At 36.5% G+C, this 70,015-nt stretch overlaps 7 protein-coding genes across 10 annotated transcripts; 5 read left to right on the plus strand and 2 right to left on the minus strand.

The window, feature by feature from the left end:
* The first annotated feature begins 293 nt into the window (after window positions 1-293).
* LOC125215788 (NAC domain-containing protein 43-like) lies at window positions 294-2,004 on the plus strand. The gene is made up of 3 exons (XM_048117336.1): window positions 294-660; window positions 765-1,039; window positions 1,167-2,004. Exons 1-3 carry the CDS (start codon window positions 477-479, stop codon window positions 1,713-1,715), a joined length of 1,008 nt encoding a protein of 335 aa, XP_047973293.1. The 5' UTR covers window positions 294-476; the 3' UTR covers window positions 1,716-2,004.
* Window positions 2,005-7,553: 5,549 nt separating this feature from the next.
* LOC125212417 (uncharacterized protein At5g39865-like) lies at window positions 7,554-10,314 on the minus strand. 3 transcript variants are annotated; one of them, XM_048112586.1, is made up of 2 exons: window positions 9,211-10,314; window positions 7,554-7,665 (listed from the first exon to the last, which is right to left on the minus strand). In XM_048112586.1, exon 1 carries the CDS (start codon window positions 10,168-10,170, stop codon window positions 9,241-9,243), a length of 930 nt encoding a protein of 309 aa, XP_047968543.1. In that variant the 5' UTR covers window positions 10,171-10,314; the 3' UTR covers window positions 7,554-7,665; window positions 9,211-9,240. The 3 variants fall into 3 exon arrangements, with proteins under 3 accessions (XP_047968543.1, XP_047968545.1, XP_047968544.1); XM_048112588.1 differs by lacking the exon at window positions 7,554-7,665 and adding an exon at window positions 7,696-8,230; XM_048112587.1 differs by lacking the exon at window positions 7,554-7,665 and adding an exon at window positions 7,696-8,263.
* Window positions 10,315-21,120: 10,806 nt separating this feature from the next.
* Window positions 21,121-23,054, plus strand: LOC125210653 (protein IQ-DOMAIN 17-like). Its single transcript, XM_048110205.1, is given in 5 exon segments — window positions 21,121-21,433; window positions 21,523-21,759; window positions 21,761-22,060; window positions 22,063-22,209; window positions 22,294-23,054. Coding segments are annotated over 5 exon segments (1,569 nt in total). The 5' UTR covers window positions 21,121-21,298; the 3' UTR covers window positions 23,044-23,054.
* Window positions 23,055-23,061: 7 nt separating this feature from the next.
* On the plus strand, window positions 23,062-23,990 carry LOC125210652. Its single transcript, XM_048110204.1, has 2 exons — window positions 23,062-23,560; window positions 23,841-23,990. The coding sequence occupies exons 1-2, from the start codon at window positions 23,294-23,296 to the stop codon at window positions 23,913-23,915; spliced, it is 342 nt and encodes a 113-aa protein (XP_047966161.1). The 5' UTR covers window positions 23,062-23,293; the 3' UTR covers window positions 23,916-23,990.
* A 47-nt stretch (window positions 23,991-24,037) lies between these two features.
* On the plus strand, window positions 24,038-24,811 carry LOC125210651. The gene is made up of 2 exons (XM_048110203.1): window positions 24,038-24,112; window positions 24,195-24,811. The coding sequence occupies exons 1-2, from the start codon at window positions 24,089-24,091 to the stop codon at window positions 24,732-24,734; spliced, it is 564 nt and encodes a 187-aa protein (XP_047966160.1). The 5' UTR covers window positions 24,038-24,088; the 3' UTR covers window positions 24,735-24,811.
* Window positions 24,812-53,855: 29,044 nt separating this feature from the next.
* On the plus strand, window positions 53,856-56,660 carry LOC125212109 (receptor-like protein kinase FERONIA). Its single transcript, XM_048112166.1, has one exon. The coding sequence runs from the start codon at window positions 53,879-53,881 to the stop codon at window positions 56,471-56,473; it is 2,595 nt and encodes an 864-aa protein (XP_047968123.1). The 5' UTR covers window positions 53,856-53,878; the 3' UTR covers window positions 56,474-56,660.
* A 6,578-nt stretch (window positions 56,661-63,238) lies between these two features.
* Window positions 63,239-64,900, minus strand: LOC125212280 (growth-regulating factor 8-like). 2 transcript variants are annotated; one of them, XM_048112397.1, is made up of 5 exons: window positions 64,741-64,900; window positions 64,543-64,671; window positions 64,263-64,418; window positions 63,933-64,179; window positions 63,239-63,816 (listed from the first exon to the last, which is right to left on the minus strand). In XM_048112397.1, exons 1-5 carry the CDS (start codon window positions 64,835-64,837, stop codon window positions 63,372-63,374), a joined length of 1,074 nt encoding a protein of 357 aa, XP_047968354.1. In that variant the 5' UTR covers window positions 64,838-64,900; the 3' UTR covers window positions 63,239-63,371. The 2 variants fall into 2 exon arrangements, with proteins under 2 accessions (XP_047968354.1, XP_047968355.1); XM_048112398.1 differs by having other exon boundaries at window positions 64,543-64,662; window positions 64,741-64,899.
* Between the last annotated feature and the right edge of the window lie 5,115 nt (window positions 64,901-70,015).

Consider the following 70,015-nt stretch of genomic DNA (forward strand, 5'->3'; position numbering starts at 1 on the left):
GTAATCATATGGTATGGGTATATAAGCATTTTATGATAAGGAAATTTGGTCCCACATCATTTCTGTCCTCTGGCCTCATGTCGTTAGGATTGGCTGCACGAGTACATTGCGCAATTGAGTACGTGTGTGAGTGCGTATGTGTGTGAGAGAGAGAGAGAAATCGATTATTGGGAGATAGTGGTGGTTTAGAGGGAGCTTTTCTTTAAGATTTGAAGGTCGAGTGTCACGTTTATGGATGGACTCCCCTGCCCCTCTTCTCTTCTCTTCTCTTTCTATTGTTTTAGGTGGTTGGTAATTAAGGGCCCACACCAACCCATGATACCAAAAGTTTCCATGCATTTTAAGGCTACCACTTTGATATAAATCATCATCTCTTCCAAACCTTTTCAGACACACCACCCCTTTCCCCTTTATATCTCCATCTTTTCACACACACCGGTCTATTTCTCAGCTTATTGCCTTGCTCTCTAAAGTTAATGTCTCACGACATGAACCTGTCGGTGAATGGAAACTCCCAGGTCCCCCCGGGCTTCCGCTTCCACCCCACCGAGGAGGAGCTCCTCCACTACTACCTCCGCAAGAAAGTCGCCGCCGAGAAAATCGACCTTGACGTCATCTGCGACGTCGACCTCAACAAACTCGAACCATGGGACATCCAAGGTAACATAAACATATATTGTTTGTTTATTTGCTAGGGTAGATAACTCATCTGTCTTAATTAGAGTTATTTGTCCTAAAATGTGTGTTCTTATCATGTTCTGCAGAGAAGTGCAAGATAGGATCGACACCACAGAACGATTGGTACTTCTTCAGCCACAAGGACAAGAAGTACCCGACAGGGACACGGACCAACCGCGCCACAGCCGCTGGATTCTGGAAGGCGACCGGGCGTGACAAGGTCATCCACAGCAACTTCCGCCGGATTGGAATGCGGAAGACGCTTGTTTTCTACCGCGGGAGAGCCCCCCACGGCCAGAAATCCGACTGGATCATGCACGAGTATCGCCTCGACGACAACACACCCCTCGACTCCACCAATGTATTCACATTAACTCTTTCTTATCTCATTCACCAAACATTCCGCCATTAACGGCCATGATATCGAACATGTATTATTCATCATTACTACCACCAACTATCATAATTAACATGAATCAATGGATCAGGCCTTCAATCTAGCCGGCGACACGGGGCCGGAGGAAGGCTGGGTGGTGTGCCGCGTGTTCAAGAAGAAAAACTACCACAAGGCGGTAGAGAGCCCTCTCGCATCATCACCCTCAATCCTCCCACGAAACGACGGCGTTTTGGATCAACTAATCATGTACATGGGAAGATCCAGCTCCTGCAAGCAGGAAACCGATCACTCTACAATGCACTTTCCCGGTCAGCCCTCCGCAGCCTTCCTGCACCTCCCGGAGCTCCTCGAGAGCCCAAACATCAACGACGATTGCAGCTTCAAGCCTCCTCCAAATGAGATGGCCAGCGATTGGGCGACCCTGGACCGGTTGGTGGCGTCGCAGCTCAACGGCGGACAGCCTCCCAAACAGTTCCCTAGCGACGACTTCTCCTTCTCCTTGGATCACGATGAACAGGTTCAGCAATTGATGAACATGAATAATTCAGATAGGGGTAATGAGACGGATCTGTGGACGTTCGCTAGGTCGTCGTCGTTGTCGTCTTCCTCGTCGGACCCACTGTGCCACCTGTCAGTATGATAATACTGAAAAATTAGGGTTTGGGTGGTAATGATACTGAATTGAAAAACGTATACGTGTTTGTTTGCTTTGTTTATGTGTAAGTTATACACTTATAGGGGGAATGGATCAGTATGAGATACTTACATTACATATATATAAGTGTAGTACTACTATATATGTATATTTGTATTGTAGTACTCTAATAGTAATAATTGTGATGAGCCATCATTGTCTAGCAAGATACGAGAATACATGAAAGGAAATAAGAAAAAGAGATCAGTTGATTGATCTGGGAAAACTGCTTTAACTTCTAGGTGATATTTTACCTACTACTACTATATTCCTATTTATTTTCTTGCCACATTTTGATTTCATGGGTTCTACATTACACATGGCCACCAAGACTTTCTTTCGGTTTCAGAAAGTTTTATCATTTCTAGTTTTATTTTTGTCTACTCGTTTAATCATTGATCTCTCTAGCTAACCAATAATGGATGTATCATTATTTTCTTTTCCCTTTCGAATTTGTCTCTCGATGATCGGTTTGTTTGTTCATTTTCAGAGAATATGTGCAGGTGAATTTGAATTAGTTTACTAAGAATTTAGGGAACTATATCTATTTGATCATTGGATAATAAAACATACTCTCTCCATTGACGTAGAGTAATTAATAACAATTCTCATATTTATAATGCACTAAGTGTACCTCAATTTTTAAGACATTACCTCCCATTCTACTTTATAGAGAGATATTTGGCAATAATACGTTTTACTAACATATCCACCAACAAATTTTAAACACATGTGATAGTCAAAGTATACGCTTAATAATGATGGGGATGGTGTATAATTAGGAAAAAGTTTGTTGGGACTTGAGAGATATATTAAACATTTACGATTATATATGAATACTACTATTCAAAATGTACAAAACACTGCGTACATATATGTGGGAATAAAAGAAAAGTGGGATACAATTGGAGTTCAAAATTCTCTAAATAAACAAATCCCAAGTAGACGTTCAAAGTTGCATTTCGAAGTGGAAAGAAGCAACTCTCTTTTAATACAAATAAAATTTGATCACTATGTATAGTGAGGCCATATTGTTTGTATATATGCGGTGTGGATGTGTGACATGTGTCAACACATTCTTCCGCTTATTGTTGCCATGCAAAACTAGTACTACTAGAATAAATTGTGACATATATAGTGATGAGTTAAATTCGATTATAAAATTATTTCAGTTTAGACTTGCCCGTTAAAGGCATAAACATCTTTCTCATACCATACACAATCAATCCTACACTTTTGATTTAATTAGATTCCAAATTAGACGTGGAGTCGCAATCTTAGACGGTATAATTGACTAGCTTATTCCAATGCCTTTAAATTTGATGTTCTTCTGCATAATTATTCAAATGTCTTTAATATCATAGCTTTCTCGGTTGAATACATCTTTATATCATATCGTGTCTTATCCTTATATTTAAGGGGTTTATTTTATTCCTAATAAGATTTAATTATTTACTGTAGTATTCAATTAATCTCATAAAGATTGATCATTAGGGTTGATCAATTTAATAGAATGGTATATTAACTTTTTTATTTCACAAATAATAAATACTCGGTTTGTCTCATAAAAATAACTCGGTTTGTCTCATAAAAATAACGACATTTTCTATTTTGGGATGTCCCATAAAATTATCCCCTTTCTATTTTTAGTAACTTCCTTCTCTCTAATATGTTGGGGCTCATTATCCACTAACAATACTATAATAATTTTTTCTATTGATTTCTTATTTTATCAATTGTGCATTAATTCTCGTGTCATCCTAAATGTTCATATTTTTATGAAACAGAGGGAGTATATCTTAATTACTAGTATGTAAATTATATATTAGGATGAATTTTATTTTATGGTAAGTAGTAGTATTAAAATAATCAATTTGATGGTGAGACACCTAGGGATGTCAGTGCAGTCGGCAACCCGTGGACTAGTCCGAATAGCCCGCCCAATTTATAAGGTTAGGGTTGAAAAATTATAGATCGATAAAATCACAATCCGATTAGCCCGCTCCCGATTAACCCGCAACCCGTTAGGGCTAGATCCCAAAACCCGATAAAATTTCTATTGTTCTATTTATTTGACTCGTAATTCGTCACTTCATTGATTATTTTTATAATATAGATAACTACAAAAATAACTTACAATTTTATATTAAATATGTAAATTATATATTAATAAAATTAATATAAGCAATAGATAAATAAATTAGAAACTTCAAATCCACCAAAAAATATATAAATTTCTAAAACATTCTTTAAATTTTCTCGAAATATGTTTATACTTCATTTTGCACAAATCTCAAATACTATTAATATTTGTTCATAATTATGTTCGAGTTTAAGCATATATCTCAAATTATCAAATTTATCACAATTAAATGTTTTACATTTTATAAATATAACGAATTTTCATCATTATTTATTGGATTGATCGCATGATAATTTTATCGGTAGCAACCCAATTAACCCGTGGACTAGCCCGAAACCCAAGCTTTTAGGATTAGGGTTGAACTTTTAAAACCCGAAAAAAATTACAGCCCGATTAACCGCACTCGATTGACCCAAAATCCAATTGAATTGGCCCGAAACCCACTTAGACTAATCTGATTGACATCTCTAATGACACCAATACTAGTACTAGTAAAACACTAAATCTCATCCGGACCATTATCCATCATCATCATCATTATCATCATCCTAGTTGTGTAGTACCACTTTTTTTAAGACCTCTTTTAAGTCCAATATATTCTGTTGTATTTTAGTTTAATTTTGTAGTTAATTTATTAAGGTTGATTATATCCAACTAGGGTATATATTTATCCTTTAATTTCAATTCTTTGTTAACGAATAACTTTTATATTATTATTATTATTATTATTATTATTATTATTATTATTTCGGCAACTGCTTGATAAATGACGCCATCTTTCATTTAATTGGAGATTTCTTCAATTGTGCAGGCCATGATCAATTAATAAGAAATGTAAAGTTCGCGTCTTTAAAATAATAATGAAAGTTCAGAATATAATTAAAAAAAGTTTCAAACTATGTCGACACTTCAATTATCTCTTTAACGTCGTACATCATTCCTTGTTTAAATATTTTTTTCGGACACCAAAACAACGTGACTTAATCCATTAACTGTTCACATTAACTTAAGTTTAAATATTTAAATTATTTTTTATTGATCTACATGTTAATGCTTGATTTTCAGGTTACAAGTGATTATGAGTACTCTCTCTGTTCCTACTGAAGTGAAACATTTTTTAGCACAGAATATAAGAAAACAGTGTTATATTAGTTGTGGAACGAATAAAACAAGATAGATGATGAAAAATAGAGAGAAAAAAAAGTAAGAGAGATAATGCCTATTAGAAATGGTTCATTTACCTCTTAAAAAGTCTTATAAGAGGGAGGGTTATCCATATTTACATAGATGAGCTAGGATCATTACTAAGTCGATGTGAGACAAGATTTAAGAGTTTTAACATGCACCCTCACGTGTGGGCCGAAATGACACATTGGACTTCCATCACGTGGGTAGGCAAGAAAAGAGATAAAGAGATAAAATCCATTATCGACTTGGGCGTGCTCTGATACCATATTAGAATTGAGTCACTCACCTCTAAAAAAGGTCTTATAAGGTGGAGTATTATCCACACTTACATAGATGAGCTAGGATCATTACCAAGTCGACATGAGACAAGATTTAAGAATTTTAATAAAAAAGAAATGACTCGCTTAGCTTAGACATTCAAAAAAGAATATGATTCACTTAATAAGAGATAGAGGGAGTATAATTTTCGCGATATGTAAATAAATATACATTAATATACCAAGAATACTTTCTGGCAGCAAAATTTAGTCTCAAAAAAATTTCTTATAGGCTGTTATTTGATACTTGTGGAATAAAATTTTAAATCCAATTTGTTAATGTGCAAATTTATATATGAACTTACAATTATATAGTTCAAATATTATTGATATATATCCTTATATTTATGACATCAACATACGATTATATAATCTAGTTCTGGGTTGAACAGTACGTTGTAGTAGACATAGTGCTAGTGTGCTACTATTCATGACCTCAACTCTTATTTGTGACGATTTCATCTTACGAAGAGTCCAAATCTTGAAAACAAAACTATATAATTTTGTCCCATCCAATCGTCGTTTTCAAAACACCATAAATAACACCTTACCACATTTATTATGCTCTATTAATATTAGAATAAATGTTGAAAAATAAAGCCAAGATGGGAGAGGAGAATAAATATGCGGTTTAACCAAAGGGCCTACCTTGAAAAAAATAAATCGACCAGCAACGTTGTGTTATCATAGCTCAAGATGAAGTTGTGGGCCAATAATCAACACTTTAATTTTATTTATTTCCAAGTGATGCGAATCATAAGTAGGTAGACTAATACAGTATATATCTATTCAGCACAAATTCCTCATGCTACATAACTTTGATATAGAATATTCAATTGTTGTGTATGATGTCTCACTTTCTTTCACCCTATTGATAGCAATCTTTTAACGCCAAACCATTGAATAAAAACAAACTTCGTTATCGCCTTACTATATAGATGCACCTAAATGTTGAAATCGGAATTTTCATCACATACCTTGAGTGGAAGAAAATATTATACTAAATATAGCATAGTTCTAAAATTTTAAATATATTACTTATTATGGATATGTATCACGTTTGTGCATACTTCTATGATAGATATTTTAAAATATACTAATTCAATACGACACACTTGTTTTGTCTCCTTTCATATATGTACAAAGTACATTAAATTTGAAATATGTCAGATTTCACTTTGGATTCCTCTGTATGTTGTTGGATTTGGGATCAGTCAGTTTTTAGTGAATCAACACAGATTACAAGTTTAAGATTTTACAGTCTTAATTTTGGGGATTTTTTTTATTTTATTTTGTAAGACGCTATATTTCATCAGCTAGGTTGCGGATGCACCATAATCAACTGCCTTAAAAAATTCCTTTTTTGAGATAACACATGAATGTAACGAGACAATACTATAAATTTGGCAATTTTTTAGTAAGATTCTGGAATGTTTCACAATTTTGAAAACAACCTGAAAAAAACTAAACAATTTTTTCTATTTATAAAAAAATGATATTGAACAATATATTACAAGTAAGCGACCATAAACTTTCACCATGGGATAATTGAGAATAAATTCAAATTTTATAAATTTTTTTACCGAGTTTCACTATTAGCACGGATCAAATTTTAACTAAACTTCACAATAAACAAGCTACTAGTACTAGACAAAATCAAAATAAATTGAAAAGATTGGGGACATTTAAAGTTTAAACCGAAATTCTCTAACAAAGGAGGTGTTTCCAGAAAAAGGAAAAAAAACGTTGTCTCTCTGATTAGCTATAGAAATTTGTTATTATAAAATGAAATAATCAACATATTATTAATAACCATATATGGCTGATTACACATTGTTATGGCTAAACAACATATTATTAATTCAAATATATTCTATACGCATAGACATAGTTATCATTTAACTAGTGATTTTTTCATATCTCAAAAGTATGATGTGATTTGTGATAACATTTTCTTTTCCATGTTTTGGATGCTCTCTCTTCTAAAGCTACCAAAAATTGTTGACACTAAGAACAGGTGAAAGAACTGGTATAATAGTACTGAATTACTGAATATTATCCCCCAATCAATAATGCAGTTTAGATTAGCGTAATATAAGAAGCCAATTTATTGTGACCAAATAATATTATTGATTTATCCATAGTAAGACAAACATAAGTTGCTCTGATTCTAGGGATAAATATCATTCAAGGTCATCTCATATTTAGCTTCATTCCATCAGTTGAGGCCCTCTAATACATACAAATTCTGTACCATAATATCAATGTTAGGAAACAAATTTGCATAGCAAATAAGGAAATGAGAGCTTAATCCAGCTTGTTAGTCAAATTCGGAAGCTAAATTTCCCCAGAAAACACTATGATATCACCCAAATAATAATCAAATTCAATAGCTGAACAAAGGAGTAAAAGAATCAAGCGCCAAAGAAGCCAAGTTGCAAGTCAAGAACAAATTGACACAGAAGAATCTAGGACTAAGGGTGTAAGAAGTAAGAACAATAAGAAGAGTTTGGAATATATTCATTCCATTAATGATGTCTCAAAACCATCACGAGTCTGCCCCTTCAGGGACATTGAAGCAGTGAAGGTTTTCTCTATAAGCAGACGGGTTCAGAAATCAAATCCCACATCTCCTCTACCCCCAAGTTAAATAAAAATGATCTCAAGCCCATGTTACATGACAACCGAACTAAATTGCGACAACAACATGTTTATGGTAGAGATATAGGCTGGCTAACATCCTTATTTCTTATGAAATGATCTTCTAAAATGGGACCTCCGATTTCTTCCAGTTATAAGGCATGAAATGTACTCTTGTAAAAAAAAATAGTACTTCAGATCACAAGCTGTTACACTTGAACATTTTAGTGTTAGAGCAATCACGCGTAACTATGGAATTTTTCACAATCAAGTATCAAAAGGCTCCTACAGATCTCTGTAGTTAATATCCAACCATGGATCTTAATAAAGAAGGATCCTCAGATAATTGTACTAAGGCAATAATACAAATGGCTGACGCTATCACCCTAAAGTTAATTTTAAAGCCTCATATAGGAAAAAAGAATAAATTCGGATGATAATTTTCAAGTCATGAGGCTCCAAATAAGGAACATCACATAATCGATGCAGGTAGATGTCCTAATCAGAAAAGTGCATAAGAAACTTAAAGACTGCATGATATTTCCTGTTTCATATCACTACAAGAAATTATCATTAATTCCTCTAACAGCTGTGTATGGGACATCAGCAACTCCTATTTCAAGATTAGTAAACATTGCAACCATCAAACAAGGGTAATGAAAAGGCCAGCCAGCATTACTTTTAACCTAGACATTCATGTATTTAAAATGACCAAGCAATATTTATAAGAAACTTCTGACAAAATTCTCTACCAGCTACCTACACTCAACCCAAATATATCCATGTTTACTCTATTCTTGCATGTCATGGAACCCATACATCACTGACTACTAGAAGAGTCATTGTACATTATAATTTACATGACAACAGATTAAAACTGAACAATATGTTGTACTTCCATTTGTGCAAATACTTAAATACTAAAAAATCAAGATTTTCTTTACAAATGTTTATATAATGAAGGCACCTGACCTTTAAAAGGAATAATGAGTTTCTTTTATAATCTACCAGTACTATTGATGTGGGTTTATAATTACTTTCACTCATGCGCGCGCAATCAAACAAACAAACACGAGCAAGCAAGAAAGACAATTCATCATAACATCAAGCATGAAGCTAAATATCATTAGCCAAAGTATTGATTAAAAATTACCTAAATATGATAAGTAGCAGGTCAAAGAGCTCAAGTACAGATAGGGCAATGCACCAAACCATTCTCATTACAATCACTACATTTAGCAACCACAGTCTCCCCTCCATCCTCCGCCGCTGCCACCGCCATCTTACAACTCCCGTTGCAAGAAAAACACGGCAAGAACCTCCCGCCCCCGCAGCCCTCGCAGACATACCCTTCTCTAGCTCTCTCCATCCCCTTCAGCAACTCCTCCAAGAGGCCATCCTCCACCACCCTCATCACCTCCTCCGCTCCGCCTATGTACCGCCCCTTCACAAACACTCGCGGTGGGATCATCTCCTCACGCTCTCTCCCACTCATCAACTCCCTCAACTCCTCCCTAAACCCTCTATCCATCGAAATATCCCTTTCGCATACCAAAACCCTATGCCCCTCCAGCGCCGACCGCACGGCATTGCAGTCATCGAACGTCTTCCTCACTCCCCTCAACGTCGTCGTATAGATCACCACCTTGTTCTCCCCATTCGGCGGCCTAATCGCTTCATACCGATCGATCAATTCCAAATCCACAGACGGTTTCCCCAAATCGCTAACCTCCTTGGACGAATTAGAAACCCTAACATTGGGGCAAGCATTCTCCTCGTTCCCCGAGGGATTAGCGGTCAATTTAATCGCCGGGGAGTGGGAGACGCGATCGGCGTCGAGGCCAGACATGAGGTCCCATGAATTGATGCTCTCGTATCGGAGGGAACGGGGCTCGCAGAGCGGGCTGGGAAACAGAGAGCCGAGCGTTATCCTTGGCGGCGGGGATGGCGTGGGAGCGACGGTGGTGGTGGTCTGCGGCGGCGGAGGGTCGAGTGTTAACAAGCCGTAGGTGGTGGAGGTGAGGGACACAATGTGGTTGCTGAAAGCGGCGGCGCCGCCAATTTGGGAGAACTCTTCTTCCTGGCTGAGCAGCGAGGAGGAAACACAACCCATTGTGTGTGTGAAACAGAGAGAAGTTTCAATTTTTGAAATCTGGAAGTGCGTAGGTTTTGCTTTTAGCGCTTAAAATATTGGGATTGATTTGAAAACGAAGGTAGTTGTAGTTGGGGATTTAAAGCATCCGTAATTAAACTACTCCTCCATCTTAGCATCTGGACGTTAGCGTGATTCTTACAAAAATCACTTAATTTAGTAAAATATTTTTCCTAAATATTGCCCATTGCCCATTAATATTTGTTCATTTCGAGAATGGACTTTGCCCAAAATTGAAGGTTAGTCAACTTTATTTATGAACAGGCTAGTATTGATTATGTGAAGCACCATTTAATGTTTCATTATTAACGTTACAAATCAAACTCGCTACGTTTGACTTTGGAGGATAAAATATAGCAGATCTGAATAATCGAATCTAAATAAAATTGCAAAAATTGAATTTATTAGTTGGTTCAGTCGCCAGTCGGTTTTTTTTCTTATATTGATATGTACCGATCACAATCAAAATTCAAATTATATGTACAATAATTTTATATAAATTTTAAAAATGAAATCATGATTATGGCAAAAAATAAAAAAAATACTCCCTCCGTCCCACGTTACTTGAGTCACTTTTTTTTACTCTTAACTATATTATTCTCTTTCTTACTTTACTTTATCTCCACTTTAACTATTTATTATTATTTTTATAAAACAAGTGCAAAAAAGAAGTGACTCAAGTAACATGGGACGGAGGGAGTAATGATTTCTTGGCCTTTTGAGTTCACAAGTGGGGTAATATTTGTTTTTAGGGTGAATTTGACAAAGAGTTATGCAATGGGCCGAGTTGGCAGAGTAGCCAAGCAAAGCCATGAAACCCACGAATTAATTAGTAGTACTCCACTAATTTGTGGTACTGACATTGGGCTTAGGAGCATCCTTATTGCATGATGCTCGTCATGTCATGTCATTATTTCCTTTTTCTTATCTATTCTAACTAGATCATTAGAGCATCCACAATAAGAGCGGTGGGCTGGCCGCCCCAGAGTCGCCGACGGCGCGGCGATCTATAGTGGAAGAAGCGGGCGCCTCGGCTTAGCCGGGTATGAGGCTGCGGAAAGGCCATCGGCGAGCGGGGGAGCTACGCGGCGATTTGCGCCGCGGCGGTGCCTTCTTCGAAATTTTCTTTCTTTTTTTTTTAAATTTTTCGTTTTCTAGAATGAGGAAGAGAGAAGGAGAAGAATGAGGAAGAAGATGAAAAATAGAGTTTTGAATGGGTTAATTTTGGGCTTTTTTAAATGAGGGAGAATATAAGTTAATTTGGGCCTTTTTTAAATGGGTTTTGATTACTTTGGGCAAATGAGTCTAATCAAAATGATTTGGTTTTTGGCCATTATAGTTTTATTTTTTTTATTAAATTATATTTTTTTTCTAATTATTTTTTGGCTAATAATTTTAATATTCATTGAAAAAATAAGCAAAAAATAAAATACAGTGAAATGTGGCAAAAAAAAGGGGTTATTTGCCTATAAATACATGAACTTTCACAATTTTTTGATATTTCTCTCGAACTTTATTTTTTGAATATAAATGCATGAATTTTAGAATTTTCTAGTTTTTCCCCAAATTGAAAAATCAAAGCTGATGTGGCAAATTAAAGCTTACACAGTTGTAATTTTGATTAAATAATTTAAATAACTAAAATATTTAAAAATAAAATTCCATGTCATCATCTTCTTCACCTATTTCTCTCATTTCTCTTTCTCTAAATTGTAGAACCAATGTCATCCCTGGTCCCACGACATCTCTCGCTCGAGCATTGCAGTCATCAAATGTGCCATTGCTCTTAAACTCGCACTTGTAGTCACACATCAAATTACAATCGTCCATTGTTTTGTGTTGGGATTTCATCATACATCTCTAAAAATGAAAAATTTCAAGCAAACGAAAAATTTCAAGCAAACCTCCATCTTCTAAAGTGAAAGGATAGAAACAAAAATAAATACTACTAATAAATAGAAATTTAATACTCTTCGGTTAGGACTCCATATCAATTCATAACAGCTAATCCAAAATTAGATTTGAGAAAAAACTAGAGAAGCTAATGGAAACAGATTTCAATGTAAGGAGTTTTGCTAAATTTGATTTGCCCAATCTTAACCCATTCGGTTTGCTAAAATATGGAAGAGAATTAAGAAATGGAAGAGAAATCAAAACACGAAGAGAAAGAAAAAGGGGACAGAGGTGGAGTAGGAAAAAATGAGACTCTTAATCGTGGACGAAAGGAGTATTTATTTAGTTATTCAATTGAAAATTACAACTGCCACGTAAGCTTTAATTTTCCACATCAGTTTTGATTTTTCAATTTGGGGAAAAACTAGAAAACTCTAAAGTTCATGCATTTATATTCAAAAAATAAAGTTTGGGGGAAATATCAAAAAATTGTGAAAGTTCATATATTTCCAGGCAAATAACCCCAAAAAAAGTGTCCCCTATTGCTGTGGAAACTTTTTTTTGTGGCTGTGGACAAATCAGAAGTGGCTGAGGACAAAAAAAAAAGTGGCTTGTCCGGGAAGTGTCCTCCCTACTATTGATGCTCTTAATTTGTACTATGAACACTCTCTCATCATCCAGCACATTAGAGGATCCGCAGTGGTGCTCGCTGGCACGGACGCCGTCCGTGCCAGCGAGCACACTAACATGGCGCAATTCTATTCGCCAACGGTATATCCGTTGGATTTTCCTTTTTTTTAAATCGAAAATAATACCAAAAATTAAAAAATATATATTTTTAGATTCCCAAAAAAATATAGCCGTTTATTACCGTTTTTTTGAATTTTTTTTTGAATTTTTTTTTTCGCAAAAACATCTATAAATACACACATTCATCATCTATTTTTTCATACAACACATTCATCATTCATTTCATAAAACTCATCTACATCTTCCTCACTCACTCAAACCCTCTTTAAATTCAAAAATAGATTTCACCGATATCATTGCGGAAGCGGAGCGTGAAGAACAAGAATACTATGAACAATATCGTGCCGCCTATGGAACCTATGTCGCCGCCAATACCCCCGCCCCTCCTCCTCGACCAACTAGATCAACTTGCCGCTACATCCGTCGTGATCGGGAAGGAGCCAACGAAAGGCTCGTTGCCGACTATTTTTCCGACCAGCCACGGTTTCCAAAAGATTACTTTCAACGCGTTTTTCGCATGTCAAAACGGTTGTTTATGCGTATTGTCAACACATTGTCCGCCCGTGTTGAATACTTTCAATCAGGTATAGACGCAACCGGTTGGAAAGTCTCTCGGCGTTGCAAAAGTGTACTTGTGCCATCCGACAACTTGCTACTGGGCAAACGACTGGCCTCTTCGACGATTATTTGCATGTGGGTGAGTCAACTGGAATCCTATGCCTCGAAAATTTTTGCGACGGTGTTCGTTCTGCTTTCGGTGAGGAATTCCTTCGGGCACCCACCACCGAAGATTGTCAACAGTTGCTTCATCTTCACGAAACAGTCCACGGTTTACCCGGTATGCTAGGCAGCATTGACCTGCATGCATTGGAAGTGGAAGAATTGCCCGATTGCTTGGAGGGGGCAATACTTAAGCGGCCACAAAGGCGGCGACCCAACGCTTATTCTTGAAGCGGTCGCCGACTACTGCCTATGGATTTGACATGCCGATAAGGCTAATTTCATGCATCGGTAATGTGCAAAAAATGTTATAAATTGCTGGGTCTAACACGTTTCCTAAGCCAGGTGTGTGAAGAAAATCGCTAGATCAAGGAAGTAAGGAAGGAGATGGTCTAGCGAAAGAAAAGGACGAAATGAGCAGGTCTTACAAGGAAAATTGGCGTGACGGGGGAGTCTACAGCTGAGGGCAACAAAGTCATTATCAATACCTCGCTGGACCCACTAAAGCGCCTATAAATAGAGAGGAGCATGCAGCGTAATGGATATAGTTTTTCACTCTTCTTAGCTCATACATTTTACACACACTTGGGAAACATTCTGGGGGATAATCGTAATAGGGGGGCACTTTCTAGAGATCTCAAGTTTGGTAACACCGTCCCAGTGAGGGCGAAGATACATTTATTTTAATTTCAGCTGTTTTTGCTAGTTTTCACCGTCGAACTTCACTTTTGGGAGTCGACTTTGATGTTGATTATGTTTAACTGTTTATCGCTCATGGATCTGAGTTTAGCTTTTAATTTCAAGTTACTTTTGCTTAGATCTCTCTATTGTTAGCGTAATTCTTAAATTGCTATGTCGATCTCTGTTTATTTCGTTATTGAGGTGTTTGATGTGGAATTGGGTGACAGATCTGTGGTTGATTGAGTGTTCGGAGCTTAAATTTGTAAATCTGACGTGATGGAGAATTTCTTCTGTTTGGAGTCCGTGTCGGACGCTTGGATCCGGAGTGGATTTAGCGTCTAAAGTTGGTTTTGGCGTGTGAAAGAACAGTAGTGGATAGACTTGTTTTATTTCCTTTGTTTTCTATTTCCCTTCGTCTAGGTATGCAGATCTGTAAGTTCTTCGTGATTTATGCATAGATTTGATTCCAAGTTAGTAGCTCTGTTTTTTATTTGCTCATGTGTTTTTCTCAAGAAGTTTTATGCGAATTTGGTTGTAGAAGACGATGTCACTGTCAGTTAGTACTAGAGTTAGTTATTCTGCCACTTTCCAGTCGTACTCTGCTTTTTCTTAGAGGTGGTCCCATCGTAGAATTATTTCCTAGGTCTAGCTGTTAGGTTAAGTGTCTTTCTAATATTCCCAAGTCAAGTTAATTTTAATTTTTCCTCAACCCAAGAAAATGCGTGGCAGCAGCCAACACCAAAAATACTCTCAAATCCTTGATAACGATTCTTACGCATCCTTCTCTGTGGGATCGATCCCTACTTCCCTATACTAGGTTTAGTAAAGTGGTTGAGGGTTTTTGAAGCGGGGAAGTACTTGTGTGTCCGACGACCGGGATTCCACGCAACCTGCGAGTTCCTAGACCAAGTGATCTAGTGGACTTGCTGGATCTGGGGAACCTGCCTTATTTGAACATCGCAACACTGCACACACACCACACTTGTACTGTCTCAACCAAGAAACACAGGTAGCTTCACATGCATATTTCGGTGTTGCCGGATCCAACAACGACTTGAACGTGCTTTATTCTTCACCACTCTTCAATAATGTTTTGACTGGTGTAGCACCGGCGATCGACTTCACCGTCAACGGAAATGCATACCACATGGGTTACTATCTAGCCAATGGTATCTACCCATGGTTGTCGACTTTCGTGAAGACGTTCAGCAATCCGCAAGACCCGAGATGCATTCTTTTTGCGCAGCGTCAAGAGTCTGCTCGGAAAGACGTCGAAAGCTAGAGCTTTTGGGGTCCTTCAAGCCCGATTCAACATTGTAAAGGCCCCGTCTCGGTTGTGGCACGTTAAGAATATTGCCTACATCATGTACACGTGTATTATCTTGCACAATATGATTATACTAAAAAGCATTTTTCGAGTTTATTATGAATTTGATAAATGGCTTGTATATTGTAAACTCTCCTTATTTAATGAGAATAATAAATGTTTTCTTCATGTTGTGTATTTTACTTTAATGGGTATTGACCGTCTTTAATTATATACTCCCTCAGTTCCATAGTAATAGAGTCATTTTGCCATTTTGGTACGTTCCATAATAATAGAGTCATTTCCCTTTTAGTAAAAGTCAACACATTTTTCCACACCTACTTTACTCTCTCTTACTTTTTTCTCTCTTCATCTCTCTACCTTTTTCATTTTCCACTTTATTCTCCATTTACTTAACTCACCTAACAAAATTTCTCTTAGTCTCTGTGCCGAAAAGAAACGCTTCTATTACTATGGAACGAAGAGAGTATTTAAATATATGATTAAAACGCCGGAAAGTAAAATCAGTCTAAGTCTTCTATATTGAAGGCTGGGTCGTGGAACAGGTCATCGCAGTATGTGGCCCAGCCGGAACCTTGTAGAAGTAAAACTTTTTCACAACCTAGATAGGTTTTGGCTACCTATCGCGAAAGGTTGCAGTGTCCATCCGAAAGTCGTCTTTACCTTGAGAATGACTAGTGACACTAGTGTGATATAGCATTGAATGGATCTAAAGTTTAGACACGTCTTTATTTGCTATCTATTGAGAGACGATGTCTTGGAGATTTAATATTTCTTAGTCTTTGTAATAATATAGGACACACGTTATTTAATCATACGCTGCTTTGACTTATCAATAGGTGCGGGTTTTTCGTAACCCAATATTCCTGATATCTTGGGTAGTAGTAATTAATAACTAGTATGGTGTCAGTTTTATTGTTACATTGAATCGTATGCCTGCGTGGTTTGACTATATCCTCAAGAGGTGTTCGAGAAAAGTTCTATTATTCGGAAACCTGGCCGGTTTGGATTTAATCCAAGAATAAATAGAAAAGGCAAAGTATATTTTGATATACATCTCGTACTAGACAAACTCTTGGAAATAAAATGATATTAATTAATTTAAAGTCTATAGCAGACTACAAATTAATTAATGGATATAGAAAGTCTTAGACACGGGAAATAATATATTAAAGAGGTTAACCCGGATTGCTTGTAATCACGGATTGGATGGGCGGTCAGTATTTCTTCGATAGTGGCACAAGAAATATTCCATTGGCCTTATATTGAATTATGGGTTATAATTTAATTAGTAAAGAAGGTCCAATTGGGGAGGCTCAATTCAAGCCCCTTAGATCCCTAACCTAGCTCATCATAAACTCTATAAATAAGGATGTAAGGAGAGGAGACAAATACACAACACAAACCCTAGCCTCCACACTGCCCCCTCTCTCCCATAGGGGTTTTTGAAAATTCCCCTTTTATGTGTTCTTGGCTTTCTTGTCTTCTCCTTCAAGATCCTTATAATTTCTAAGAGATTCCTCCCACAAAGAATTTAGATCTATAGAGCAGGGTCATAGGTTAGAAAATTCTTGGTCATGCAATAACAATCAAGCTTCAAGATCTACACGTGCAGAAGTAGCAAGCCACTTCGATTCTTTGGAGAATCATAATTGTAACTTTGTAAGTATTTCAACATCATAATTTAATTTTAAATTATGTGATTAATTGCGCAATAATATGTCTATACATGTTCAAGCATGAAATTGAATCGATCCACATAATCTCCTAAATAGATTCTTTTGTGGATTTATTTTATATGCAATTTCCGCTGCGCCAATTCCCCAACATCCCTCACGCCGAGGTGTGCATACGACAGTGGGCGAGTAGGGCTGGGGGAAAATACCGAAAATATGATATATCGCTCGTATCGTATTGAAAAATATCGAAAAATTATCGAATTTTTGATTTCGATACGATAACGATATGAATTTCCTTATATCGAGATATATCGTTTTATATCGAATATATGATATATATCGATATTTTTGATATATCATTTTATATCGAATACACGATATATATTGTATATATCGAAACATATTGAAATTCAATACATATTGAAGTTTAAATTATAAATATATAAAAATCCATTTAATTTTTGTGTTATTTTTCAATTTTGAAATTATATTTTTCGATATACAGATATTCGATACGATAACGATATTTCGATATATCGTTCTTAACGATATATCGAATTTCAGTACGATATATCGAAATATTGATATTATCCATATCGAAAGTTCGATATATCGAAACTTTCGATACGATAACGATATGAAATTCTCTCATATCGATATTTTCGATACGATACACAATACAACGTTTTCTATACGATATATCGTATCAACCCACCCCTAGGCGAGAGGATCGAAACAAGACACACAATGCGCGATAGCAGAATCCACAATGAGCTACAAGAAGACCTAATCAAACACATTTGGGCGAAATTCGACAACGAGTAGCGGGTTTTTTTAATTTTATGAATTTAATTATGTAATTTTTAATTCTTAGGATTTTAATTAATGTAATTTTTAATTTTTAGGATTTTAATTATGTAACTTTTAATTTTTAGGATTTTAATTATGTAATTTTTAATTTTTTTTGTAAGTTGTAATAGTATTCCGCGTATTTTTAATGCATTTTTATATTGTGGAAATATTTTTATTTAAATTGAATAATAGAATGGTGGGACCCTTCAGCTTGTCCTTGCGGAAGAGCATGGATGTGAGTGTTGTGCTCTTGTGTAAGAGCAGGGAGTAAAAGTGGGTCCGGGCCCACTCCGTGCTCTTGCTATGGAGTACGGATGTGGATGCTCTTAGTAATTTGCAATATTAATTATTTTACTTTTAAAATTGAAATACCAGATAGTACTCCCTCCGTCCCGCTTTAGGAGTCCCGGTTGAGTCGGGCACATATTTAAGAAAAAAGTGTTTAGTGTGTAATAAATAAATATTGTAGTGGATGTTGGGACCCACTTTTAGTCGAGTGTCCAATAAATAAATGTTTTAGTGGATGTTGGGACCCACTTTTAACACTTTTTTATTAGTTGTAGTGGATGTTGGGACACACTTTTAACACTTTGTAGACATTTTTTATTAATTTATCTCAACCGGGACTCCTAAGGTGGGATGCCCAAAATTGATCAACCGGGACTCCTAAAGCGGGACGAAGGGAGTAATATATAACATGAACACACTTTATTAAAAATATTAAAAATTACAAATTAAAGTTACTAAAATAAAAAATGAAAAAGTGGGTCAATTCTAGAAAATGTTGGTGCTTGTCCAATTTCTTCGATCAAGTCATCTTACAGATTGGCGTAGAATTGTTTTTGGCCCATGGAAGCATGGAGGGCTGCAAACTCGTGGAATTGTGGGAAACGAGGGTGGGGAGGTCGCTTACTACAGTCAAAGTAGAGACACCCAATTCATCTTGCTAATTCGCAAAGTTGCTCATCATGTTTAGCTATCATGTTATGCCTTATGATACATGCATATATGATGTCAGAGATTATATTTCAGTACAAAGAATGTGTCTACCCTTTCTCTATAGCCCACAGTGATTGGAGGACTCCGAACGCACGATCCACGTCTTTTCGAGTCATCTCCTGCTTCTGAGCAAACGTCCTATTTGGGGTTTTTGGGCACTCTGAAGGCACTCTCGTCCTGTTGTATCGGCAACGCAGAACATACAAATTTTTGTTCGCTGGCGGCGCTAAAGCCTCGTTTTTTTTAGCAGTGTCCTGTTCTTTAAGGAAAGCAAGGCAATCATGATTGAATCGAGCAACTATAGTGTTGAAACATCCTTGCGGTCTCAGTACATCTACGATCATTTCCATGGCTGCTTGAGAATAGCATTTTCATTCGGCATCGATTTTATTTTTTTAGAATAATTAATTCATTAGAAATAAATATGTTGAATGAAAAATGAAATGTATTTACAAAATTTGAAGTTAGAAAAAATAAATCATAACCCTACCCACCACCCCCTCACTATTCTGAGTGGCGTTTATCCCTTGATTATATCGACAAATTTTGCATCCAATAATTTTATCTCATGTAATCTTTATTAAATAATATAAGATGGTGAAATAAATGTGTATTTATCTCATGTAATTCGGACAACGAGAGTGTGAATCACCTTATTTCATTGATTGAGTCAACCAATAAATACCATTTGAACCCTCCATCAGTCCTTAAGTTCGATGCATGAAGGAATGAGAAGTTGTGCGGCAAGACTCATGGAGGGTTATTTCTCCAGCGAATTTGCAGTTTCACTTTCAGATGCATTCGGTTTGAGAAAAGAAAAAAGGTTAAAATTTGGATTAGTTTAATTAGAAATTGGGAAACTGAAATAGCAGAAACAAACAAGTTTGACCGGCCCATTTTTTAAAAAGCACCAACTATCAAACGTCTCTTTTATCCAGAAAACGATACTTATTGATTCCCTGCACTCACCCAATTATATTTGGATTTGTGGATTATCATCTCCAATCTTTATCTTCTTCATCTTTTTCTTTTTGTCTCAGTTTCGGAGTTCTCTTTTCTGGCCTAGATTGATTCTAATTTTAGAATGCAAAATGAGATTACAAAAAAGATTTAGTGGTGGCAAAAGCTTATTAAAAGAAGAGGATAAGGAGAACTCTCTCTCTACGCAATGCGACAACGAAAACATCAAAGGGAGCATGTTGAGGGGCGAGGTGGTATCGAGAAAGGAAAATTAGGCAATCATACACTGACCGCTTCTCATAATCATATAAACACCACGCACACACTGACACACACACACACTTTCAAGCTCATACACTTTTAATGGAGCTCTCTTTATTAACGTTATTTGCTTAACATTTCAATGACCAGATTCTATATCCATTGACCATTACCTTTTCTAGTCGACCGAGTTCAATGATTCACATACTTTGATGCTCCTCTTATCATTATCCATTAATTTATCTAAATAAATGGAGCCTAATATACAATATCCTTTTAGGAAACGTCGTCGGAATTCGGTAAAACTTAATTGCTCCAACTTTTATACGCCAGGACCTGCATTTAATCCAATAACGAAAAATTCCATTGGAAACAAACACACGTGATTACAAAGTACATTAATGGATATCCAATACTCCTTACTATTAATTTACAGGTGTGGTAAGAAAACATGAGTGGTAAATTTAAATCCACATAAAAATATATTGTGACACACACACCCACACCCCATTTCCTAATTATATTTTGGCTGTCTTTCGTGGTTGCTCAGGCGCAGCTACAATTGCATTTGTATGACATAACACGTGAAGCCCTGAAGGTGGAGTCAGCCATTATTTATGCAACACAGTAAAAAGCAATCAGAAATGCGCTGCTATTTTTATGGGGTCCTTGGAATCTTATGTTATGAGTATCATTTTCTCTCTCCTCTCCTCTCGCTAAATTTTATGTCACCACTACTTTTATATCATGCCGCTACAGAAATACCTACATATCGCCATACAGGCTTATACAGTTTTAGATGCTGCAAAACAGATAAGCACCCAATCAAATATTAGTCCCATTACTATTTAATCCCATTCTCCTACCAATAATTGTTCTATATATGAATCCTGCCCCCCTCACATTCATCACCTGAAGGAATTACAACACATTTCACCTTTTTCCTGCACATGTTGCTACTCTTGTAATGGGCAAGAAGAGCTCTACTTCCTGGCTCACCGCCGTCAAACGGGCCTTCCGTTCTCCCACCAAAGACTCTGATGCCGATAGCAAGAGCTGCCGCAGGAAAGTTGAGCACCACCACCATGATGACCAAGCCAAGGTATATAATACTATATCATCATACTTATATCGTCAAATGTACAAGATTTTTTGTATCGTTGACAAGTTTGGTTTGACGGAATTATACAGAAGAGTGAGAGGAGGAGGTGGCTGTTCAGGAAACACTCCAACAATGCCGCAGAAGCTCCGGTGATGCCTCCTGAGCAGAGGCATGCCATCGAGGTGGCTGCGGCAGCAGCGGAAGCAGCGGTGGCGACTGCGAAAGCTGCGGTGGAGATGATCCGGATGAGCTCCAATGCTGCGGTCTCATGTAAACATGAGACGGCAGCAGCGAGAGTCATTCAAACTGCCTTCAGAGGCTTTGCAGGCGAGGAGAGCATTGGTGGCGCTCAAGGGAATAGTGAAGCTGCAGGCTCTGATCCGAGGGCAGAACGTAAGGAAGCAAGCTAACATGACCATGAAATGCATGCAGTCGCTGCTGCGGGTCCAGGCGCGAGTGCGCGATCGTCGCGCCCGCCTCTCCCATGACGCCGGGAGGCACTCCATGTTTGCAGAGACCACCAATTTCCTCAGACGCATAAACTCTAGAGTAAAACTCCACAACTCCACTCTATATATAAAAATATCTATATATCTCCCACATGATAAATTCTTCGGAAAGCACAGTCGAGAGAGGGAAGCTGCGTGACGGACGAGTGGAGGCCGGCGCCGGAGTGCCCGCGCACGCTGGAGGAGCTTGAGGCTATCCTAAAAGCCAGAAACGAAGCGGCATTGGCGCATGAGAAATCCTCCCTGGCATTTGCTTTTGCACAGCAGGTCATCAATCAATCTGCTGTGTCTGCCTCTGTTTCAATTCGAAATTAATCTAACGGAAATAGGATTGGTTTTATAATTGTGCAGAGCAACCTAGTGGAAAGCGACAGGAGCGCCTACAACGGAGACGAAAGCAGCGAGCTGGACAACAGAACAAAGTGGCTGGATAAATGGATGGCCACCAAGCAGTGGGAGACCAGCAGCAGAGCCTCCACCGACCACCGCCGCGACTCAATCAAAACCGTGGAGATCGACTCCCTCAAAACAACCAACGGGCGGCGATCCCGGTGCCAGAGCCCCATCAACCACCGCCACTCCATCGCCTCTCCCCACCACAGATCCATCGCGCCGTCCACGCCATCCAGAACGCGATCGTCGCCGCAAGTCCGCCCGCCCAGCCCTCGCCGCATCGTCACGGAAGACAGGAGCTACTCCACCGCCAACACGCCGTCGCTGCGATCCGCACAGCGCGTCAGCGAGGGAACCAACGCCGCCGCCGCCGTGCAGATACCTAACTACATGGCGGCGACGGAGTCAGCCAAGGCGAGGATCCGATCGCAGAGCGCGCCGAGGCAGAGGGCGGCGACGCCGGAGCGGGAGCGCGGTGGATCGGCGGCGAGGAAACGGCTGTCGTACCCGATACCGGAGCCGTATTGCGTGAATGTGGGATTCGGATGCAATAATTTGGGGCAGAATCTGAGGAGTCCGAGCTTCAAGAGCGTTCAGGCAGGGTACGTGGGGATGGAGGAGCAGTCCAATTATTCATGGTATACGGAGAGCATCGGCGGCGAGATATCGCCGTGTTCGACCACCGATCTGCGGCGGTGGTTGAGATGAAGATCCATTTCACATATGTACCGAAACCTGTTCAGATTACAAGGAGGGATTACAAAAAAATTCAGATTCCCTCTTAAACATTTTAGAGGGAAATTTGAACTAAAATTTGCCCTAAATTTCAGAATTTGCAGCACCCCTATAAATACATTAACAAGGCTGCATTTAACACAACCTCCACCAACCTCCCAAAAAAACAAAAAACCCAAACATTTTACATTACCATTTCCCTCAGAAAAGCTTCATCATTGGGATGGAGGAGGGGTCAAGACAGAGTCTACACTTAAGCAGCAGTAGGAAGAACTTGGTGGTGCAATTCCTCCTTAAGCATAGCACTGATGGAGTGCTCATAAAAGGGGCAGTGACGGAGGCGGCAGAGGAGTTTGGCATCAGTAGAAAGACTGTTTACAGGATGTGGAAGGCAGCAAAAGAGCAGATGCAAAGGGGGGAACCTGCACACATGGAAGGCAAAGTTAAAGGATATCAACATTCAGACAAGTTCGACCTAGATGAAGAAAAGGTTAGAAATTTATCCGTGCTTGAAAGGTCTTCCATTAGAAAAATGGCAAATAAATTGTCAGTAAGTAAAAGTACAGTTAGTCAGTGGATTAAGGAGGGTAAACTCAAGCCACATACAAATGCTATAAAACCTGCATTGACTGAAGTGAACAAGTTAGCTAGGTTGAAATGGTGTCTTAGTTAACTTCTACCTACCATATCTGCTGGTAGAGTTCAGTTTCAAAGCATGCACAATATAGTCCACATAGATGAAAAATGGTTCTTTATGACCAAGACAACAGACAGGTACTACCTCTTGCCGGATGAAGATGAGCCATATAGGGCATGCAAGTCAAAGAGGTTTATCACCAAAGTGATGTTCATGTGTGCAGTATGTAGACCAGTATTTGGCCCGGATGGCCAGACCAAATTTGATGGAAAGTTGGGTATTTTTCCTTTCACTGAAGTGGTACCAGCAAAAAGAAAATCAAAGAATAGGCCTAGAGGCACACTTGAGACTAAACCAATTCCAGCAGTCAATAAGAATGTGATGAGGGACTGCCTAGTCCACAAGGTATGCTACTTTTCCCAACCTATCAGATCTTACCTGTTTATATAAAGATCATCATCTAGGAATATTTACTTTTGGTTTACAGACTGTACCAGCTATTAAGGCCAAGTGGCCAGATTGGGCAAGCAAAGAAATTTTCATCCAGCAAGACAATGCCACACCCCACATAAATAGTGTGGATCCTGAATTTGAGGATGTAGCAAATTCAGATGGATTTAAAATCCAACTGATTTGTCAACCAGCCAATTCACCTGACACCAACATACTAGACCTTGGCTTTTTCCGGGCTATTCAAACACTGCAGCATGAGAAACCATGCTCTACTGTTAATGAATTGTTGGGAAATGTGTATAGCTCTTATGAAGAGCTATCACCACAGACCCTAAACAAGGTTTTCCTCTCATTGCAAGCTTGCCTTACTCAAATTCTGATATTCAGGGGTGGGAACAACTACAAAGTCCCTCACATTAACAAAGACAGGTTGGAAAGAACAGAGGGGCTGCCTAATGCATTGGATGTGGATGAGAAGCTTGTGAGAGATGTGCTGGAGTACTTACAGCTACCAGAGAACAATGCAGGTGGTGCATATGACATTGGACCTTTGTCTACTGCTTTTGGGTTCTAAATAGATAGGGGGATGCAATGATGTGTTTTGGAAATCAGGCCTTATATTTTTGGGTAGTAGGTGCTGATTTTTTTGTGTTTTGTATGTAGAAATAGTGCAAAGAACATGTAATGCACATATTTACTGATGTTTAATACCAAGCCCTCAGAAAAGCTTCATCATGGAGCAGGAATAGCCTCCAAACCTCTAAAGAGGTGGCTGAACATTGCATAATTCACCATATTGCATAGATACACAAATCAAGCACCACCAAATCAATCCACAAGGCAACACCAACATAACCAAGCACCACCAAATCAATCCACAAGGCAACACCAACAGAACCAAGCACCACCAAATCAAATCACAAGCAGCACCAACATTACCATCAAAATAACCCCAACCAAGCCCTCAGAAAAGCTTCATCATGGGGCAGGAACAGCCTCCAAACCTATAAAGGGGTGGCTAAATATTTATCAATCCACAAGACAACACCAACACATCCATCAAAGCAACCTCAATGCAACAACATTACCCTCTGAAAATATTTCAGCATATGGCATTACACATCAAACAACAGATTTAATGCCTCCTAACCCAAATTGGGGGTGGCTAAACATTGCATACTTCACCATATTGCAGAGACAGACACAAATCAAGCACCACAAAATCATATCCACAAGGCAACACCAACATATCCATCAAAGCAACCTCAATGCAGCAACATTAACCTCAGAAAATATTTCATCATATGGCAATACACATAAAACAACAGATTTAGTGCCTCCTAACCCAAATTGGGGGTGGCTCAAACACAAGACAACCATAGCCCATAAAAACCCCAAAGCAATCAAACCTAAGAACCTCCAAACCCTGGATAGAGGGTGGCTCTCAGTAAACTCACAAATTCAGAGAAGATCCGCCATGCCAGGCAAGAGCATCACCAAGAAGCTCTTGAACCACTCCTCCTCCTCTACTGGACGCCTCCTCCGTCGCTTGGTGGCCGGAGTTTCAGGGACTACAGTTGGGAACGGATCGAGCTCCGTCAATGGAGATTCAGGGACAATGGTGGAGACAGAATCGCTCTCCCACCAAGAGCCCAGCTTATAGTCTGGTGTGTCGGGCACAATCAACAAATCGGCGTCTAGATCCTCCAGATCTGGCGATTCTGAGGGAAGGTCCATGAATTCGGACTCCATCTCCACTGGGATATCATCCGATGATGTCTTCCAATAGATTTCCCGATTTGGGGAAATCGGAGGAATGGGTGAAAGGAGAGACGGCGTGGGTGGTTCCATTTGAGCGCAGGAGGAGGCGATTTGGGTGGGAGGAGGAGGAGGCGACGATTTAGGGTTCTTGAGACAGAATCGGTAGTGAGAGATGAGGGAGAGAGAGGGTGAGGAAGTGGATGTGTAAATCGAGAATAGAGTATGGAGGGGAGAAAATTAATTGTTGAATTATTTTGGGTATGTCATTTTTGTAATTTAAGTGAATGAGTAAGGGTATTTAATTTATCCAAATATGGAAAGGGCAACCGGGACTCCTATTCGCGGACGTCCGAAAATGGTAAAACGGGACTCTTATTGGCGGACGGAGGGTGTATAATATAATGGTTTATTATTGAAATATGATAAACAAGTCTAAGGCTTCTTACTAAGAAGGTCAAGTAGGGAAATTCGATGAATCTCCTCATGAGTTTTCCAGTAGGGGACTTGGCCAGATCTAGTAAGAAGAAAAACGTATTCACAACCTAGATAGGCTTTGGCTACCTATTGGAACGGTTGCGGTGTTTGTGATAATTCTCTCTTACCTAAGATGAGATTAGTAACACCGGTGTGGTAAAGCACTGAAAGGATCTAATCCGAAATGTATTCTTTATTGCTATCTACTGAAAGAATATATTTCAGAAAGTTTAGTATTTTCTAGTCTATGATATTAATATCAATATTGTTTATTCAATCAAACGCCACTTTGACTTATCAATATGTGAGAGTTTGTACGTAACTCAAGTCCATGATATCTTGGGTGGTAGTAATTGAATAACATGAAGGTATTGGAATATTATTTCATAGAATTCGCGTGCCCAAGTGTGGTATGATTAAATCCCTAAAAGGGTGATCCCCAATGAGGTGTTTGAAAGAGGAATTTATTATTCAGAAATCTGCGCAGTTGGAATTTATTCCACGAATAATAAATAAAGTTTCAAACTAGAAAAACTCTTTGGAGAATTAATTTAATTCTAGTCACATAGCAGACAAAAGAATTAAATTGATGGATCAAGATAATCTTAAACGCGGGAAATATTATAAAATAAAATGGACCCAAGTTATTTGTAATTTGGTGATTTAAGTGGGAGTGCAATATTATTCTTTAGTGGAATAAAATAATATTCCATTGATAATATATTAAATCATGGGTCATTTGATTTAATTAGTAATTTATCTAATGGGTGAGCCCAACACTTAAGTCATTCCATGGATCCCCAACCTAGCCCAACAAGTCCATTATAAATAGTGATGAGATGTGGAAACCCTAGAACACCATTCATTCACAACACTCCTCTCTAAACCCTAGAAGCCGTCGCCGGCTCTCTCTCTCTCTCCTTGCCTCGGTTTTCGTGCCTTGGCACGTGGGAGAATTAGGGTTTTGTTTTGTTCTTGTTCTATCCTAATTCATAGGATTAGATAAAGACAATATTGAGTTTGTGATTGGGTTTCCCTAGATCTCTTCAAGACTATTATTGATTATCTAAGATCCGCCCACACGGATGGAGAATCAAGGACTAGGGAATAGGTTGGAAGATTCACGGTCGATAAACCAAGGATCTCCGGGTGGTGCAGCTAGCAACTTCGATCCTATGATGGATCAATATGAGGTAACAATCGAATCTACATCAAATTGCATGTTTATGTGTTTATTTGATGTTATATCTATAGATCTATGTTAATTGCATGAAATTGGAGTCGAATGCATAATCACCTAAATAGATCCGGTCAAGGACCTGTTTGGTTTCCGTGTCTTCCGCTGCGGTAGTCCCAACAGTTTGATCCCCATCTTATTATTAGTGTTCCAAGATATGAGGTGATGGAAAGGCATGTACTTTGAGTTGTGAATTCGCCTTTTGAATAGTCAAATAATATTCTCTCAATGGAAAGGCATGCCTTCAGTGCATTTTGTAAGCAATGTCGGTTACGTTAAATTGAAAGATTAAATTCAGCAGCTGAAAGGCCAAAAGTCTCGTACATGGGAAAGTCCAAAAGCTATCCGGCCTAGGGGTGGGTCGATACGATATATCGTATCGAAAACGTTGTATCGTGTTTCGTATCGAAAATATCGATATGAAAGAATTTCATATCATTATCGTATCGAAAGTTTCGATATATCGGATTTCGATATATCGAACTTTCGATATGGATAATATCAATATCGTTATTGTATCGATATTTCGATATATCGTAAGATCGATACGATATATCGAAATATCGTTATCGTAGGTATACCTGTATATCGAAAAATATAATTTCAAAACTGAAAAATAACACAAAAATTAATAAAACTTCAACACAATAAAATAAATAGTGTTCTTATTAGGGTTTCATATATATTTTCTAAATATATGAATGAATTAAATGGATTTGTATATATTTATAATTTTAAACTTCAATATGTATTGAATTTCAATATGTTTCGATATATATCGATATAAAACGATATATCGCGATATAAGGAAATTCATATCGTTATCGTATCGAAAACTTACGATACGATATCGTATCGTATCGAAAATTACGATATATCGAAAATTCGATAATTTTTTGATATTTTTCAATACGATACGAGCGATATATCATTTTTTCGATATTTTTGGTGAGGGAAATAAGCCCTTACCCACTAATACTTCTTCTATGTCTTTTTGTGTTGATGAATTTGTAGGAAATTTAATTGAAGGCATGGAAGTGAAGCATCAAATTGCACATGGCTTGGAGACTATGCCCCCGGAGTAGGACCAAGAGGAACAAGGGCAAGTGGATGAACTCCTTGCCCAAGGTTCAAGTGCACTATCCTTGTCTCCTTGTGATGCTCCCTTGCATATGATTACACTAGAGAAGTCACTTTGTGTTGATAGATTTGTTATTGATGACTTGTGTAAAAAGTGGTCTAATGAGCTTGAATCTTTGAATGCTAAATCTATCTTTGCATCATATGTTGATCCTTTCTTGATAAATACAAGCAATGGTAGACATGACCTTTCACTTGCGGACTCTTGCATGAATGTGGAAATGTTTCTTTGGATGCTAAGACACCTAAGCTTTCAATTGTTGTTGACTATGGTTTTCTTGAGTACGTTGTTGAGGATAGTAGGGCCAAAGAGTGTGACATTTTTGAAGATTTTAGAGCTTGGTATTTGCTAGTCTTTATGGTAACATGGTGAGGCCCTTCAAGGGGATTGGAGTGTTCTATGACCGTTTTGTGAAGGATTTTTCCACTCATATGTCTCTTGTGGATTGTGTTGTGTTTAATGGCATAAGGATACATTGTTCTCATAGTTGTGGTCTAAAATTGTTGGGGAAATTGTGCGGGGCTTATTTTGACAAGTTTATCATAATACTTGACGTAGCTTTTTACAAGTTTCATATGCATGGTGTTGTGTTTTATCTCCATGTCGTGCATGAAGGTTTATGGACACATTGCTCCCTTATTTTTGATAATCTCTTGAAATTGATGAAGCAATGGGATGAAATCCATATTGATGAACTTGGTTTGTTGGTTGATACACCTTCTTGCAAACTTGATGTGAATTGTGATGAACCTACTCAATGTGTTAAATATGAGATTGTCAATTTGTGGAGTATTTCTCATGTAAGCAAGAATGATGTATCAATGGTTCCTTATGATCTTTTGTTGCTTAATCTTGAGAATAGGAATCTTGTGAATAGACCTTGTTTGATTACTTTTGAATATACACCATATGAGGATCCATTCTTGTATATGCCTAGTCTTGTTGGGAATGCCAAATCTTTTGTAAAGATGTTCAAGAATTTGGGCATCATTTGTATGGGGATGGTCAAACCAAATAGAAACAAGGTGCTTGGGGCATGTGTGTTTTGGCATGTTGATTGCTTTTATTGCATGTCCATCAAACCATTCAATGGAGTTGGGATGTTTTATGGTCTATTTGTGAAGAACTTCATATCTAATGGCTTTGTTTGGGACTACATTGTGAACGAATGTCTATGTTTATTTGCACCCACATCTTGTACCTATATTGTGAAGTTATTTGAGTTTTGGTATGAAGGGTATCTTGATAAGTTTGTCTTGATTTCTTATGGGTGGGATTTGGACATGAAAGGATTCATTAATTTGTGTTCTCATATTTATTGTGACTTGGCCTTGAGCTTGAGGGAACATGAATTTGGAAGTCCTTACAACGTCTTTGGTGTAGTATTGTCTCTTAGAGCCGTTAGTGGTCTCAATCTTTATCGCCGTACTTTGATATTTGATTTGCTCTCGTTCTATTTTGTAGTTGTGCGTAACCCAGATTTGAGGGCAAATCCTTTCCAAGGAGGGGAGAATGATATGACCACAGTTGCTAGACGTCAAGAGTGTCCCTCTCGGCTTGAGCCATGGATCGATTGGGGTCCAAGGATAAGAGGAAAGTCATGCCACATACCCAATACAGCTCGAGGGATTGCCATGGAAGCGAGGAAGAGGGAAGGCTCAGATTTGAGGACAAATCCTTTCCAAGAAGGAGATGATGATACGAACATGGAAGCCGTGCGTCAAGGATTTCAACTACAGCTGGATTCAACCAGAAACCGTCCTATCGAGATGATATCCGAAAGCTATGAAACTACCACCATCGTCTTTGTCTTGGAAACAGATTCGCGTGGGTATCTTGCACATCTCAATCGGAGTCCGAATGAGGGAGTTATGGTGGTTTTACAGAAGTCGCGCAGAACTGACGAGGGAGTCCAGAGAGAACACCCGGGCGGATGTTTTTCACCCTGCAATTCACCCGACCGGGTGAATCACCCGAGACTTAGTTTTTGAGGGCCTTTTTCCACATTTTGGGCCCTTAGTATAAATACCTTTTGGTGTCATTTTTCATTCTAGATTAAGATAAGATTGTGATTGAAGTTATCTCCCTAGTGAGTTTTTCCTCTTTGAGGAATGTATCCAATTCCTTCCTTGAAGGTTGCTTGTTTCAATTCCATAGATTGATTTAAGTAGAGGTATGCATCAATGGGGTGTATCCATTGAGTAGTGGAACCAAGGGGTGATAGAGCTATTGAAAGTTGCCTAGGGCTGTCTCCATCTTTTTGGTTAAGGTCCTATGGTTGTAGCTCTTTTATCTCATCATTATACACATGCTTTCCATTCCTAATCTTCCATACTTTCTTGTTTAGATTCAATTTTTGTTGGTTGGATCATCTATTATCTTTTGTCTTGTGTTGATAAATTGAAAATAGCATCACAAAATTAGTTAGATCAAGCATCATCAATGGGTAATCGTTGGAAAATGGATGATAAACTACATGGATCCTTATCACGTTTTCTTTCTCTCTCTTTTTTTTTATTTTTCCCGGGTCAGGTCACAGAATCTCCTGCCCGTTTTCTGACTAACTTTTCTACCGGGCCAGGTTACAAAATCTCTTGCCCATTTTATTTTTCAAACGTTCTAACTTTTCTCGACCTAACTTCCTATCCCGATTGGTGAGTTTCCCCCACTCCCCCCCTTGTTCACATAAGATGAAGGTTGAGGTATTAAAAGAAGGGACAAATTATTTTAGGCTCAAGTTGGTCAACTATTGGGTGCCATTACAATGAGGCGGGTTTAGCAGATTCAAAAGATTTAAGCTCAATTGGCTTCTCCTATTGTCTTTAGTCCTTACTCCCTATGTCATTTTCCTCTAAGCATCAAGTGGCAACCTCTCTTCCTATTCTACCAGTAGAAAGTGTCCTACTCTAGGCTTTTAACTCACTTTATAGAGGGATTCACAACTAGATCAATTGAGGCCTTTCTCTCTTTGATCGTTCTTACTAAGGGAATCTTGCTTTTATTTATACTAGTTTATAATTAACACATGAATCCTAAAAAAAACTAAGTCCTAAACATGGCAACATAAACATGCTTAACACTGACTGCACTAACTGTTCTCCCCTTCCCACTTCACTCATATTAGTTTCTTCTTTAAATGCCCCTCCTCAAATACTTCAAATATCCCCACATGTATTTTTGCCCCTTCAATGAACATTTTCTAGATCCGTCCCTGGTCGTCATGAAGTGGAAACAGGGGAGTTAGTGAACACACAAACACAACAGAAATCCTCATATATATGCCATCGAGGAAACTCAAAACATCAGCATCACAGAGCATATATAAAAAATAATCTTGTCACAGTTAGGCCAAGCAATGGACTATGTGGGAGAAGCAACATAAAACAACAATCACAAACTTCTCACAATTAGACCAGACAATGGGCTAACTGGGAGAAGAAACAATCACAGGAACATACACAACGAAAACATACTATAACAAGAAAAACTTCTCACATTTAGACCAAGAATTGGGCTAAGTGGGAGAAAATACATAACAAAAAAAAATAGAGCAAACAGCAAAACATTCTTAGGAACCGAGGGTGTCGGTTCCTCTATTTCCTTCACTGCTGGCCCCACACCTTGAGATGTTCTAAATTAGGCTTACGCCCAGTCCACAATTCATATGGGGTAGTAGGAACTGATTTTGAAGGTAAATTGTCTAATATATGGCTCACAGAAAGCAAGGCATATCCCCAAAATTAAATTGGTAGCCGTGCATAACTCATCATCGATCGGACCATGTTTAACAAGGTCTTATTCCTTCTTTCAGCTACGCCATTCTGCTGGGCGTGCCCGGCGTAGTCAATTGGGATTGAATTCCCGACACTGATAAGTAGTCCAAAAACTCGGCACTTAGGTGTTCGCCTCCGCGATCAGATCGCATGCACTTGATGTTGGAACATATATACTAAAAAGCATTTTTCGAGTTTATTTTTGAATTTGATAAATTGCTTGTATATTGTAAACGCTCTTCATTTAATGAGAATAATAAATGTTTTCTTCACACTGTGTATTTTACTTTAATGAGTATTGACCGTATTTAATTATATATTAAATGATATAATTAGAACGCCGGAAAGTAAAATCAGTCTAAGTCTTCTACATTGAAGGTCGGGTCGTGGAACAGGTCATCACAGTAGGTGGCCCAACCGGTACCTTGTAGAAGTAAAACTTTTTCACAACCTAGATAGGCTTTGGCTACCTATCGTGAAAGGTTGCAGTGTCCATCCGAAAAGTCGTCTTTACCTTGAGAATGACTAGTGACACTGGTGTGGTATAGCATTGAATGGATCTAAAGTATAGACACGTCTTTGTTGCTATCTACTTTAAGACGATGTCTTGGAGATTTAATATTTCCTAATCTTTGTAATAATATAGGATACACGTTATTTAATCATACGCTGCTTTGACTTATCAATAGGTGCGGGTTTTTCGTAACCCAATATTCCTGATATCTTGGGTAGTAGTAATTAATAACTAGAATGGTGTCAGTTTTATTATTACATTGAATCGTGTGCCTGCGTGGTTTGACTATATCCCCAAGAGGTGTTCGAGAGAAGTTCTATTATTCGGAAACCCGGCCGGTTTGGATTTAATCCAAGAATAAATAGAAAAGGAAAAGTATATTTTTAATATACATCTCGTACTAGACAAACTCTTGGAAATAAAGATATTAATTAATTTAAAGTCTATAGCAGACTACAAATTAATTAATGGATATAGAAAGTCTTAGACACGGGAAATAATATATTAAAGAGGTTAACCCGGATTGCTTGTAATCACGGATTGGATGGACGGTCAATATTTCTTCTATTGTGGCACAAGAAATATTCCATTGGCCTTATATTAAATTATGGGTTATAATTTAATTAGTAAAGAAGGTCCAATGGGGGAGGCCCAATCCAAGCCCCATAGATCCCTAACCTAGCCCATCATAAACTCTATAAATAAGAATGTAAGGAGATGAGACAAAGGTAATCAAAAACCCTAGCCTCCACACTTGGCTTTCTTGTCTTCTCCTTCAAGATTCTTATAATTTCTAAGAGATTCCTCCCACAAGGAATTTAGATCTATATAGTTAAGGGTCATAGGTTAGAAGATATTTGGTCTTGCATTCATAATCAAGCTTCAAGATCTACACGTGGAGAAGTAGCAAGCCACTTCGATTCTTTGGAGAATCATTGTTGTAAGTATTCAATAACATAATTTAATTTAAATTATGTGATTAATTGCGCAATTATATGTTTCTACATGTTCAAGCATGAAATTGAATCGACCCACATAATCACCTAAATAGATTCTTATGTGGATTTATTTGTTTTGCAATTTCCGCTGCGATTATCCCCAACACTTGATACTCTTACCATGATACGTCTCTACATAAGCCTTAAACTCTTTGAACTTGTCAAAAGTTTCAGACTAGTAGCGCATCAAATAGACGTATCCAATTTTCGAGAAGTAATCAATGAAGGTGATGAAGTATAGAAAACCACCCCTTGCCTCGGTTGACATTGGACCACACACATCAGTATGAACGAGCTCAAGTACTTCCTTGGCCCTATTACCCTTTTTCCTAAAAGGTCTCTTAGTCATCTTGCCTTCTAAACAAGATTTGCACGTAGAAAACGGCTGCTTCTCTTGACCTTTAATGAGGTCTTGATCCACTAGAGAATGAATCCTTCTTTCGTTGGCATGACCAAGTCTAAGATGCCATAAGTACGTTTCGTTCATTGAACTTGAATATTCTTTTCTTTTCTTTGAAAATTTTGATGTTGTATTCAGTTCTAATTTACGTCTGTTAAATTGTGTAAAGGTGATTGTGTACAGATTGTTTTTCATGATACCACGACAGATATAAGAACCATCTTTCTTAATAACGCAATTGTCATTAAAAGAAATCGAATATCCATTATAAGACAATTTAGAAACTGAAATTATATTTCGTCTAAAAGAAGGTATTAACAAAACATTCTTCAAAATTAAAAATTTATCACTACTAAAACGTAAATAAACGTCTCCCACTGCAATGGCCGCCACTTTAGTAGTGTCGCCCAGCTGGACTTCGATCTTACGATCATATAGCCATCTTGTCACCTATTTTAAATCAGGATCAAAACAAATATGATCAGTAGCTCCAGTATCAATAACCAAAGTATGATTAGATGTCGAAGCCAACCATGACTCGACCACTAGAGCATGGTTCATACCTGTAGCCTTGTCCTTTTTAGGACAGTCTGGCTTCCAGTGACCTTTCTCTCCACACTTGAAACACTTTCCAGTAGGCTTCTTGTTAGCCTTCTTCTTCTCCTTTCCCTTAGCATTCTTAGCTGTAACAGGGTTCGGCGCTTTCTTCTTTCCTACGTTAAGCTTAGTGCCAGAGGAATGAGGTGCCACTCCAAAAGGCTTGAGACTTAGCCGCTCGATTCTGAGTACCAAAAAGATTTGTGAGATTTTGCATAATCTCGGCGGCAGTAGCCATGGCAGAATGTTGATGCTTGATTGCTGAAGACATAGAAGCGAACATATAGCACTTAGCAATCTCATTCGCCTTATGCCACCGTCTATGCGCATCTTGAATGGCCGTTGCTGCATTAGCAGCCGACGCAGGAGGCTGTGGAGTAGTGAGTACAAATTTTTACTCTTCATCTGTGAGAACGATATCCAAATTTTATTTCCATTCTATGTAATTTTGGCCCTCGAGTTTGTTTTCTTTAAGAATTGCAGAAAGAGGATTGAAAGACATTTTGACGGTTTAAGTTGCACTGCAAAATAGAATATTTATACTTTTGTCATAAACTTATGTAAGAATATTGAGTAGATTAACCATAAAACTTTTCAAAATCTTACAACAGCAAAATTAAAATTTTGTACCCTCTATAAGAGGTCAATACGCATTAAAACTTTGGTAATTTTACTAGTCACAACACCGACAAATAGTCCAGAGACCACATAATGGCATGGCCGCCTAATGTTGCCTAAGAACGTCAGATTTAGCATTACAATATTTGATTTCTACAACACACTCCCGTAACAATGTTCATGTGCTGATAACAAAATCAAGCTATCTCATAAATTCTGATTGAACTTCTGAAACTCGTAGTTCCATAGGATTATTGTCCCCACATAATGGGTGGCGATAATACTAGGAACCACTTTCTAGTTCATTTTATTTATTATGTGAGAAGTCCGCCCTCATGAACTTAACGTTTCATAGGATTATTGTCCCCACATAACGTTTCATAGGATTATTGTCCCCACATAATGGATGGAGACCATATACAAACTTTGGGTTATGGTTTTTCATTAACTATCGCTTAGATATTTGGGTTATGGTTTTTCATTAACTATCGCTTAGATATTTGGGTTATGGTTTATCATTAATTATCCTTGGCCTTAAGGCAGTTTAAGGCTTAATTAAATTCTGTTGGCATTTAATTGACTGGATAATTAAATCTTTTATTTTCTTAAGTATCTTATTTAAGGAAATAGTGTTAGAGTTTGTATACTAGAAATCACCTTTCGAGTGATTGAATACTGTTAAAACTCTTATTTTATTTTTCAAAGGAATAAACAGATTATTTTTGTCATAATGTTGTTATGTTTTACATTTAATGGATGTTTATTACATGTTTAAATTTATAAGTAACTTAACAAAGTCTAAGTCTTTGTTTTAGTAGACCGGTTGTGGGCGTCGTTCACTTTAAGGTAACACGGTCAGTTCTGAACAAAGAAAAAGAAGAATTTCACAACCCAGATAGGCTTAGACTACCTATCGTGAAAGGTTGCAATGTCGGTCCGATTATTTCTAAGCCTTACCGAAATAAGATGACGTTGGTGTGGTATAGCACTTGAATGGATCTAACAGCGAGACATGTCTTTATGCTATCTACTTTTGAAAGACGAGGTCTTGTAAATTATTATTTCTTAATCAATGTACGTTAGCTTGAGCATACGGTATTGATTATGCACTACTTTGACTTACCAAATGGTGCGGGTTTTTCGCAACCCAATAAGCCTGGTATATTTGGTAGTGGTGATTAATATCTAGCGGTGCTAGGATTGCTATTATGTTGAATCGTGCACGAGGTGAGTCTCGTTTGATAACATCTTCAAGAGAAGCTTGAAATAAGGTTCTATTATTCGGAACCTAGCTAGTTGGAGTTTAATTACTCTATGAATAATAAATAAGATTTTCTTGTTGAGTCCTCTCTTGGAATAAATAAGATATTAATTAATTAAGTCCATAGCGGACAATAATTAATTAAGGGATGTTTCTATCTTAAGCGCGGGAAATAAAGACACATCTATGCTGTTAGATCCGTTCAGTGCTATACCACACCAATGTCATCTTATTTCGGTAAGGCTTAGAAATATGTGGACTGACATTGCAACCTTTCACGATAGGTAGCCAAAGCCTATCTAGGTTATGAAATTCTTGTTTTTCTTTTGCAAAGCATTGCATAGATCTGACCGTGTTACCTTAAAGTGGACGACGCCCACAACCGGTCTACTAAGCAAAAGACTTAGACTTTGTTTACTTCTTATGCATTTAAATGTTTGTAAAATATCTTATAAATGTACAAGCAAACATAATGTAATAATAATAGTGATTCTATTCGTGCGAGACTGCTCGAATAATACTGAATCGGGTTAAAAGTGGATTGTAGAGTTTTACGTATACAAGCAAGATTCTATTCGCACGAAACTTGCTCGAAACATGCTTTTCAGTATACCAAACCTAACATGAAGCGTCTCGGTCAGCTGTGCGCGTCACGCACATCAGCTCTCTGTTAGGTTTGGTATACTGAAAAACATGTTTCGACCAAGTTTCGCGCGAATAGAATCTTGCTTGTATATGTAAAAGTCTACAATCCACTTTTAACCCGATTCAGTATTATTCGAGCAGTTTTGCACGAATAGAATCACTATTATTATTACATTGTGTTTTCTTGGGAATTTATAAGATGTTTTACAAACATTTAAATGCATAAGAAAATAAATAAAGCCTAAGTCTTTTGCTTAGTAGACCGGTTGTGGGCTTCGTCCACTTTAAGGTAACACGGTCAGATCTATGCAATGCTTTGCAAAAGAAAAACAAGAATTTCATAACCTAGATAGGCTTTGGCTCTCTGTTAGGTTTGGTATACTGAAAAGCATGTTTCGACCAAGTTTCGCGCGAATAGAATCTTGCTTGTATATGTAAAAGTCTACAATCCACTTTTAACTCGATTCGGTATTATTCGAGCAGTTTTGCACGAATAGAATCAGTATATTATTACATTGTGTTTGCTTGGGAATTTATAAGATGTTTTACAAACATTTAAATGCATAAGAAGTAAATAAAGCCTAAGTCTTTTGCTTAGTAGACCGGTTGTGGACGTCCACTTTAAGGTAACACGGTCAGTTCTATGCAATGCTTTGCAAAAGAGAAAGAAGAATTTCACAACCTAGATAGGCTTTGGCTACCTATCGTGAAAGGTTGCAATGTCAGTCCGATTATTTCTAAGCCTTATTGAAATAAGATGACATTGGTGTGGTATAGCACTGAACGGATCTAAAAGCAAGACGAGTCTTTATGCTATCTACTGAAAGACTAGGTCTTTATTAAATACTATTTCTTAATCTACATATGTTAGTATTGAGCAGACGGTATTGATTACGCACTACTTTGACTTATCAAATGGTGCGGGTTTTTCGCAACCCAATAATCCTGATATATTGTATAGTGGTGATTAATGTCTAGCGGTGCTAGGATTGCTATTATGTTGAAACGTGCGCGAGGTGAGTCTCGTTTGATAATGTCCTCAAGAGGAGCTCGAACAAGGTTTTATTATTCAGAAAACTGTCCAGTTAGAGTTTTATCGCTCTATGAAAAATAATTAAGTGTTTCTTGTTAAGTCCACTCTTGGAATTAATAAGATGTTAATTAATTAAATCCATTCCTGACATTAATTAATTAATGGACATTTATATCTTAAGCGTGGCAAATAAATAATAAACAAAGTGAAAACCCGGAATACATGTAATTTCGGATTTGGATGGAGAGTTCAATATTACTTCTGTAGTGGCTGCTCGTAATATTCCAATATAAGCTTGTATTAAATTGTGGGTTAAATTTAATTAGGAAAAAGCTAATTGGGGGAGCACATATCCAAAACCTTCCATAGATGCATGTCCGTATCTTGCTGAGGAGCACGGGGATGATTAAAATGTTTTATGATAATGATGTTTATGACGTATCAAGAATACGATGAAGATATGACTTTCAACTTCAATTGTTAATTAAACAATACAAGGAGGCTGCTTGGAAATTGGAAGACGGGATGATGGAGAAATATTATATTCAAGGACGTAAGCAAATTTTGGGATGAAATTTTTTTTAAGGTGGATAGAATGTAACGTCCCGACTTTTTTCTATCTTTTAATTTCACTAGAAAAGATATCATTTGTTTAAGACGGCTTTCGCGTTTGTTTTCTTTTGTCGAATAAAGGAAAAATTTTGGACGATTAAGAGAATTTCATTTTGTAAAAATGAACGAGTACAATGTCATGAGTTGTCTTTTGTTTAAAGAAACATGTTTCGTGGTGATTGGTGAATTATCGAATAAAGATGACATGTTTGTGATTGTTGAACGATCGAGCAAAAGAGGGGGACTATGTTTTATAATACTTGGAATAATACCAAATTACTACGACACGAATAATAATTTGTCTAAGTGAGAGCAATGGAACAAAATAAATAGATAAATAAACAAATCAAAGTCCAATGACCCTTCTTATTTGCAATTTGGGCCATTCTATATATATATATATATATATATAGGGTGCGTTAGGCTCCTTTGCACCCTAAGTGTCCTATTTCCTTCTTAATCTCAGCCCTTGGATCCTTGAATTGGATGGTTGTGATCAATGCATTATTAGTCTATAATGTTGCATTATTAGCCGTTGTGCATTATTAGAATGAAAATGTGCATTATTAGTCTATAATGTTGCATTATTAGCCGTTGTGCATTATTAGAATGAAAATGTGCATTATTAGTCTATAATGTTGCATTATTAGCCGTTGTGCATTATTAGAATGAAAATGTGCATTATTAAATGACACGTGGCATTAATCTAACCGTCAGATGACAAAATCGTGGGGCTAGGATTAAGAAGGAAAAAGGACAAAAGATATGAAAAGGATTTGAATACATCCCTATATATATATATATAGGGATGTACTAAGATGACAATCCTCTTTATTGTAACACCATACCACCATTTTAGGCCATTGGATCTGAAAATCGTGTGCTTGTCATGCTGCCCTAGTGCACCCCTATATATATATGAAAATGATCAATACAAAAATGCATCTCAATACAAAATCCAGACCAAATCCTGACCATGAGATTTTTCAATCTAATGGTTAACAATTAAAGAAAAACACGGTGGGTCATTATAAAGAAGTTTTAGGTCATTTTAAAAAATGCAATATTTTAAACACAAAAATGCAATCTAGTTGTATATGTATTTACGCAGATTGCATTTTAGTTGTAGGTAAATTGCATTTTATAGTATTGAGTTTTGCATTTCACATAAATTGCATTAAAAAAAATATTGTTAAGTTTTGCATTTATTTTTACATGTATAAATGCAATCCGTCTATATATAAAATGCAAATTAAACAGTCAATATCTAAAATGCAAAACTCATCAATAAAAAATGCAATCTGCATATAACAAAAATGCAATCTGCCAAAATTCATTTATAGCTTCTACAAATATATATTGCATTTTAGTGTTTATAATATTGCATTTTTTGTGCCACATGGCAGCACAGTGATTGGATGTACGTTGTAACTTTTAAATTAGTTGTTATACTAGTACATCCAATCACGTGCTGCCACATGGCACGAAAAATGCAATATTATATATAGAAAATGCAATATGCATTTGTAGAAGCTATAAATGAATTTCGACAGATTGCATTTTTGTTATATGCAAATTGCATTTTTTATTGTTGAGTTTTGCATTTTAGATATTGACGGTTTAATTTGCATTTTATATATAGACGGATTGCATTTATATATGAGAAAATGCAAAACTTAACAATATAAAATGCAATTTATGTGAAAATGCAAAACTTGACAATATAAAATGCAATTTTCCTATAACTAAAATGCAATCTGCGGCAATGCATGTAAAACTTGATAAATGTGTATTGCATTTTTCTATATACAAAATTGCATTTTTCGTGCCACGTGGCAGCATGTGATTGGATGTACGTAAGCATTCTAATTAAGGATGTGCCCTAGTGCTCCCCTATATATATATATATATATAGGGTTTTGATCTATAAAGACCAGATTTAAATACAGAAACGCAGAACACGGTCATACGTAGGGCATTTTTAGGTCATAGTTAGTTTATTTTTAGGTCATGCTAACAAAGCATGACCTAAAATGATCTTAACATGAAATAAACCCAAATATTATAATATGAACTAAAACTACTTAATTATGACCTTCCGTGTTTTGGGTTAATTATTGACCATTAGATCATCTAATCCTAGGGCCAAGATTTGGGCTGCATTTTTGGATTTAAATGCATTCTTATTTTGATCATCTCCCTATATATATAGGGTAGTGATAAAATGCAAACTTATATATTGTACAAACTTAAAACTCCTCAACACAGCTTCAACACAGTTTCAATACATTATCAACACAGTGTAAAATTTCAAGATTTTAATTCAACACAATATCAACACAACATTAATCATTGACTACCGTTGAAATTCTGTTGACATCTTTCAATGGTCCAGATCATAGTTTTGAGTTTGTTCAATATTTAGAGTTTTCATTTGATCACATCCCTATATATATATATATATATATATATATATATATATATATATATATATATATGTATGTATGTATATAGGGGGCACTAGGGTGCTTGAACTTATTTAGAGTCATGGCAACGTACATCCAATCTGGTGATGCCATGTGGCACAAAACATGCGCAATATTTTAAACACAAAAATGCAATCTAGTTGTATATGCATTTCCGCAGATTGCATTTTAGTTGTAGGTAAATTGCATTTTATAGTGTTGAGTTTTGCATTTTCACATATATAAATGCAATCCGTCTTTATATAAAATGCAATTTATGTGAAAATGCAAAATTCAACAATAAAAAATGCAATCTGCATATAACAAAAATGCAATCAGGCGAAATTCATTTATAGCTTCTACAAATATATATTGCATTTTAGTGTTTACAATATTGCATTTTTTGTGCCACATGGCAGCACCAGATTGGATGTACGTTGTAACTTTAATTGCTAACTACAACTAAATAATAATCATTAGATATTTAAATTAAGGGCTTAATTAATCCCTAAATGTCAATACGATCAACGAAAAACGTCAATAAGGCCATAAGATTAATTCCAACAAATATTAATAGGGGTATTAATGTCAATTAACTACATGTTTAATTATAACTAACTTTTAAAAGAAATCCCAAAATTTTAAATTCATATAACATATATCAAATTAAAGATAATTTCATAAGGATTCCAACGATATCCTACATGCATAGGTTCCGACCTCAAAATTTGAAAAAAAATTTGAAATTTTTTAATTTTTTCGTACAATGAAATGTCAACATACTATATAAAATATGTTAATATAATACATGTAGAATGTCAATATAAGCAATGAGTTAACATTCTTAAAGCATTGTGTTGACATTCTCAAAGCATTGTGTTGACATTCTCGAAACACTATATTGACATTTTCATCCAAAACCTTAATTTGGAGTTTTTTTTATCTTTTCTTATCTTATTAATAAAAATGAAAATTGCACGTGGCAAATTGTAGACCATACGTTTTCTATAATCCTATGACCCTAAATTAGTTGTAGTTAGCAACTAAATGAAAAGTTAGCAATTGATCTACAACTAAATGATAAGTTAGCAATTGATCACTGCCCTATATTATTGATTCTTAGATTGCAAGCCCAATTATTTTCTTCACCAAGAGATCCAGTGTCTTTTCTTCTACTCCACCGTGACTTCTGATCTCCTCAATCTGCGTCCAAAGAGTCACGATTTTAATACCTCATTTACATATTATTTCTTCACTCCTCAAAGTGAAATTCACGCCTACACACCACATACACAATCTGCTCCAAGATTTACATCTTCATCACAAGAAAAGAGAAATTGTTTCAACCAATCATAAGTTTGTTGGAGGTTATTCACGTTCATTTTGCAAAGCATCAATTTCTTTGATTCTTTAAAACTCAATAAGTTTTAATGGCAGAATTTTCAGCAAGAAAAGAAGTTCTCCATCTGTTTCATTCGCGGCCAATTCCATTGTTTTCACAATTTAACAAGCAAAGGTAACCATACTTTTCTTCCTCTCGCATCTATCACATTTAGAGCATGATGCATAGAACCTTAAGAGTCACCATCATACAATGGCCTAATCCAACTCAATAAATCGATCAAACCGAATCAACATCGAACTTTAGAAAGAACTTAACTTCGTGAAGAAATCCGGGGCTGGCGCCGAGCGACGACAGTAGGAGGCTGCGCAGCGGATTACTCTCGACCGCGATCCAACGGCTGATGAAGAAGAATTTCTGTGACTCGACGACGGCGTAGCGGCTGAAGCTTCTGGGCTGCCCAACGAGCAGCTCTGTGTCGATGGCAGCGACGGGCCGAACAGCAGCGGCTGGACTGGGGCGAGTGCAGCGGCAACTGTAGTGAGTGACGACACGCGACGGCGGCTGATCTGAGGCGGCGGAAAACAGCGACGATTCAACAACGGAGTAACGGCAGCAACAAGAACTGAAGCGGTGCTGTTGTCCCGCCGCTGATCGTGAATGAGAGGAGAGATACGAACGAGGCTAGTCAATGGAGGAAGCAAGTTGCGAGAGAAAGAGATGCCGGGAGGCAGTGAATTTGATATTGGGATTGATCCTAAATTTTATGAATTTATTTAGTTGAGGAAGAGAGATTGGGGACGATGATGGGTGGGAGTTGTCTGGTTCCCAAATCTTTTCCTTCCTTTTCTTTAATTTATTCTTTAAAATGTTTCAAAAAAATTTTGGTGTTTTGGGCCTTGACTAAATTTTTGTTTTGGGCTAACTAAAATAGATAGAATTGATTGAGGGTTTTAAAATGTTTTGAGCCCAATTTAATTCCTTTTCTTGGTGATTCGGGTGTTATTATGTTCTCTCGATCGGGTTTTAGTGCCAAAGTGTCCGAAAAATTTTATTTTAATTCATGAACGACTCCTAAGGAAGATGAAGAAGTACGAAGCTGATTGTACTAGTTATGAAGACGCGAATAATCAAAAGTAAATTAAATCAAGAAACAAGTTCCCAAAAATTTTAAAGAAAGAACGAGAACATAATCGAACTTTAGGATGCATGCATTCTAAATGTTTATTTTCTCGAGATTGATGTGTACCGTTATTTGTTTTTCAAAAAGATTGTTCGCACGCCAGTTAAGGTTGGACCGAGATGGTTGATTAAAGGAAAATACTAAGTTGTTGAGATGGACTTTCTTTTAAAATATTTTGAAATATTTTGCCAAATTATGATTGATGTATCTCTTTGCAAATATGTTATGTCTTGCCATATTTTGGTTTTTGATGGAGCTACCAATCTGATTGTCTACTGGGTTTAATTCCCTCTAGACTTTGATAGTTAACGAATTCGGGTCTGACTAAGGGGTGAGCTCTTACTCAGGCTAGTGTACACATATAGGGATCTTGAGCCGTCTTTTGGATCAGCCGGTCCAATGATCGAGTTTGTGGCCACATTTTCGCTTCACACGATAGTTCAGATTTGGTATGTGATAGTTGATGATGATAGTAGATCGGCCGATCACCATTTTAAAGTTAAAAGAATTTTAGCGTTTCTCGGCATTTTTTTAAAATTAAAACCAAAGTACACTCAAAGACGGCTTGACATGACTTTATTTATGAAAATATATTTTGGCATAAGTTCACTGAGTGCATCAAGTACTCAGCCCTGCATGTATTTTCCCTATGTGCAGGTTGTTGAGTTTTGACGATCATGGAGGATGTTGAGTATAAAAGTGAAGAAGATGGCAAATAAAATATTCTGAATATATTATGTCTTCATACATAAAATATTATTCAACTCTCGAATGCTTCCGCTAAACAGAATGTCTTTTGATTTCATGTATTGTTGTGATAATATTCATTTTGAGTTGTTGATTGTCGAAATGATATTGATTTTATTCGAGCTATTCCCCTTTATTTCGAGCTTGTATTGTTTTCCCCTTTCTTCCCCGCTTCTTTAATCCCCCATTAGTCGTGATCAACCGTATTTTCTATCCTTAGAAAATGCGGTCGTGACAGAAATAAACATGCTTTAAGTATAATTGAAACCTAAAACATGTTTTTCTACGGAGCAGAAATAATACCTTGTTGATTCTCCAAAGAATCGACGATGACTAGCGACTTCTCCACGTGAGGCGTTTGAGTACTAGACCATGAATCTTCTCTCTGGTTTCCGAACTGTATTCCGATATCAGTGTGGGCTAATCTCACCGGGATATTAGGGCTTAAATAAAAGATACAGAAATTTGATTCCACGGAGGAGAGATGGACGAAAATTTAGTCCCCCTCTAGGTTTAGGAGTGGACGAAAATTAGAGAAAATAAATTGTGTATTTTCTGTCTCTCTTATTCTCCTATTTATATTAAGTTCCTTTTGGGCCCAGACAGGGATCTATGGAAGATTTTGGATATGGGCTCCCCCAATTTACTTTTTACTAATTAAATTGAACCCACAAATTAATATAAGTTTAATTGGAATATTACGAGCAGCCACTACAAGAGTAATATTGAACTCTCCCCATCCAAATCCGAAATTACAAGTAATTCGGGTTTCTGTTTTAACTTTCATTTCCGATGCTTAAGATTAAAATGTCCATTAATTAATTAATTAATTAATTAATGTCTGCTATGGACTTAATTAATTAACTTCTTATTAATTCGAAGAGTGGACTTATTTATAGAGTAATCAAACTCCAATTAGCTAGGTTCTGAATAATAAAACCTTGTTTCTCACTTCTCTTGAGGACATTATCAAACGAGACTCGCCTCGCGCACTATTCAATATAATAGCAATACTAGCACCACTGGATATTAATCGCCACTACCCAATATATCAGGATTATTAGGTTGCAAAAAATCCACACAATTTGATAAGTCAAAGTAGTGCATAATCAATACCGTATGCTCAATGCTAACATATATTGATTAAGAAATAAATATTTATCAAGACCTCGTCTTTCAGTAGATAGCATAAAGACTTGTCTCGCTGTTAGATCCGTTCAATGCTTTATTACATGAATGTCATCTTATTTCAATAACGCTTAGAAATATGTGGACTGACATTGCAACCTTTCACGATGGGTAGTCTAATTCCATCTAGGTTGTGAAATTCTTCTTTTTCTTTGTTCAGAACTGACCATGTTACCTTAAAGTGGACTTCGCCCACAACCGGTCTACTAAAACAAAGACTTAGACTTTGTTACGTTACTTATATATTTAAACATGCAATAAGAATCCATAAAATGTAAAAAATATAACAACATTATGACAAAAATAATCTGTTTTATTCCATGGAAAATAAAATAAGAGTTTTACAGTATTCAATCACTCGAAAGGTGATTTCTAGTATATACAAACTCTAACAGTGTAAGTATGGCTTGATGTTTTGATTTGATGGCTTGGTTCAAAATGTGCATAATTAGTGAATTGTTTGTTCGCCTTGAATCGTGCTTATACCTTGTGAGATTTGAGCCTTAATTTCTTTCTTGTGTGATTTATCTGCACTCATGTATATGTTTCTAGAACTTGCTCCTAGTCTGCCTAAGTTTACATAGTGTTTAAGTTGATAAGGGAAGATGTTAGGCCATCTTTTTATAGCATACTTTTATATCCAAAAAATTTCGACCATCTCAAAAATTTTCCTTTGGAGCCAATTTTTTGAGCATTTAATCCTATTCTTTGGAAGCCAAATAAATGGGGACACACATGAATATAAAAATAATATTTTCTCTCTCCATTTAACACACAAAATAAAACCTCCTAAAATCCCGTGTCGTCCCACAAGTGTGACATCTTTTGTGGGACGGAGGGAGTACATTTTGATATTTTAACGTGTTTTAATGTGTTTTGTGAGAAATGTGCATAATTGAGCTGAAAAGGAGAGTCGGAACGCAAAGTCTGGAAATCTGGAGTTTCTGGCGGCGACCAGCGACCGGCGGCGCCCATCAACCCACATCTGTAGCGGTCCGCCTCAGAAATCTCTACTAGAAAAGGAGTCTCGTCCGGCGACCGCCGGAGAAGGTGTGTGACATACTTGGATTTTACATAGTTTTAGAGGGTGGTTTTGTATGAATTGGAGCATATTTCGTCTATTATTAGGAGTGTTATATCTACTTCTCTATTATGTTGGTATGTTGACCATTTTGTTAACAATGTGTAGAAAAAGGTACAAAATATGTGGATGTGCAGCAGCCTTGGTTTGAGACAATATTTACGGGAGATTTTGAAGTCCAATCAGCCCCTAATGCATACCAATCTCTTCGTCTTCGAAAGAGCTTCGCGTAGGTATCTCACACGCCTCAATCGGAGTTCGGTAGAAGAAGTTATGGCCGTTATACAAACACTGCGCTGTCCAGAAAATCTCACCCGACCGGGTGAATTATTGCCCTATAATTCCACCCGGCCGGGTGGCGTAATTATGCCTGCGAGATTCCAGAGAGTACCAAAGAAGTCCCACCCGGCCGGGTGTATTTCCAGTGGATTAATTCCACCCGGCCGGGTCCGTCATTTTGGCGTTTTTCAAAGCAGAAACGCTATTTTTGAAGAGGAAAATAAGAAGGAAGAATTAGGTCAATTCTATTCATTCTCTACATGCGACAAAACACACGCTCTCTTTTTGTGAAGAACTCTTGGAAGAAGATTGAAGATTCAAGCTTCAATTCCTCCGCCAATTGCGATTCGGATCATGATTTCCATTGTTTTGCTTAGTTTCTTTTTGTTTTCTACCATGAACATGAGTAGCTAAACATCTTTTATGTAGAATTCTTGGTGAAGATGCATTGATTCATAGTTTTAATCCAATTGACTTCGTTTTTATCTAGCTCTTGTAATTGTTTGGTTTATTCCTGTGCTTTTTCCTGTCAATTGCTTGATCACCAATTGGTAGTGTTAGGGTTTCTTAGAGTAATCGGGAGGTGAAATAATTAATCTTGAAAGAGGGATACTTCACACCTTAATTCAATAAAACTCGGGAGAGTTGAGGTTTTGAGTGGGATCTTTAATCTAATCGAACTATTAGGAGTTAGGTCTAAGAATTAGAAGGGGACTTCAATTATTACACCTAATCTACGGATTTCTCACCTCGGGAGGGGGTTTAATCTATATTTGTGATTGATTCAACAATTCCGGAGACTTTAAATGGTAAATCGGTTTCAATTGGGTTAGGCTATGAGTTGTGCATCGGATCCTTGAATTCTGCATATTTCTCTATCATTTTTACAACTTGCTTCTTTGTTTTCTTGTTTAAGTGCTTATTTTAATCTCTGTTTTTATATGCTTTTAGTAGTTGTTAGTTTAAAACCAAAATTCTCGATCGTCTGGATAGTAGTTGAAATTGGTTCGTGGTACTTAGGTTTACACTTAATTGTCTCTGTGGGATACGATATACTCTTGCTTGCTGTTTGCTACGATAGCCCCGTACACTTGCGGGTATTAATTGGGTAAAATAAAGTTGAGTCAGTGTGGCGGCCCGCCACCAATGAGGCAGAGGCTCTGGACTACCGTGTGGCGACCGCTGGCCGACGTGCGGCAGCCCGCCACGAAAAGTGGCGAATCATATTTGACCTAGACTTTTCTCCAAGATTTACCATATTTTGCAGATCTTTTTCTTCTATGATGAAAAGCGATTTTTTCCTATAAACAAACCCTCAAGCTTCATCAAACAGATCCTCATTTTGCAACATAATTTCCAGAGATTAAAAGCTACAGTACTTCATTGTGCAATGAGTTGAAAAAGGATTCAAGAGCATCAAAACGACAAGGATTCACAACCTACAGATTTTATTAGCTTTAGTTCTATGATCCTATTGTTTTCTCTTCAATCTATGTGTTTAGATTATTACATCATGTGTAACTAAATTCATAGGATTTTAGGGAAGTGTCAGTAACGACTTTGGTTATACAATTACTTTTTTTCTATTTAATATCCGTTTTGTTTTTACTTTGTTTCTTCCCTAAGTTAATCTTGAAGCTTCATGACTGAGTGACACAATCGTGCATGATCAAATATAACTTGTTTTATAATTGTGAGAGAATTCTAGCAAGTTAGGTCCACTTAGTAGACACTACAATTAGCTTCCCTTTAAACGACACTGTTAATTGAGAATGAGGATTTTTCAAGGGTCTTAGGAGCGTTTGGGAGTTACATATTTAGTATTGACAACTCTAATGTTAGTAATCAACGTTTGCATCGCATGAGCATAAACTAGGTGACTCGTCCTATCAAAGTATAAACTGTGCTAGGGTATTGCAGTTGGAATTTGTATATCCATAACTGTGAACGCACATCCCTGGAATTCCCTTATCTCTATACTTTTATCTCCGTGATTTATTTGCAATCAGTTGTTTACTGCTTTCAATTGCTTTCAGTTTCAAAATTCTCAAAAATCTTTCAGTTCTCCAAATAGTAATTGAGTTTTAGTGAAAAATAGACATTCTGTGTTTGTTTTCCCCGTGTTTGATATCCGGTACTGACCTTTAGCTATACTGTTCCTACTCAGTATACTTGCAGGTATTAATAGTGCTAAAAAATAGTGCATCAGCAACTAAAAGATAGTCATACACATTAAATTAGTCATGTGGAAGCCCAAATTTCCAGCACAATAATGGTAGAAGAATTAGGTTATGAATGGAGAGGGGGAGCCTTGGAGGCTCCCAAAGACGGGTATGAATTGGTGTCAAGATTGGTTAATAATATAAATTAAGTTATGGGGTATTTATAGGCTTGAAAAATATTTAAACTTAGTAAAAAGTGTCCTACAAGTTGGAAATTTCATGTTTCATAGATTAAGGACTTTGAACTGAGACTGTTGCGCATGAACAGGCCCATCAGCCGCTTGGAAAGTTTCCAAGCTCTCTATACAGCTTTCAGCGACCGTTGGCATGCATCAGCGGCCCACTGGGCTGCGCTTCAGTTCCAGCTTCTAGTTTTGACCTTCTTATGCCCTTTTCAGCTCTATTTTGCACATTTCTCACAAAACACATCAAAATATCAAAATGGATAAAATATGCAAATAACAGACATGTAATGCAATTTTGACATTCAAAACAGACCTAATAATGGTCTTAAAACAATGCAAAATTCGAGCGTATCAATGTCCCATGATTCTTTCTGCAAAATGTGAACAATTTTCTTTTTAGTCCTGATACGCCCGGATTTTGCACTGTTTTAAGGCCATTATTTGGTCCGTTTTTGTTATCAAAATCACTCTACATGTCCATTATTTGCATATTCTATACATTTTGGTATTTTGACGTGTTTTGTGAGAAATGTGCATATTTGAGCCGAAAAGGGGAGTAAAAACGCATAGTCTGGAAATCTGGAGTCGGACGGCGACCAGCCCGGACCGCCTTGAAGTTATACGGCGACCGCCGGCGCCAGGCGGTCGAGCTATGTGGCGGCCCGTCTCGGAAATTTACGCTAGGAGAAGAGTCTCGCCCGGCGACCGCCGGAGGACATGTGGCGGTCCGCCACCGAAGGGTCGAGTCTCTGGACTCCAACGCGGCGACCGCCCGGCCAAGGTGCGGCGGCCCGCCGGAGAAAGGCGGCGAATCCGACCAGCCCTAGATTTGATCCAAGATTTACCAAATTTTGAAGATCTTTTCCTTTTATGATGAGGAATAATCTTCCCCTATAAATAGGACCTCAAGCTTCATCAAAAAAGAGTTTTTTTTCCGACACACAACAAGAACACATTCATAGAGATCAAAAGCTAGAGTACTTCAATTGTGCAAGGAGTTGAAGAAGGATTTCAAGAACATCAAGAACGACAAGGATTCAACCTACGGGTTTTATTTGCTTTAGTTTTATGTTCAAATTGCTTTCCCTTCAATCTATGTTTTTAGTTTATTCAGTCATGTGTAACTAAACTTATAGGATTCTAGGGATGTGTTAGTAGCAACTTTGGTTATACAATTCCGTTTTCTATTTAATATCCGTTTTGTTTTTACTTTGTTTCTTCCCTAAGTTAATCATGATGCTTCATAATTGAGTGACACAATTATGTATGATTCAATACAACTTGCTTCATAACTGTGACAGAGTTCTAGCGAGTTAGATCCACTTAGTAGATACTACAGTTAGCTTCCTTTAAAACGGCACTGTTAATTGAGAGTGAGGACTTTTCAAGGGTCTTAGGAGCTTTTTGGAGTTACGTGTTAGGATTGACAACCCTAATGTTAGTAATCAACGTTTGTATCGCATGAGCATAAGCTAGGTGACTCGTCCTTTCAAAGTATTAACTGTGCTAGGGTATTGTAGTTTGGAATTTGTATAACCATAAAAGTGAACGCACATCCCTGGAATTCCCCTTATCTCTATACTTTTCTCTCCGTGATTTGCTTGTTTTTAGTTGTTTACTGTTTTTAATATTTACTGTTTTCAAAAAGTTTCCAATAATTCTTGTTTCTCCAGATAGTAATTGAGTTCTAGTAGAAGATAGACACTTTGTGTACATCTTCCCCGTGTTCGATACCCGGTACTAACCTTTTGCTATACTATACCTACTCTGTATACTTGCAGGTATTTATAGTGCAAATAAAAAGGCCATCAAGTCCGTCCCTATAAAGTATGAACATTCTAATTTGAAAACACTTTTCTCTGTAATGAGGTGTGACTCATTTTCCACTAACTCTTTTACTTTACCAATTATGAATTAAAACCCGTGTCGAACCAAATGTAAATATTTTTTAGGAACGAAGAGAGTAATAAATAGTTAAAGTAGATATATAGTAAATTAAAAATGAGAATAATGTAAAACATTGTCTTAACTACATTATTCTTAATTATACATCTACTTTAACTATTTATTATAATATTTTTTTAAAATGAGTGAAAAAAAATAACTTTTAACTTTCTTGAGATAGAGAGAGTATTAGTATTTACTTGGAAGTAACAATAAGAAATTTAGTATATATGAAGTAATTATTTTTTTAATTTAGAAGTTGAAATTATTTAAACATTAAAATAATTGAAAGAGAATGACTTTATTATTTCATTTGATAACATTAAAAAGTTAAGTATATTAGTTGTTTCTATATCTTGGAATTTTAAAAAAGTATCCAATAGTACTAAAATAATTTTTATGTGAATGAGATGATTATTTTATTCAATGATGATACTAAGAAATTAAGTGGAATGAAAAAATATCCTCGTTCTAGTTATGGGAAGAAAAAATTGTGTACCTAGTGTATATTATCTATACGATATATTACGAAGATATAGTAAATGAGTAAATGCTGACTATGGAAAACTTAATATCTCATAAATGATTATAGAAGGGTATATAATTATGTACTAATACTTTGAATTAACTAATCATCATAAATTTATTGTAAACATAAAATATCTAAAATGTTATATACTATAATTTTTTTATTTATTATTATATTAATAATAGTTGCATTTCATGTATCAATTTATATTGTTTTGATGATGGTAATTACTTTCTCATTACCATCATCATATTTTCATACTGCATATAAACATGTAGTCAGTCCCAAAATTAATAATCTATCCGTCAGCCAGTACTAAGCGGAAGTTGATCCACGCGGATTTTAAGAAATATAATATAGAGTATGAATTGAAAAAGTTAGTCAAATGTGAGTAAGCACAAGTTGATCCACGCGGATTTTAAGAAATATAATATATAGCGTGGATTGAAAAAGTTAGTAAAATATGAGTTATATTTTTTATTTTAGTTTTATACTCCCTTAGTCTGAGTTTAAGTGAACATTTCTAATTCGACACAAAATTTTCTGTAGTGTTGTTTTGTGAGTAAAGTAGAGAGAATAAAGTAATAAAGAAGGAAAAAAAAGTAGATAGGTGATGTTTCTGTAAATGTGTCATTTACAGTGTGACATTCCAAAAAGAAAAAATATGTCACTTATAGTGGGAAGGAGAAAGTAATAAAGTGTGAGTGATATACAGGTTCCATACAAGTATTAACAGACGGAACAAAAAAAAAATAGTACTCCCTCCGTCCTCCATAATTTGTCACCATTTGATCCGGCAGGGTTTTAAGAAATGTAATAGAATGTGAATTGAAAAAGTTAGTGGCATGTGGGTCCTACTTTTATTACTCCATATTGTATCCAGTATTCCATTTTAGTCCATCCCACATAATTTTACTCATTTCACTTTTACCATTTTTGGTAGCGGACCCTATATTCACCTAACTCATTCCTACTCACATTTTATTATAAAATCAATACTTTAAAAGTAGGACCCACATCCCACCAACTTTTTCAACTTACTTTCTATTATATTTTTTAAAACTCGTGTCAAGTCAAACTGTGTAAAATTATGTGGGACGGAGGGAGTAGTTTTATAATAAAATGTGAGTGAGAATGAGTTAGTGGAATATGAGGTCCACTACCACAAATGGTAAAGATAAAAGGCGATAAATTTTTAGGAACGGACGAAAAAGGAAATATGTGACAAATTTTCAGGGACGGAGAGAGTAACAAGGAATGGCGGGCGAACGGAGGAAGTAGGGTAATTATTTTCAATTTTTCTAAGATCACTCTCTATAGCACCAGTAACATCTTGGTGGGCCACGCTAAGGTTATCGAATAGCGCTGTTTCAGTCAATGCCATTGACTAGTTCCAAGTATTCGGCTCCACTTTTTCTCTTATACAATTCCTATACATTAGAGAAGATAAATGCCCAACATTCTAAACAAGCTCATCCTTACTATAACGATGATGTCCCGCGTTCTTTACTTGTTCATCCTCATCTCTATTTATTCAACAATCCAAATTACCGGCGCCTCCACAGCTGCATACAACGCCACAGAACTAATCCTCCTAAGCTGTGGCGCATCAACCGTCACAAACGACACCAGCCACCGGAGTTGGGACAGCGATGAAGCTTCAAAATACATGCCGTCAAACGCTACCTCCATATCTTCAGCTTCTGATGCTTCCACTATGGAACCTTCGGTTTTTGCATTCCCTTACAAGACTGCTCGTATTTTCCACTCCCCTTTCACGTACACTTTTCCCCTCACCAGAGGCCAAAAATTCCTTCGCCTTTACTGGTACCCCAACGTTTATTCCGACGTCGACACTCGTCAATCTTTATTCTCTGTCAAAACAAATTCCTTCACCCTGTTTAGTAACTTCAGTGCTTTCCTTTATTCCAAGAATTTAAGCCAATCTTCTTTTATGATGGAATTCATCGTTAACATTGGAGCAACTCTAAGACTGGATTTGACCTTCACCCCCAATCCAGAATCTTCTGCTTTTGTAAACGGAATTGAAATTGTTTCCATGCCTGATAAACTCTACCTTTCGGAAGAAGGCGTGGAAATCAAATATGTGGATCGATCGTTTTATCTTGACAGCAACACTGCTTTGGAAAATCTGTACAGGCTGGATGTGGGCGGCGCCATTACTATTGCGATAGAAGAAGATAGTGGGCCCACTCGCGGCATGTTTCGGAGATGGAGTCCTGATGATGACTACGTAGTCTATGGTGATAGGGGGTACAAGCGGAACAAAGAGGAACCTGTGATCAACTACACCAGCAAAACTCCTCCCTATACTGCGCCGCCTCAAGTATACATATCTGCTAGAACAATGACCAACATCAGCTTAAGTTTAGAGTGGGGTTTTCCGGTTGATTCTGGATTCTACTATCTGCTCCGCTTCCACTTTTGTGATTTTGTGTTCCGTAAGGCAGACGACTTATCGTTCTCAATAAAAATCAATAATCAGACTGCTGATATTGATGTTGATGTCATCTCCTCGGCCGGCGGCCCTAATATTCCCATCTTCAGAGATTACATAACATGGATTCCTGATGATGGAAATCGTGGAAAGCAAGACTTGCGGCTATCTTTGGTGCCTTACATTAAGCCAGGAACAGGATATCGTAGCTCTTTGCTAAATGGTTTGGAAATTTTCAAACTCAATGATACGAAAGGAAGTTTTGCAGCATCCAATCCTGAACTCAAGATCGAGTCTCCCCCAGGGTCAGTAGCGGGGAACACGCTGCCGAAGAAGAAAGCCCGTGTTGTAACTTACACTATGGTGGGGAGTATTATCGGCGTAGTTGTCGTGGTTGCAGCTATGATTTTTCTGATTCTCCGGCGTCAGTGGAAAGTGAAGAACTCGGCCACGAGCGTCACCAAGTCAAAGTGGTTTCCACTTTCCACATCTACTGTAAGAACTAGCAGGTCAGGCGTCTCCCTGCCTTCAGATATATGCAGATACTTCTCCATCGACGAGATCAAAACAGCCACTCGCAACTTCGACGACAATTTCGTCATCGGCAAGGGAGGCTTCGGCAACGTCTACAAAGGCCTCATCGACAACGCAGCCACCACCGTCGCAATCAAAAGGCTCAACTCCACCTCCAGACAAGGCGCTCGCGAGTTCCTCACCGAGATCGAAATGCTCTCCAGGCTTCGCCACCTCCACTTGGTCTCCCTCATCGGCTACTGTGACGACGACGGCGAGATGATCCTGGTATACGACTACATGACCCACGGCACCCTCCGAGACCACATCTACAACTCCGACAACTCGCCCCTAAGGTGGAAGCAGCGCCTCCAAATCTGCGTTGGCGCAGCCACGGGACTGTACTACCTCCACACCGGGGCCAAGCGCTCCATCATCCACCGCGACGTCAAGTCTACCAACATCCTTCTGGATGGGAAATGGGTGGCCAAGGTGTCTGACTTCGGCCTCTCCAAAGTGGGCCCAGCCGCAGGTAGTCAAGCACACGTCAGCACAGTCGTCAAAGGCAGCTTGGGCTATGTCGACCCGGAGTACTACCGCACGCAGCAGCTAACGTTGAAATCTGATGTGTACTCGTTCGGGGTGGTGTTGTTCGAAATGTTATGCGCGAGGCCACCGATAATGCCAACCTTGCCAAGGGAGCAAGCTAATTTAGCAGAGTGGGCCAAATTTTGCTACAAGAACGGAACACTTGATCAGATTATCGATTCCAATCTCAAGGGTCAGATTGCGCCTGAATGCTTGACCAATTTTGCCGAAATAGGTGTAGCATGCCTTAGTGAGAAGGGGATTGATCGGCCATCGATGAATGACATTGTTTGGAAACTGGAGTTTGCATTACAGCTTCAAGTGTCGGCAGAGGACAGAGGTGAAGGCATGGACGATGGGTTTACGGCCTTTAGCCCCTCGCTGCCGTTGCTCGGTATTGGTGCATCTACCACGACGGACGGAGACACGTTTTCTAGATCAAAGAGCAGCGAGTTCTCGAGCAGCAGTGAAAAACTCAAGTCTGCAGATGCTTTCTCTGAAATCATGAACCCCTCAGGCCGTTGAGGTCGTAATTTTCTGTTTTTCACCGTTGTATTTTTATTTTACTTTAATCTCATTCACTGTGCTAGGATAAAAAGATTATATTGTGATGATGTAGTTACCAATCATGTGTCCTACACAAAGATGTCTCCGGTTTATTCATTGCCCCTCATGAAAGGCAATAATATATATGCTATTGAAATTTTCTGCAGTAATGCTGACAAACGAAAACAAAGAATATCTCAATGAACGATCGACGATAGTTTGAGAGTCCCTGCTAATGAAAAAACAAACACATTGACTGGAAAATAATGCAATTGGGTCAAGTGCTAACGTGACATCCCTAATCCGAAACATGCATCATTTTGCATATTGAATATTATATATATTATATTTATATAACATGTTACTAATCAAATGAGTACTTTTAATTATGTATAAACTAATATTTGTGTAATATATTCCATGTAATTTGTGATGGAAATACTATTTTTTTTTTTACGGACAAATCGCTCAAAAAGCAAAAGTGAATGTTCTAGAGTTTAAATGGAGTACAAAAGATGACACCATAGATTGTGACCTTTATGCAATGCGATATGGGAACGAAGGTCACCGACTGGAAATGTGATCATACAAACAACAATCAAAGTCTTTGCAGTTTCTTCGTGCCAAATATTGTACAACAATGCTGTATAACAACGACAATAGGGCCTTCGACTGTGTATTGAGAATTGCCTCACAACTGTTCGAGGAGGAGAGAAAGAGAGGACCGATAGATGTGGAGAAGATTGTTGCGGAGTACAAGAAACCATAAACAATGAATGAATTAACTCTTGGCTTTTTTGAACATGAATGAAATCTTGGTTGTGTGAATGAACTCAATACTGAAACATGTAGTTTTCTTTTGGTGTAGACAACGTGGGTGACTTAATTTGATTGACTTTTTTTTTCTGTAGTTGTTTTGATTTCAGTTAGTTATAAAATACTTGCATGCTTGAGATTAAATATAGGTAAAGAATGTGTCTCAACATTATACAAAATATTGTTATTAGGTGCTCCCACGATAAATGGTAACCTAATTCTCCACATTTTTTACAAAGCGCAATGATTTTTTCCTTTAAAACCCTTTCTCCTTGCGGACCCAAATGGCTTTTAGAATCATTTTTCCGAACCTTTAGATTGGGTCCCCTAAAACTCATATAGGGGTTATTTTTTAATCCCGATAAAAAATAAAATTATTCTCATCAAAAACACTAATTTTGAAATGGAATGCAACATGAGAAAAATAATAAAAAATTTTAAAAATAATTAATCCCAATCGTTTCTTTAAACTACAAGGAACAAAAATTATTAAAATAACATGTAAACTACAATATCACCATGGTAACAACTCCCAATATTAATGAAAAATTTTTTAAAAAAATTGTGCAAAAACCCCAAAACCCAAAAATAAAAAAAGAAATTTATGAAATGGGAAAAAAGAAGAAAAAAAGGTTCCAAAATCAAAGTGAATCGGTTCGAATATATGCGGTCAATATACGATATATGGATTGCAATATACGACTTTTAAAACAAGATGAAAAACAAAATTTTTGCCAAAAATTACAAAAAAACGAAACATGGTATTGCCATAAAACCCCAATTATGTGCATAATTCCTTAAATCTCGAAAAAAAAACAATCCCAACCAAAAACTTCGTAAACCAAAAAATCACAAACTCCCCAAAAACCCGAAATTTGAAAAAAAATTTCCCCCAAATCATTAAAAACAATAAAACCCGAATATGACAAATCAACAAACAATCTGAATCGAAAATTGAAAACCCCAAAAAAAGCTCCCCTTGGAAAAAACATCCAGATCAAAGTTGATACCCGATTCACCCATAATAAAACGATTTGGTGAAGGGTTTCGAATAGCACAAAAAGCGATTGGACAAGTGTTGTAATTGCGAAAAATCAGCTGATTATGGAGGAATAAAAAATTTAGATTAATTGAGCCGGTGGTGATATTGATAGCTTCGAATTAAGATAAATTAAAATTTGGATTGAAAATGTATTTTATTTGGAGCTAGATTTGCGGGATGAGAACCCAAAATCGAGATTGTTGGGTGATTTTGGGAAAAAACCCTGAAATTTGGGTTGAGAATGATAAGAAAATTTTGGGGGTGATAAATTTAGGCGTGAATGTGTGAAGATGAATTAGAAAAGAAAATTCCTATTATCCCTTACCTTTTAATTTGATTAAAAAAAAATAAATGGAACATGGCGCTTTGCCGTCCGATTTTCCCGGAAACTTTTGGGGCCCCAATGGTGGTATGGTGTTTATTAAGGTCCATTGCCCCCTTAGTGTCCCAAATTTTTTTCTTAATATCGACCATTAGATTGATGGAATGGAAAGATTTTGATTAAAAGTGTTGGGTTTGCGTTGCATTATTTGATATGGGTTTTGAAAAGGGGTATCACTAAAAAACACATCCCAATTTCCCCATTTACGGGCTGGGGGCCGCTAATTAAACGGGATTTTTGGGGGAAAACTGGTTCCCCCTTCTCTCTCTCTCTGTAATTGAGTGAATGTTGTATTTATTCGTGCATTGTTTGATGCAATGTTTACATTATTGTAGGAATTGTTGTGCATTTTATTTTGTTTGAAGCTACATAAATAAATCAGTTGGATAAAAAGCCTATAAATGAGTGAATGTTGTTATCATTTGTGCATTATTTGCATTTATTTGTTTAGTATTATAGGGGGTTGTTTTAACAAATTTTTGCATTATTTGCATTATTTATATTATTTGTTTTGTACATTTATGGATTGGTATACATTCTGGTTTCTGGTTGTGTGACAGGTATATTATTTCGTGCATCATTTGACGGAATGTATACATTATTTTAAAATGTTTTGTGCATTATGTTCTTGATGGAAGCTACATCCATCTGTTTGATATCGTGCCTATAAATGAGTGAATTTTGTATTCATTTGTGAATTATTTGCTGTCATTTGTACATTATAGTAGGGAGTGGTGTACAAAAGTTTTTTAGGGTTTTAATTTTCATTTGTGAATTATTTGCTACTATATGTACATTATTGTAGGAAGTGGTGTAAATTATGATTTTAGATTTAATACGAATGCTTCTGATTTTAAAAAGGTCAATGGTTGAGAGAATGTAATATTCATCAATGCATTATTTGATCAACTTTGCACATTATATAGTTAGTGTTGTGCATTAATGCGATACATTACTGATTTTTGGACAGCAGCGAAGCAGCCAAGTTTGGATATTGACGAAGTAGTGGATGATGTTCTTCCACTTGCAATTGCGCAAAAATTCAGGGAGATATTGGTTGTACATTAAAGGGTCGAGGCTAGTACCTCTCATGAAGATGCAGACAAGAGGAAGCCGAGTAATGGATTTTATTTACTCAATAATGGACGATTTATGTCCGGTAATGTATATGTTTCTGAGATGTTGTTCTTCCGATTTTATGAGTAGTTTTAACTTATAAACATAATATGAAAAATATTTCAATGTAATGAATTTTATTTACTCAGTAATGGACGATTTGTGTCTTGTAATGTATATGTTTATGAGACGTTTTTGTTGTGATTTTATGAGTAGTTTTAACTGATAAACATAACGTATAAATATTTCAGTATAATGGATTTTATTTACCCAATAATGGACGATTTGTACATTATTCACTAATCTGTGCACATTATTGTTGGGATTTGTATCCCCTTGCACAGCGGAAGACTTGTACAAAACAAATAATTCAGATACAGATCTATTTGACCGATTATGCAATTAATCAATTCACATGTTAAACAGATAATTGCATGCTAGAACGCAAATAATTCATGCTTAGAAAATATAAATCCTAAACATGATTTCTACGGTTTCGGGTTACCGATTTTGATTCTCCAAAGAATCGACGATTGCTTGTGCCTTCTCCACGATGATCTTCAATACTAGACCACGGATCTTCTGACTGGTTTACGAACTGTATCTCGATATCAGGGTGGGCTGATCTTATTAAAATACTAGGACTCGAATAAAGAAGACAGAAAATTCCTCACGGAGGAGGAGCTGAAAATCTCACGGAGGAGAAATTCATAGAAAAAATCGTTCCTCTCTCATATATGGAGTTGACGCTATTTTTCATCTTTTGGAAAAGTGATTTCTGTCTTATTCATTCTCCTGTTTATATTTAGTTCATATTGGGCCCAGTCAGGGATCTATGGAAGGTTATGGATATGGGCTCCCCCAATTAGCTTTTTACTAATTAAATTGAACTCACAATTTAATACAAGCTTATATTGGAATATTACGAGCAGCCACTACAGAAGTAATATTGCACTCCCCATCCAAATCCGAAATTACAAGTAATCCGGGTTTCCGTTATTTATATTATTTATTTCCCGCGCTGAAGATATAAATGTCCATTAATTAATTAATGTCTACCAATAACTCATAATATCTCATGCCGGTTAATAAATGTGTTGACGGTAATCAATAACTCCTAATATCTCGTGTCGGCTAATAAATATGTTATCTTAGCCCGGATGGAGAGAGTGCTAAAATAAAGACATTGAAAATATATCTATACATATACTCTCTTAGTCTTATTTTAAGCGCAGCCTTTCTAATTCGGCACGAAATTTAATATAATATTTTGTGAGTAAAGTGTAGACATCAGCTAAAATATTACTCCCTCCGTCTCAAGATAAGTGAGCATAAACTTTTCGACACGGGATTTAAGGAAATAGGATTTTGTTAGTAAAGTGGAAAGTGAATAAAGTAAGAGAGTTAATAAAATAGAGAAAAAAAAGTTAAAGAGAGAAAACCAAAAAAAGAAATGACTCACTCATCTTGGACGTTCCGAAAAGGAATGTGAGTCATTTATCTAGGGACAGAGGGAGTATAAAGAAATCGGCTAAACTTTGTCTTTATAAAGGTATGGGCTTTATAACTTATTCACTGGATAGATCGTAGATGTGCATAGCATATATAAAGAAAGCTAATTATAAACACAAAGTTTTACATTAACATTTTACTGAGCCCCGTTTAGGGGTGGGTCGATACGATATATCGTATCGAAAATATTGATATGAAAGAATTTCATATCATTATCGTATCGAAAGTTTCGATATATCGGATTTCGATATATCGAACTTTCGATATGGATAATATCAATATCGTTATTGTATCGATATTTCGATATATCGTAAGATCGATACGATATATCGAAATATCGTTATCGTATCGAATACCTGTATATCGAAAAATATAATTTCAAAACTGAAAAATAACACAAAAATTAATAAAACTTCAACACAATAAAATAAATAGTGTTCTTATTAGGGTTTCATATATATTTTTTCTAAATATATGAATGAATTAAATGGATTTGTATATATTTATAATTTTAAACTTCAATATATATTGAATTTCAATATGTTTCGATATATATCGATATAAAACGATATATCGCGATATAAGGAAATTCATATCGTTATCGTATCGAAAACTTACGATACGATACCGTATCGTATCGAAAATTACGATATATCGAAAATTCGATAATTTTTCGATATTTTTCAATACGATACGAGTGATATATCATTTTTTCGGTATTTTTCCCCAGCCCTAGCCCCATTTCAATACTATACGACTAAATTTCTTTTGGAATAAAATAAAAATTACTGTCTGCAGTTAAGAATATCATTTCTTTGTGGCATATAGGTTTAAGAAATGTTAAGAAAAGTAGGTGAAAAAAAATTAGTGGAATAGAGATCTCACTTATAGTATATATAGAAATGTGAATGGAATGAGTTAGTAGAAGATTATGAGATCCTATTACTATTTATGAAAAAAGTGAATTGGAACTCTTATTCATGAACAGATTAAAATGGAAAAACGAGACTCTCTTTTGTGAGAGAGTATTTCGAAAAGAAGGCCCTTGAGTAAATCGTGACAATAAGTGGTATACTACTGTATATTGTTAATGGGCTTCATAAATTTTATATTTCATGGGCTTATTATATCTTCAATATAATGGGCTTTTATACAAATGAAACAGTAGAAATCATTCATTGTTGAATTTGGTTCGGCAACAAGGCCTGAATTACACATAATTTAAAATCATAAAGTAGTAAACTCGGAATATCTTTATTCTTTATTAAGGGAAAATTGTACGTTTCAAACATACACAAACTTTCTTAGTCTTACTCCTCCTATATTTCCTCAAATAATGTAGAGCAAATTTTTTACTTGAACCTACAAATGGATATTGAAAAGATAAATGAAACTTAATTAAAAATGTAACAGTTGATCCCATAAAAATGAATCATCCAAACCAATAAAATTCGCTTAACCATAATCCAAACCCAATAAAGAGAAGGTTTCTTAATGAATTGGTGTGGAATGGGACTAATTAATAGTAATATGCAAATGTTGAGTAGAAACTCGCTTATCCATAAATCCAAAACAATAAAATTTTACTCCACATAACATGACATGACACCAATCTCAGGATATATTTATCCTTTTCATCTGACCTCCACATAACATGACACGATACCAATCTCACACCACGTAGCATTAGTACTTAGTATTTTTCTTTGTCTCGTCGTAACTTAACATGTCTACCAATTTGGAAACAAATGAATATAGAAATAATTAATTAAACAAGTTACAATCCTATCTCCCTATCTGATCCTTGTTTAGAATTTAGGCATGTTAGAATAATAAAAGATGGAGTAATTAAAAAGATTAGGTGAGAAAGTCGAGGTAGAGAAAAGAAGAATTAAACGATGGAGTAGCAGTTATGAAAAGTAAATGAGCTTTAATGAAGAAGACAGAAGCAAAAAAGCAAAATCAGAGGCCATTTACGTTCTTGCCTCAACTTCGTCCTTGACTTTGGCTCAGCCAATGAAATTGAGTGCATGGCTGCCATCTTCGCTGCTGCTATTAGTATTGCTGTTGTTGCTATACCCATAACTACGAGGAGATGTCAAATTGGAAGTCGTACTAGCGTTTCCAAGGCACAGCGCCTCTCCCAGCGGCCCACCCGAATTCATCCACGCCCACTGATTCTTCACCATCATTCCAATCCCTAAATCCCCCTTTTCATTGCACATCGACAGGCTCAGCGACGGCGGCTGATTGCGGCTGATTGCCTCCTCCTTATTGCTGCTGATTGCGTCGATGAACAGCCTCGTCGTCTGAGCCGTGGCGCTCTCATCGGAAAATTGCGGGCGATAGACAGACGCGTTGTTGTTGTTGTTGTTGTTGTCATTCTTATTATACTCCCATTGCTGCTGCTTTGACGGGTCGCTGTTGCCACCTCTCATTAACCACTCGATGCATCTGCACAACATGTCAAATACTTGTATATTAATGTGCATACTAACAAAACTTGGAAGATTTGAAACACACGTGGTGGGGTGATTGATTAAATTGGAGAGGTGAGAGTTGAGAGCGACCTGGACTGGTCATATGGGAATTGAGAAGTGGATCTTGGAGATGGCAGAGCAGAGGGTTTGTGGGGTGAGATTTCCACATGCTTTCTTGAACGGGGCCGGTTTTTGTGGGCGTGGCGCTCGCAGTACTTTTGTTCGGGCGCCACGTCTCTTGAGCACCTCCATTTCTTCCCATCTGTCCTCTTGCACCTCCATGGCTCTGGATCCGACCCGTTTGCTGAATACCTCAATTCCACACCACCCGATGATGCTACAACCATGCACTACCTATTAATTCTAATTCAATTCATACAAGCACATATATATGCAGAGAAAGAGAAAGATTGTAATTACTGTTGCATTGGGAGGGAGTTGAGGAGGATAAGAGGAGCTGAGGGGGAACAGGGATGGAGGCCATTATGTACTTGTGTATCATTTTCTGCCTCTCCAATTCTTGAAGCTGTGCGCTCGTGAAAAGGGCCTTTCCACACACAGGCATCATGCCTCCTCCTGCCAATAATCAAAATCATTATTACACTTTACACAACACAAAAGAGTAAAGATCATTTCTTTTCCCACTCAAGAAAACCAAAAAAAAAGGAACAAATGAAATTCCAGAGAGAGAGAGAGAGACCGTAAGCTCTGGAAGCAGCAGCGTTGTCGAGAGACCTTTGGAGAAGCGCGCCATTAGAGAGGTCATAGAAATGCGGCGGGTTGCTAGAGCCGTTGAGAAACTGCCCAACACCACCACCACCTGTGTCACCTGCGTCGTCACAGCGGGTAACATTAGCAGAAAAAATCTATGAGAAGCGGAAAGGGGAAGAAATCTTACAGGAATTGGGGGGCAGCTGCATCTTCAGACCCAAACCAACTTCACAATCTAAGGGTGGAGAAGATGGGAATGATTTTCTGTCGTCTCCATTCCTCATTAATAAAAAGCGATAGAAGTGAGAAGAAGAAATAAGGGAGAGAGGGAAGGGGGCATGTGGTGGAATGATATGAAATATGTGGAGGGGGAGAGATATTGATGATTTGGGTGATTAGGGTGCCGCCATTTGGGAATTTGTGTTGTAGTTTTGGCATTTTCCTTCCTATGATTCCAACATCCTCCCCGTTACATTGCACATTCCTCCCATATTGCGCCGGCCCCACTTCTATATCATCTCATTCACATCATACAACATTTTTTATCATATGCTTTAGGACTATCGTTTTTATTTGCTTTTATAACTGTTATACGATCCAATGTCCTTTGTTTCCGTCTGTCCATCATCTTTAAGTGATTCGTACATTTATTCTTGGACGTTTAAGTTAAATGAATGATTTCTTTTTTGGTATTCTATCTTTATTTTTATTTTTTTTAATCTCTTTTATTTTATTTTCTCTTTAGTTACCTAATAAAATATATAAAGATAGATGAAACCATTGTAGTATATCTCTAACAATATCCAACACTTACTCCAAACAAACATGTCTAAAATGTCATCTTATGCAAAGTTGCCTACATTTTAATATTTTTTCCAGCTAACACGAGAAGTGACATGGTTGAAGAAAAAATGAAAATATTTAATTACTCTTTTTATTCACAAATAAATGTCTCATTTTATTATTTTTGGCGTCAACTATTTAATTGTACAATTTTTTTAATAGATTCCCCATTCTATTGAATTTATTTCTCTCACATTTTATTATAAAATTAATATATAAAAATAAGACCTCCTTTCTCATTAATATTTTCGCACTTACTATCTTCTTTATTTCTTAAAATTTATGTTCAATCAAATTTAGTCTTGGATCGTGGACGAAAGGGGAAGGGAAGTAAATAAGGATTACTCCATCTAGAGGAAAAGATAAGAGTATTCTAGTCAACGGTGTAAAGCAGCAAGGGCTATAAGTCTGAAAGAAGGTAGGTGAATAATTATAAAACGGAAAGAACAAAAAAGTCTTACTTTGACTTTAGGTACTTTTCATTAATAGTAAAAACTCATTGTTGGACAGCTGTAAATGAACTTCTTTTTACCCCCATGGTTTTGTCTCTCGTGATATTTTGTTGGATGTATGTGACGGTCTCCGTCAACGGGCGTCGCTTTCTATCGTGCGCGCCGTTTGCTATTCTGAACTATGTGATGACGTGGCGGGCGTAGGAAGAGGGGGACCGTTGCTTTAAATTCCCTACCCCCTCTCTGTCTCTTCCCTTTCCCAGAAATGTACACCTTTCATTTATGACCCTCTCTCCTTTTGCTGAATGTTGTTGGATCTACATTGTGCTAATGCCACCATTTCCCACTTCCCCCTATATTTTAGTAGATTGTTTCATCTCTTTAAGATATTTTTTGGATTTTAAACAATAAGTTTTATTTTAATCACTAAAATGTAATGCTTTCACACAATTTCAATTTCATTTCACCAGCAAATTTTTGTTTTCATTTCATCTTTATTTGGCTCAGTTCAAGTATTATCGAAAGCATTGATTATTCAATTCCATTTTTAATGTTATTACATATGGCATTGTTGTTGACAAATTGTTAGGATAAGATCATCAATTAATATGGTACAGTATAATATAGTTGACCAATGAAATTTGAATAAATCTTAATAAAAATAAAATAAGCATTTGTCCTGTGTTAGTACATTTTTTATTAAATAATTGGTACGTTTTCCACTTTAATGTAGTACTAGTAGCTTTTAAACACAAATAACTTTTTGAATATATATTCTTTTAACAATTAATAACTTTAAACACGGGCATTGTAACACTAAAAATACAAAATATTATGAATCCAAATTAAAAATTAAAAGGGATAAGGAGGCACAACTAGGGGTGGTTCGGTATGGTATACTGTACTTTTAGTGTCATATCGTATCGAAAGTTATGGTATGACAAATTATCATACCGATACCATACCGAATTTTTTGGTATACCGGAGTTCGGTATACCAGATATTCAGTATTGTAGTTTTTTATACCGTTATCATACCGTGTTTCCGGTATACCGAACTTCAGTAAGACATACCGTTACACATGTTATACCGGAAAAATAATATATTATACATAAGATATTAAAAAATACAATTCTCTTGTTCAACTGCTTCAAAAAAATACAACTATTAAACTCCATACAATCATTCTATTATTCAAATTTATAAAACTTTGACAACCAAATCAAAAACAAATTATAAAATAATGAGCAGTATTATCTTCATTTCTTGGAACCTCGTTGGTGACTTTGACAAATGACATTACTTGTAGATGAGACTAAAATGTAGGATCCAATCTGCTGTAAATATAAGAGTTTTATATAATAATCCTATAAATATAACATGAATATTATATATATGTACGGTATATATATATATATATATATATATATATATATATATATATATATATATATATATATATATATATATATATATATATATATTTGTGATCAATGTCGAACCAATTTTAAAGACCGAACTAGAGACCAAATCTGGGCCATTAGATCTAGTTTTTTTGATGAGATGTGCTGCTGTGAAAATTTTTTCGGCTTCATTACAAGCCCATTTTACTTCATTATATAGGTTTATTACTTCATTCTCGTACTTCAAATGCTTCTACACATACTTCATTCCAATAATTTATTACATTATTCCATGTGTTTATTAAACCATATTAGCGTCATGGCGTTGGTGATAGATATTGTAGAGAGAAATAACGGCACGCGACGGCGAAACCACATTTACGTCTTGGAATGAAGTAAAAACCTACTGGAATGAAGTAAAAACCTACTAGAATGAAGTAATATATTCTGGACGAAGTTAAATCTTCGTAACATGTTAGTATGACTTATTTAACTTCGGGTGAATTAAAATAGGCTCGTGATGAAGGCAAAAATAATTTATAAATTTTTGTATCTTATCCATAAAAAACTAGATCTAAAAGCCCTAATTTGGTAGGGTTCGGTGGTTCGGTCTTTAAGAGTGGATTTGTGAATAATGGGACTCTCTCTCTCTCTCTCTCTATATATATATATATATATATATATATATATATATATATATATATATATATATATTTATATATTTAATAATCAACGGTATACTGAAGCGTCGGTATATACCGAATCTTCGGTATGCCGATATACAGCGATATAGGAAATCTAATACCGTTATCGTACCGTAAGATTCGGTATGGTTTCATACCGTACCGAAAACTATGGTATACCGAAAAATCGATATTTTCAATACGGTTATCCGATATTTCGGTATTTAGGTATAATTCCCCACCCCTAGGCACACCATCATATCCGGAATACTATACCATCCGACTTTCATCCTCATACGAGGCTAAAATCGTATGCTTCCACTGGGCACATCTTGTTAACATGTTTTGTTTGCTCCAATAAAAGTAGACATTTTTATTTATTTTCTAAATTTAATTTACTTCTATTTGTAGTAAAAAAAATTCTGTGTAATAGATGATTAATTGACCATTTTACAGAGTAATACTGCACTCATATTTTCTTCATATCTCTCCCATATTATAAATTTCACGTTAAAACTAATTGTGCATTAATTTACTTCTATTTTTAGTAAAAAAAATTATGATTAATAGATGATTAATTGACCATTATCCAACTTCACTCATATTTTTCTTATATCTCTCCCATATTATAAATTTCACATTAAAACTAATCGTGCATACTAAAAAATTATGATTAATAGATGATTAATTGTAGGTCTGCTTATTCGGCCGGTTCCGGTTCTAACCGGACCGATTGACCGGTTAACCGGTTTTAAATTTTCATAAATCCTAGAACCGGAACCGGAATCGATCGGTTCCGGTTTGGAACCGGCCGGTTAAGAACCGGTCGATTCCGGTTCCGAACCGGAACCGATGTGTAATTTTAATCCGAATTTATTTATAATTTAAAATAGTTCACATACTAAAAAAATAATAATTCAACATCTAGAAATATAATAAATACTCCCTAAAAATTCAAACAAATACACAAAAAATAAAAACCAACAATACAATAATATTCATATATGGATAAGAGTAATGACAAGTTTATGTTAGTAATTTTTTAATACAAAAATAGGAGTTCTAAACTTTAGCCATTTCTTTTAAAAATGAGTTTTAAAATTGAATTCCATTTTCCCTTTTTTTTTGGCTAAACATGTATACAATAGAATTTCCAATACTAATTGATCTTGTTGTGACTTTTTGGTTTATAACGGAACAGTTAATAAATTATTCACAAACAAGTTAAAATCGTATGTTAAATGAATTATTACATAAATTTGTTATAAAGTTAAATTTCTATAATATGTAATGATATTGTATTTGTATAAGTTCTTTTGAAAATTAAAAAAAACTTCAATTAAATTAGATTTATTAGTATATTAAATTATAAAAAAATAAAATTGAATTATAATCCGGTTCCCGGTTAGGAACCGGTTGGTTCCGGTTCGGAACCGGAACCGATTTTATTTAAAAAGTTGGAACCGGTACCGGAACCGGAACCGATTTTTCCGGTTCCGGTTCCTCAATTAACCGGTCGGTTCCGGTTCCGATTCCGGTTAACCGAGAACTGGAGAACCGTTTAAGCACCCCTAATTAATTGACCATTATCCAGAGTAATACTCCACTCATATTTTTTTTATGAAAAATGTTTTGGAGACATAATGTCTAAACCATAATAGGGACTATTATGTCAATTTCTATTATTTCTATATACTATTTTAAATATACATTTCGTACTAGACGTTCTTACCCTTTATGATTATATTTTTGGAAAACAAATTCAATCCATTATTACCACACTAATCTATAGAAATTTGAATGTTGCATATTAAACATTTTAATTTCTTTCAAGATTTAATGTCTTTATACGTCAAGATTATTAAACTCAATTGTTTTCTATATTGGGTTTGTTTGTTAAGTATATCCCTCGTTATAATTTTATGTTCTTTATTAGCATTTTATATAATTGTTTTTTATGATTAAGATTCAACATATTTGTTTTATCATTAATTATCTCCTTTTAGTTACACGTCATTTGACAATTAAATTTATGATTTTTAACATTAAAAAAATAATTGAACCTCGATAAAAAAAAATTA

This window comes from Salvia hispanica, chromosome 3 (genome assembly GCF_023119035.1).
Source record: "Salvia hispanica cultivar TCC Black 2014 chromosome 3, UniMelb_Shisp_WGS_1.0, whole genome shotgun sequence".
NCBI lineage: Eukaryota > Viridiplantae > Streptophyta > Magnoliopsida > Lamiales > Lamiaceae > Salvia > Salvia hispanica.

Coding starts and splice junctions, on each gene's coding strand:
- LOC125215788 (XM_048117336.1), top strand. CDS start 477: ATGTCTCACGACATGAACCTGTCGGTGAATGGAAACTCCCAGGTCCCC. Junction 661..764: donor CGAACCATGGGACATCCAAG/GTAACATAAACA, acceptor CATGTTCTGCAG/AGAAGTGCAAGATAGGATCG. Junction 1,040..1,166: donor CACCCCTCGACTCCACCAAT/GTATTCACATTA, acceptor TCAATGGATCAG/GCCTTCAATCTAGCCGGCGA.
- LOC125212417 (XM_048112586.1), bottom strand. CDS start 10,170: ATGGGTTGTGTTTCCTCCTCGCTGCTCAGCCAGGAAGAAGAGTTCTCC.
- LOC125210652 (XM_048110204.1), top strand. CDS start 23,294: ATGGAGGAGGGGTCAAGACAGAGTCTACACTTAAGCAGCAGTAGGAAG. Junction 23,561..23,840: donor TCGACCTAGATGAAGAAAAG/GTTAGAAATTTA, acceptor CCAAGACAACAG/ACAGGTACTACCTCTTGCCG.
- LOC125210651 (XM_048110203.1), top strand. CDS start 24,089: ATGAGGGACTGCCTAGTCCACAAG. Junction 24,113..24,194: donor GGGACTGCCTAGTCCACAAG/GTATGCTACTTT, acceptor TTTGGTTTACAG/ACTGTACCAGCTATTAAGGC.
- LOC125212109 (XM_048112166.1), top strand. CDS start 53,879: ATGATGTCCCGCGTTCTTTACTTGTTCATCCTCATCTCTATTTATTCA.
- LOC125212280 (XM_048112397.1), bottom strand. CDS start 64,837: ATGAGGAATGGAGACGACAGAAAATCATTCCCATCTTCTCCACCCTTA. Junction 64,672..64,740: donor GCAGCTGCCCCCCAATTCCT/GTAAGATTTCTT, acceptor GTGACGACGCAG/GTGACACAGGTGGTGGTGGT. Junction 63,817..63,932: donor TTCCCATATGACCAGTCCAG/GTCGCTCTCAAC, acceptor CATGTTGTGCAG/ATGCATCGAGTGGTTAATGA.